At 32.9% G+C, this 72,089-nt stretch overlaps 2 protein-coding genes and 1 long non-coding RNA gene across 3 annotated transcripts; 2 read left to right on the plus strand and 1 right to left on the minus strand.

The window, feature by feature from the left end:
• Nucleotides 1-8,620: 8,620 nt before the first annotated feature.
• LOC127796018 (uncharacterized) lies at nt 8,621-10,576 on the minus strand. Its single transcript, XR_008021906.1, has 3 exons — nt 10,446-10,576; nt 10,265-10,306; nt 8,621-8,949 (listed from the first exon to the last, which is right to left on the minus strand). It is a non-coding gene; the product is annotated as an uncharacterized LOC127796018 (long non-coding RNA).
• Nucleotides 10,577-21,565: 10,989 nt separating this feature from the next.
• On the plus strand, nt 21,566-26,488 carry LOC127794638 (6,7,8-trihydroxycoumarin synthase-like). Its single transcript, XM_052325887.1, has 3 exons — nt 21,566-21,907; nt 22,981-23,296; nt 26,172-26,488. The coding sequence occupies exons 1-3, from the start codon at nt 21,590-21,592 to the stop codon at nt 26,486-26,488; spliced, it is 951 nt and encodes a 316-aa protein (XP_052181847.1). The 5' UTR covers nt 21,566-21,589.
• A 4,839-nt stretch (nt 26,489-31,327) lies between these two features.
• LOC127793943 (patellin-4-like) lies at nt 31,328-33,720 on the plus strand. The gene is made up of 5 exons (XM_052324762.1): nt 31,328-31,485; nt 31,577-32,533; nt 32,646-32,770; nt 33,003-33,147; nt 33,242-33,720. Exons 2-5 carry the CDS (start codon nt 31,613-31,615, stop codon nt 33,497-33,499), a joined length of 1,449 nt encoding a protein of 482 aa, XP_052180722.1. The 5' UTR covers nt 31,328-31,485; nt 31,577-31,612; the 3' UTR covers nt 33,500-33,720.
• Nucleotides 33,721-72,089: the final 38,369 nt, after the last annotated feature.

The raw sequence follows: 72,089 nt of genomic DNA on the forward strand, positions 1-72,089 counted from the left end.
CTATTGAAATGAAAAATGAGCTTGAAAGGTACCTAGCTGAGCCAAATGAGGATATAAGAAACAAAACTTTTGATATATTGGCATGGTGGAAGGTATCTTCGACAAAGTTCCATGTCCTATCACTGATTGCTAAAGATGTTCTTTCCATTCAAGTGTCAATAGTAGCTTCTGAGTCAGCTTTTAGCACTGGAGGTAGGGTGCTTGATTGCTTTCGAAGTTCGTTGAGTCCATCTATGGTAGAAGCGTTGATTTGTTGCCAGAATTGGTTGAGAGCTACATCTTTACCATTGGATATGAGACCAGTATTAGAAGAGCATGCTACTTATGAATCTGCTGAATCTGGTAATTTTTTATCTACTCATCAAACATATTTATTATTTTATTTGTATTAACTATTAACTTTAACATTTTAATTTTCTAATTTTATTGTTCTCCTTAATATTGCAGATAAGTTCGTTATGACAAAAAATTTTCTCAGCCTTGATTAGTGATGAAGTTGAAGACTTTGGAGCAGGTATTGATATATGGTTTATTATTGTTGATATATGGTGTATAATTTGGCATCCATAGTTTACATTTTCATGGATCTAACCCAATCCTCATGGTATTAATACTAGGCTGGAACAAGCACTTTCATTTTTGATACTAGGTTGGAGGCTGTTTGGTAACTTGAAGATTTAGGCAATACAGTAGCCAAAACTAGGTCTTTTTCATCTTTTTGTAAATGTTCCAGATATAAAACTTCTTATAATATTTGTCTTCTCCATTAATTAATGAATGGCATTGCCATTTTCTATTCCCCTATCTTACTGGCAATTTGCTTTTGCAGGTTGCAATAGATTCGGTTGCACCTATTGATGATGTTGGCCCAGTGGAGATTTGTTGAATAATACTGAACCATAGGTGGGTTATGGTGGTCCTATGCGTACTTATGGACTGATGTATCAAAACTTGGTGTTAGAATAGAATGAGTTGTCCATTTTGTTTCTGGTAGCCTGGTATGAATATTGAATAGTGGTGTTTGTAAATTAGGAATTTGTTGTTGGTAAACAAGGATTAAATTATGAGTTAAATTCTATTTTTAACTGCATTATAAGGTACTCACGTTGACCATATGGATTAAATTAAGTCAGATCAGTGTAAACAGGGAATGAAGCAAAAACGGGAAATTTAGTACCGGTTCGGTTCGAACCGAACATGCCCAAACCGGACCAACCCGGCCCGGACTGAGCCAAATGGATAAATCTGAACCTGCGAAAATCGAACCGCAAACTGCGGTTCGGTTCAGTGCGGTTTTCCGCACCAAATCAAACCGATCAGTTTGATCGGTTTGATTTGGTGCAAAACCGACTTTGCGGTTTGGTGTTTCAAACCAGTTTAAAACTGGTCAAACCGAACCACGAACACCCTTACTTTTCAACTTAATATTAAGATTTTTCCAATCTTTTGTTTATTCATTACCAAATTGGCTTCCACTAGGTCTTGTACCAAACAGTTTGCAACAAAGGCAATAAACTTTGTCAAAATCCTTTGAATATACCAACCATCTCCTATCACGAGTTTTCTCATTTGATAGCTTCCTCATAAGATAAAAAGTGGAGAAATACCTAGAAGTTTTATCCTTCGAAAAATCTAAATCACTTTCTCTAATTGGATCTTTTTCGACTAACAAGTCTCTTAACTTAATATCAATATTTTCTCATTTTCTCGGATCATAGATATTAGTAAAAACATTACTCTGGTCATTGTCAATATCCTTAGTTTCCACATTAATTTTCTCTTCTTCTATATTTTCTTGACATTCTTCACCAACCATATTATTATCATAGATTCACTACAAAAAAACTGGCATTTAGCGCGGTTTTTTTTGCATTTAGCGGCGGTTTTTAACCGCCGCTAAGTGATTTAGCGGCGGTTTTGAAAACCGCCGCTGAACCAGCCGTCGTGGAGCATTTAGCGGCGGTTTTGACCAACCGCTGGAATAACCGCCGCTAAATCACTGATTTTGCGGCGGTTTTAAAACCGCCGCAAAATCAGTGATTTAGCGGCGGTTTTTTTAATTTTAGCGGCGGTTTTAAAAATCGTCGCTAAAATTAAAAAAATTTAAAATTTTTTATTTTAGCGGCGGTTTTAAAAACCGCCGCTAAAATTAAAATAAAATTAAAAATTTTACTCTCTCACCCGCCCGCGCCCACACGGTTGCCCACCCGCCCAGCCACGTGGCCGCATATCCGTGCGCCACGTGGCGAGGCTGGAAATTAAATTTCCAGCCTCCCCCCTTCCCCAGTTTCGAACCCACAACCTCCCATATGCCATTGCATGCTTGAAACCGCCTAATCTACCAACTTCCCTTGTTATATAATTACATATATAAATTATATACCACTATTTTTCATAATTATATTTTATATTTTTTAATATAGAAAGAAAAATATTAATTAATTTATCATTTTTTAAAAGAATAAAGGAATAAATTAAAAATAAATTAATTGAATTAAATTAATTTATTAAAAATAAAAAAATTATATATATTTTAAAATTATTAAAATTTTGTTAAATTCATTTTTATTTTTATTTTTTTAAATTAAATTTTTAACTAGTGGTGAACCCGCGTGATATGTGGGAGAGTTTAATTTAAAAATAAAAAAATAAATTTATTATTTTAAATAATTTTAACTAAATTGATAATTATAATTTTTTTAATCTTTAATCATATTGAAAAAATTTAAGTTTACTTAATTATTCACTATTCAATATGCTAATGGAGAACACTTTTAATTCAATATACTTATAAATTTTTTTTATTATATTATATTTATTTATAAATAAATATTATAAAATCTATAATATTTTCACTTAAAGACGTTCGTTATTTTCTATTTATTATATTATAATTATAAATATAAATTAAAACTCTTAAATATGAGTAAGAATAAGTTTTTTCAATAATAACAAAATTTAAAAAAAATGAATTTTGATTTCTTCCATAGGCTTAAAAATGTGATACCTTAAATATTAATTAGTATTGAAAAACTCTAATACTTGACAACCCTACTAATTGACATTTGGCAAAATACTTTATTTCACTATCATATTTTATTATTATATAAATATACATAGAATAAAGATATAAAAATAATATATTAAATAAATAGATACTTTTCTATGACTTAATTAATAGTTTAAGTTGTCTATTAATATTTCTCATAAAATTCATGCAAATTTAATAGAAAACAATTAGCATTGAAAAACTTGTATATTTAAAATTTATTATTAATTTTACATAATTAGTATATATTATTTCGAAACAATTGAAAGATTTAAATTATTAATGCAAATTACAAAATGTAAATTATTAATGTAATAAGTATTAAATGCAAGTTTTGGGGAAAAATTTTATTACTAGTTATCATTTCAAAGCAATTGAAAGATTTAAATTATTAATGCAAATTACAAAATGCAAATTATTAATTCAATCAGTATTAATTTTAAATCATTAATGCAAGTTTTTGAGGAAAATTTCTTTTTTGAAGACTATCCTATTTTTATATATGTAAAGATGCAAATTACAAAATGTAAATTATTAATGCAATAAGTACTAAACGCAAATCATTAATTTGGGGGAAAATTTTATTACTATTTATTATTTCAAAACAATTGAAAATTTTAAATTATTAATGCAAATTACAAAATACAAATTATTAATGCAATAAGTATTACTTGTAAATCATTAATGCAAGTTTTGGGGGGAAATTTCTTTTTTGAAAATTATCCTTCTTTTATATATATAAAGATGCAAATTACAAAATGTAAATTATTAATACAATAAGAATTATTTGTAAATTATTAATGCAAGTTTTGGGGGGGGAAAATTCTTTTTTGAAGACTATCCTACTTTTATATATATAAAGATGCAAATTACAAAATGTAAATTATTAATGCAATAAGTACTAAATGCAAATCATTAATTTGGGAGAAAATTTTATTACTATTTATTATTTCAAAACAATTGAAAATTTTAAATTATTAATGCAAATTACAAAATACAAATTATTAATGCAATAAGTATTATTTGTAAATCATTAATGCAAGTTTTGGGGGGAAATTTCTTTTTTGAAAACTATCCTTCTTTTATATATATAAAGATGCAAATTATAAAATGTAAATTATTAATGCAATAAGTATTAAATGTAAATCATTAATGCAAATTTTGGGGGGAAATTTCTTTTTTGAAGACTATCCTACTTTTATATATATAAAGATGCAAATTACAAAATGTAAATTATTAATGCAATAAGTACTAAATGCAAATCATTAATTTGGGAGAAAATTTTATTACTATTTATTATTTCAAAACAATTGAAAATTTTAAATTATTAATGCAAATTACAAAATACAAATTATTAATGCAATAAGTATTATTTGTAAATCATTAATGCAAGTTTTGGGGGGAAATTTCTTTTTTGAAAACTATCCTTCTTTTATATATATAAAGATGTAAATTACAAAATGTAAATTATTAATGCAATAAGTATTAAATGTAAATCATTAATGCAAATTTTGGGGGGAAATTTCTTTTTTGAAGACTATCCTACTTTTATATATATAAAGATGCAAATTACAAAATATAAATTATCAATGCAATAAGTACTAAATGCAAATCATTAATTTGGGAGAAAATTTTATTACTATTTATTATTTCAAAACAATTGAAAATTTTAAATTATTAATGCAAATTACAAAATACAAATTATTAATGCAATAAGTATTATTTGTAAATCATTAATGCAAGTTTTGGGGGGAAATTTCTTTTTCGAAAACTATCATTCTTTTATATATATAAAGATGCAAATTACAAAATGTAAATTATTAATGCAATAAGTATTAAATGTAAATCATTAATGCAAATTTTGGGGAAAAATTTTATTACTACTTATTATTTCAAAGCAATTGAAAATTTTAAATTATTAATGCAAATTATAAAATATAAATTATTAATACAATAAGTATTAATTGTAAATTATTAATGCAAGTTTTGGGGGGAAATTTCTTTATTGAAAACTAAATTAAATATTTTAATGAATTTTGCGACGGTTTTGAAAAATCGCCGCAAATATTAATTTAATTTTAATTATAAATTATTTAATTATTTTTAAATTTAGCTGCGGTTTTTCAGAAACCGCCGCTAAATTAATTTTTTTAATGAATTTTGCGGCGGTTTTGAAAATCGCCGCAAATATTAATTTAATTTTAATTTTAAATTATTTAATAATTTTTGAATTTAGTGACGGTTTTTCAGAAACCGCCGCAAAATTAATTTATTTTAATGAATTTTGCGGCGGTTTTGAAAACTGCCGCAAATATTAATTTAATTTTAATTTTAAATTATTTAATAATTTTTGAATTTAGCGGCGGTTTTTCAGAAACCGCCGCTAAATTAAATTTTTTAATGAATTTTGCGGCGGTTTTGAAAATCGCCGCAAATATTAATTTAATTTTAATTTTAAATTATTTAATAATTTTTGAATTTAGCGGCGGTTTTTCAGAAACCGCCGCTAAATTAAATTTTATTTTTTAATTATTTAATTATTTTCTAAATTTAGCGGCGGTTTTTTGAAAACCGCCGCAAAATGTAAAAAAAACCGCCGCTAAAATAGTATTTTGCGGCGGTTTTAGAAACCGCCGCTAAAAAACCGCCGCTAAAAATCAAATTTTTTGTAGTGATTTCATCGTTATAATTTTCTATAGTTTGATCTATTATCATCTTATTATCCCTTATTTCATTTAAAGTTGTGTGTTTAGTTGTTTCATTACTTTGACAATTTAGATCTCTCTTATTACTTGTGATAAATTTTTTAAGGGCGCCTTTTTGAGATTTAATCAAACTATTTATTCTTTTTTTTTTTTTTAAGTTTCTTATACCTTGATGGATATTTTCTATTAGACATATTAGCTTGGCGATAAAAATTAAGCAATTGAGTAAAAAGAAATGTATTATCTAGAAAGTCTTATAAACTCCAAGTATATAGCAATTCCAAATTTTTCCAAAATTCAAATTAGACTCTTCAAGTGATTTTTCTCTAGGGGTGTTCAAAAAAATCGGTGGACCGCTGAAACCGCCCGCGCCAAACCAGACCATGCCGAACCGCGCGGTTTTTTCAAGGACGCGGTCCGGTGCGGTTTGAAAAATACCCAAATCGCGGTTTATGCGGTTTGGGGTGCTGGCGGTTCTATTCCAAACCGAATCACCCGATTATATTAGTAATTAAAATAAAAAATAAAATATATAAAGTAATTAAATCATTTTTTGTAGTAGACTAGCAGTCCCATTTTAGATCACTTTTGTTATCATTTTGGAACCAAAAATCGCACCAAACCAAACTGCACCAAACACCAGGTTTCAGCAAACTGCGAAAATCGCACCAGACCGCACCGCATTATGCAGTGCGGTCCGGTGTGGTTTGTCCACACCAAATCAAACCGCTCAATCTGATTATAGGTGCAAACTGCATATGCGGTTTGACACATTTTCTTGACCAAAAATTGGCCAGACTGCACCATGCACACCCCTAGAATGAAAATCAATTGAATATTAGCATTCAATTTCATAGAATAATATAAATACAAAATATTGGACAAATATCAATTCTTAGTTTTAAATCATAATAGACATAATCTTTGTAAAATTAAACTTAAATCATGGATTGGACTCAATTTCAAACAAATTAAAGCTAAAAACATAAAAGAACACACCTAGAAACAAAAGAACACCGAAAAACGTACACTTTAATAAAAAACACTCATACCACAACACTTAAAAAGCCTAAAAAATAATACACCCAAAAACAAAAGTTAAACTAAAAAGAAATCAAAGTGTGTACCGATTCCGAAGAGACGATTGTTGTTGAAATTTGAAGGCTGAAACGAGGGAGGCAATTTGCGATGTGTGACCTTGACTTGCAACAGAAGAAAGAGTGAGAGAGGAGTTAAAACTCACCTAGAAACACTAATTCACCGAAAAAGTGACTGTTGATGTCGAACGACAAACACAAACATTGAACAGTACTGTCAATAAACTCAATACATAGCACAATAATAATAGATTAACGGTGTAATACTAATTAACACAACACTCTAATAGATGCTGAAGCAAAGCAAGCAATAATGAAGCTTGAAGTGAGCTCTACATGAGAGAGAGAGAGAGAGAGAAAAGGGGGAGGAGGAAGTGAGGGAGATGAACAAACACACAACAACTTAAAAGCCTCAAGCTGAAGACTGATTTGACCGACAACGTTTAAAAACAAGAATGAGGAACTGGGAGGGAAGACTCAAGGTTTAGATTATATATATATTGTATTTTAATTTTTAATAAAATATTTATTATTAAAAAAATAAAATATACATATATAAGTTATGACTTTTTAACTTTGGGGCCTTCTTACTATTGGGGGCGTTAGGCGGCCGCGTGCCTGGCCATGTTTAATGTCAAGCTCAATGGTCCATAATTACAATAATGCCTTTGAAGGCGATGTTTGGTAGTTGGCATTGACCCGTATTCACAGACCCCACTCAACTCGAAGGCCATCTCTGGATAACATCCATACGTCTTATGTGGGCAAATTCAGATTGAACTCTTCGATGTCGTGTTTCAATTATTGATCCAAAATAAAATCCATTATTTATTTTAAAATACTAATACAACACAACAACAAAACAAGTCCATTTTTTAATTATTCATACGTAACACCCCCAATCTTCTCCTAGTTATATATATGTAATTAAAGTCTAGTATTACCTTTGTTTTTATATGATTCTTTTCTTTCTTTTATGCTCAAAGAGATTTCTTTAATTAGAAAACAAGATATAATAATTAGACAAAGAGATTATATATAAACAAAAAATTTCTTCATACGTTCTTTCCAGGTTTTTATTTTTTTTACTTTTAGGACAATTTAAAATTAAAATAATTTTTAACTCAGCCAAACTGCTCCTTAATTAACTTACCAACCATAACGCATGATTCCAAATGTTTGGGTTTTAATTTCAAAACAGCAAATGACTCATGGTGTTATGGGATAGCATAATGAATGAATGTAGATTTACGAGATTTGAACTTGAGATTTTGGGTTTATCAACACTAACTCTTATCACTTGGGGTACAACTCTGACAAAAGCAACTAATTTTACCTTGAATAAATGGCTATGTCTGGCCTTGTGTGCATACTATACCAACAATATATCACGTTAATAAATTATACATATTATAATAATTAAGACATGCAAATCAAGTAGGTAGAGGGTATTAATTATAACAGTAACAAGTGTTCTTTAATTACTTGTCAAATACTCCTTAAATATGACAAAAATTGTCGACAATTCCAAGTTTTAAAATTTGAAGGCAGGCCTTTGTTCCCAACACAGTGAGTCTAATGGAGTTGATGAACTGATCAACAAATCAGGGAATAGAAGTCGACAAATGTATGTGCATAATTGAAGAAAGTGGAATGACTGACGTAATAATTTAAATTAGCCATCATGATATATTTGTGTTTGAATAATATGGGATAATGTTGCCCAACTAAAATTTTATAAAAATGCCTATATTGTAACGGCCCGTCTCCCGGAGCCAACGCTAATATAGAGAATTCGTGAGAGGGTCATTACTTGAGTGATTTAGAACAATAACACAAACTAAAAACTCAGACACCACCCTTATTAAAACCATACCTTTTTAATCACATAGCATCTCATAAACATTCTTGCATAAACATTCATACTGTGAGACCACCTGGCTTACATAATATATATCCATCTCAAAATTATAAAACATTATTCTAACACAAGCACAATGATACCTAGGACCTAGTTTCAGGAGGACTCTGCACTTGCTATCATGACTCGACGATCTGGACCCAACTTTGTCGAACGCGCCTGTGATCTCATGATACTCTTGCCTGGAATGATGGAAAGCAAATGTGAGTCACAAGACTCAGTAAGCTCATAAAAAAAAAGGTTGTAGATTAAAGACATTACTCTTCTCATAACACCTCATGCAATTCATGTCAATACAACGTCATACCATGCCATGTCCAATACATGCCTTATCCCTAGATGCATAAATATATGGTAAACTCCACATAAATGGTCATTGGGGCCCACATCAAACACACATTGGCGCGCAAGTCCAACATACAAACCTGTTAACAGCTTATTATAGGTTATAATGCCATTTCCCTTACACGTCCATTCCTGTCACTCACAACATAATCTGTTGCCGTGGGTATCACCCCCAAGGTTTTACTGTTGCCGTGGGTCTCACCCCAGGGTCTTATTATGGTCCACTTCCAAGGCATACGCTCCGTGGTGAGCGCCACCCATCACCTATACTCATCATTTAAAATCGCACATTCTCACCATGTAATGCAACAAATAGAAAATGCAATGGCTTTTACAGCATAAACGTGATGACAAAGCCCCCATAAATCAAGTATCAGGCCATACTATGCCCACATAGTAATTCACATATGCGATATGCTCTAAATGCACTGGCTCACCTAGAATACCCAAGTTGGCTCTTAGACCAACCGAGTCATGTAACTACTCACGCATCCCATCACACACACAAAGCATGTCCCTCAAATAGATGTAACCCAATCCCTTGCAACACACACATCATATTATGCACAAGGCAAGGTGGGAATCTAGCAGTACCAGCCATTCTGGCCCGTCTAACACTTATCGTAACAGCCGATGATTGGTGCCCATACATCCAGCCATCAACTGCCACGACCCACGGTCGACAATCAGTGACTTTGTATCCCATATCCTTAGACCCAGATAGACGACATTAAACTTAGTCACTTAAGCTTATCATTTCGCACACTTTATCTATGACAAGATAGACACCATCATGTCATTCACGTTCTCATCTCTTCTCATACACAGGAAACCATCTCCACATTCATAATAAATTATCAACATAACCCCATAATCTTGACCATAGCCACTTTCTAATAATTTAGTCCCAACGAGTTCAACATCATTCTCAAGGAAAGCGGAGCGATACAAGGCCTCGTGACGGACTTAATGAAAGACACCAAGACGTCACTGCTTAACTCATTCCATTAATAATAAACACATTAATAAAATATAAGTCCTAGGGTGGTTTCCACGCAAATTATTATTATGAGAATTATTATTAAGGGAGAATTTAAACTATGAAAATTCTCACAGGAAATAAAGGATACGAGGAGAGGTTTAGGACCTTGCCTTTACTTAGCCGATTCTTGCCTTTATGGAGCTCTTACTGCGAAGTAAAACGTTTTCTACCAATTAATACAATCATAACTTAAATTAATTAATTCTAACCGCATAATCCACATAATCTAATTGTGAAAAACCCATAAGTTAAATATACAGCGCTTATAACAATTTTACCCACGTACCGGAATATTTTAGACACAAAATAACTTCTAAAATTCCTTAATTTTCCCTCATCTCTTAATTTCCTTCGTTGCGGCCGCACTCCCTCTTCTTTCTCTCATTTTCTCCTCTGCCTCCTGCTTCAAGAACGAACAAAATTAGCCTTAAAATGGCCAAAATTTGGCAAAAAATTGCCTCAAATACACCAAGCAGTGAAGCTTGGCGGCCAAGGCGAGAGGGAGCGGCTGAGGATGCATCACGTGGCGCGTCCTACGCCTGCCGCGCGGCACCCCTTCTCCCCGAAACGGCGTCGTTTTGGGGGCTCCTTGCACTGGAAAAATCCCAGCAATTTTCCTCATGCACGCTTACAGCCCTTCGGCCTCGAACCCGCGTCCCTCGCCTTGCCACCCTCGTGCGCGATCGTCTGCACCAGTGCTCACCTTAAACCATATTGTGTGCCAAATTGATTTTAACAAGACCCTCAGCCCTCTTTTCGAATTTGCACCAACACCCCCAAAATTCCTGAAATTCACACACACCCCAAACTCCAATTTTTGCTTATTTCACTCATACCCCAAATTTTCAGAAATCCACAAAATTAATTTACTTTATTATTTTCATAAATACTCCCAATTAAATTAATTATTCTAATTCTCATTTCCTCAAAACAACATAAACAAATATTTTTTTTAAAATTCTCAAATATTTCATAATGTTTTCAAATACAAGAATTAATAATCATTAATCATCTCCAAAATTTCAGAACGTTACATATATACAATAATTAAAGTTGTTTAATAATTAGAAATTGAAATAATAGAAAAAAATATGATTTTTTTTTTTTGAACATTCAATCTTTCAAAAAGAGAGAATTCACTAATCTATGAGGTGTTAATATATGCTAAATTATAATATGTGCATTGAGTTTAAAAATTTATATTGATGAAAGCTCTAGTTTCTTAATATCCGCCAATTATGTCCATGGAAAATACGACTTGCACAATTCTTTAGATAATTGATTTGACAACTCTGCTTCAATTACAATTTATCATCTATTTCAATTACAAATCTACCCCCTCATTTACTACCTACTTTATCACCTGCTTTCTCATACTATCTCTCTCTTTCTCCCTCTTTGTGTTTTTGTTCTCATCGTTGTTCTCACCACCACCATTGTAGCCGCTTCCGCCATCATTCGCCATCAACACAATCGTCTTCGTTGTCGTTGAAGCCGTTATTCGCCTTTGTCGTTCCAGCCATCACCGACACCTCTATCTCCTCTCTCTTTCTCTTTCTCTTTCTTTCTCTCTCTCTCCTCCCCCCTCTCTCTCTTCTCATTCTTGGTGTTGTTCACCTCTGATGCAGTCATCTTTCATTGGTGTTGAGCGGCCTCCATCAACGCATATGGTCGTTGTTCAAATCGTCGTCGACGTCTCCATCTTTTTATCTATCTCTCTCTCTTCTCATTCCAGCAGCCGCTGACGCCTCCATCTCCTCTCTCTCTCTCTATCTCTCTCTCTATGTGGGTATTCTCATTCTTGCCCCCAGTTTCTCCTCTCTAATTGCTGCTCCCCGTCGTGTGCTGTCATTTACTGAAAATGTATATTCTATCTAAATATAAATATACAGAAATTAAGTATATATATTACACAAAAGATTTACATATATAAATATACATAAATATGTTTTTTTAATACAACTATAAACTACAAACATATTATACAAAATTATCTAAATTAAATTAAACTCATTTTATAACTTTTAAAAATTTTAACTTGTAACATGTTAAAACTTTTAAGAGCATAGTTTGACTCGCTATTTTTAAAAAATTATTTTGTAATTTTGTAATTTTCTTACACTCATCATAATATAATTATATTTCTTCCTTTTATCATCCATACAAAATATAAAATTTTATGCATTTTATAATTATCTTATATATAAATAATTATATATTTTTATGTTATTATTTATTTATATTACTTGAAATAAAAAGTCAAAAATTATATATAAAGTTGTATCAAACTATTAGTATATACTTTTGTTTAAAAATATATATATATCTAACCCGAAATTATATATAAATATACTTTCAGTAAGTATATTATATATTTATATATATGTTAGTTTAAATTTTTAAAAATTATAAGCAAAATAATCAATTCATACAATCTGTTAAGTGTTTTTATGATTTATGATAGGTTAAAAATGAGTATGTTTTTGTCAAAACTTTAAAAATATTAAGTGCAATATAATAAAAAATAAATATAAAAAATAAACATACATCTTTCTTACTATTCAATGGTGGCAAACAGCCGTGAACAATTATAGGAGAGGAGAACGATGGTGAGAACAAGAAGAGAGAGAGAGAGAAGGAGATGAAGGCGTCAACAGCGAATGGTGGCATGTAGCGATGGTTGTGTCGGAGGCGAACAACACTGAGAACGAGAAGAAAGAGAGAGAGTGAGGGGGAATGAGAGAGAAAGAGATGAGATGGAGGCGTTGGCGAAGGTTGAAACGGCAGAGGCGAAAAGCAGCTTCAACGACAATGGAGGCGATTACGTCGATGGAAAACGACGACGGAAGCGCGCGATTGCGTTGGGGACAACTACAATGACGGCGAGAACGAGAATAAGAAGAGAGAGAGTATAAGGAAGTAGGTAACAAATTGGGGGTAGATTTGTAATTGAAACGGAGGATAAAATTGTAATTGAAGCAGAGTTGTCAAATCAATTATTTAAACAATTGTGCAATTGTAGCATTCTCCATCGACAAATGGCCAACAATATTGACTAGGAAGCAATATTCACTACAAAAAAATTGATTTTTAGCAGCAATTTTTTTGCGGTACTTCTTAAAATCGTCGCAAAAAATGGAATTTTGCGGCGGTTAATACTATTTTAGTGGCGATTTTTTTAACTTTTTGCGGTGATTTTGAAAAATCGTCGCAAAATTCATTAAAACATTCAATTTTACGGCGGTTTTCAAAAAATCGTCGCTAACTTTAGAAAATAATTAAAAATAAAATTAAATTTAGTAGCGATTTTTGAGAAACCGTCGCTAAATTAAAAAATAATTAAATAAATCAAAATTAAAATTAAAATAAATTTGCGACGGTTTTGAAAAATCGCTGCAAAATTCATGAAAAATTTAATTTAGCGACGGTCGCTAAATTAAAAAAATAATTAAATAATTTAAAATTAAAATTAAATTAATATTTGCGCTGGTTTTTGAAAACTGTCGCAAAATTCATTAAAAACTTTAATTTAGCGGCGGGTTTTCTAAATTAAAAAAATAATTAAATAATTTAAAACTAAAATTAAATTAACATTTGTGGCGGTTTTTGAAAACCGCTGCAAAATTTATTAAAAAAATTAATTTAGCAACGGTTTTTCAAAATCGTTGCTAAATTAAAAAAATTAAATAATTTATAATTAAAATTAAATTAACATTTGCGGCGATTTTTAAAAACAGCCGTAAAATTAATTAAAAAATTTAATTCAAAATCGTCGCTAAATTAAAAAAAAATTATAATTAAAATTAAATTAACATTTGCGGCAGTTTTTAAAACCGTCGCAAAATTCATTAAAAATTTTAATTTAGCAATGGTTTTTAACCGCCGCTAAATTTAAAAATAATTAAATAATTTAAAATTAAAAGTAAATTGAATTAAATTAATAAAAAGAAATATAAAATCTTAAAAAGAAATTAAAATTTTAATTTAAATTAATTGCAAAATCTTTACATATATAAAGTAGGATAGTTTTGAAAAAAGAAATTTTCTCCCAAAACTTGCATTAATTAATGATTTACAGTTAATACTTATTGTATTAATAATTTACATTTTATAATTTGCATTAATAATTTAAAATTTTCAATTGCTTTGAAGTAATAAGTAGTAATAAAATTTTCCCCCAAAACTTGCATTAATGATTTGCATTTAGTACTTATTGCATTAATAATTTATATTTTGTAATTTGCATCTTTATATATATAAAAGTATGATAGTCTTGAAAAAAGAAATTTTCCCCCAAAACTTGCATTAATGATTTGTAATTAATATTTATTGTATTAATAATTTACATTTTATAATTCGCATTAATAATTTAAAATTTTTAATTGCTTTGAAATAATAAGTAGTAATAAAATTTTCTCCCAAAACTTGCATTAATAATTTACATTTAGTACTTATTGTATTAATAATTTACATTTTGTAATTTACATCTTTATATATATAAAAGTAGGATAGTCTTGAAAAAAGAAATTTCCCCTCAAAACTTGCATTAATGATTTGTAATTAATATTTATTGTATTAATAATTTATATTTTGTAATTCGCATTAATAATTTAAATTTTTCAATTGATTTGAAATAATAAGTAATAATAAAAATTTTCCCCAAAACTTGCATTAATGATTTGCATTTAGTACTTGTTGCATTAATAATTTATATTTTGTAATTTACATCTTTATATATAAAAGTAGGATAGTCTTGAAAAAAGAAAATTCCTCCCAAAACTTGTATTAATTAATGATTTGTAATTAATACTTATTGTATTAATAATTTACATTTTGTAATTTATATTAATAATTTAAAATTTTTAATTGCTTTGTAATAATAAGTAGTAATAAAATTTTCCCTCAAAACTTGTATTAATGATTTGCATTTAGTACTTGTTACATTAATAGTTTACATTTTGTAATTTGCATCTTTATATATATAAAAGTAGGATAGTCCTGAAAAAAGAAATTTTCCCCCAAAACTAAGTAAACTTAAAATTGTTCTCCATTAGCATATTGAATAGTGAATAATTAAGTAAACTTAAATTTTTTCAACATGATTAAAGATTAAAAAAAATTATAATTATCAATTCTGTTGAAATTATTTAAAATAATAAATTTATTTTTTTATTTTTAAATTAAACTCTCCCATATATCACACGGGTTCATCACTAGTTAATTAAAAATTTAATTTAAAAAATTAAAATTAAAATAAATTTAACAAAATTTTAAAAAATATATAATTTTTTTTATTTTTAATCAATTAATTTAGTTAATTTAATTCAATTAATTTATTTTAATTTATTCCTTTACTCTTTTAAAAAATAATAAATTAATTAATTTTTTTAATTTATATTAAAAAATATAAAATATAATTCTAGAAAGTAGTGGTTGTTTTGGTATATAATTTATATATGTGGTTATATAACAAGGGGGCTTGGCAGATTAGACAGTAACACGCATACATGTGCATAGTGGAGGTCACGGGTTCAAAACTGTGGAAGGGCTCGCCACGTGGCGCGGGGACATGCAGCCACGTGGCTGCGCGGGCGAAGGCGGGTCCAAGCGAGTGGGCGCAAGCGGGTGGGCAGGTCCAAGCGAGTGGGTGCGAGCGGGTGGACGGGTCCAAGCGGGTGGGGGCGTGGGCAGGTAGGAGAAATTAAAATTTTTAATTTTGTTTTTTAATTTTTGAGGGGAATGAAAAACCGCCTTTAAAATTAAAAAATTTAATTTTTTATAATTTTCACGGCAGTTGAAAAATCGCCGCTATATATTTTATAAACTGCCGCTAAATCACTAATTTTGCGATGGTTTAAAACCGCCGCAAAAAATATGATTTGCGGCGGTTATTCCAGTGGTTGGTCAAAACCGCCGTTAAATGCTCCGTGACGGCTGATTTAGCAAAACCGCCGCTAAATGCTAGTTTTTTTGTAGTGATTAGCATGGAAAAGAAGCATGCCTGCATGGACGCATATGCATATGAGTTATGCTATTTGTATAGATGGGAGTTTACAGATTAGTTTATAGATGTGAAATATCGCAATAAATTAGCGATATTTTGGTTTTATAAAGTGAAGCAATTTATCGCGACAAATTGAATCTAAATGGAAATCAACCAAGCCCCCCTCTTCTTTGCTTTACCCACCTACAATTTCACTAGAAATTTCTCGCAACCACTGACGAAGCTACCATTCTCATCAATCACAAAGAAAGTAGGACAAGCCGACACACTATTGGATCAATGCCATCATTCCAGCTGATCTGCCTCCCTCGACTACTCCCATCTTCGTTGGTCCTGTAGCCTACAACGACAACACAACTGGTCGTGTGCTTCAGGCTCTATTCTATGAGTTGCTTCCTTCACCTTCTGTCTCTAGCTTTCTTGAGACCCCTTTCTCGATCGCGAGTCGTAGCGCCACTATTCTTCTCCCAATATCGCCATAGCCACCGCCTCCAAGCTCCCCGTGAAGGCATTGCCACTGCAAAACCACTAGTCATCTCTGTCACCGACCTCTCCCTCTCCATCTCTCTATGGATTTACCTCAAGTGGCCACCGATGCCCTTTTTCGATCGACACCACAAGGCCGTTGTTGCTTGACGATTCATATCTACCTCCCTCTGATCATTGCTTATGGATAAGTCTTGTATTGCAATCAATATTATTTTTACATTGTTCTTCAAATTTCCAGATTGAAAATAGTTCCATGTTTGTAATACCCCAAAAGAAGTTAGTATATATCAAGGATAGTGTAAAAAAGGAAAAAAAACACTAGTTGGATACCTTTTGGACTAAATGTAGGCAAAGAACTCCTAAGTTAAGCGTACTTGAGCTGGAGAAGCTCAAGAATGGATAACCCCTGGAAAGTTCGCGTAAACCCATCATGGTAAGTTGTTTCAGTCCTTCCTATTGCTCAATGCGGAATGTTACAGGTGGTATTAGAGCCGACCCTTAGTAAAAGCGGCTCGATGAAGGGGGTGAGTGGCGACGGGGATCGAGGGCCTATATAAGGAGCGGCTTCTGGTAGGTTTCTAGGATGACAACCCCTAAAAAGAAGAAGATTTGAAATCATTTGTAAGGTCATATGACGAGGATGTCATGTGCTTAAGAGGAGGAGAATGTAATACCCTAAGACGAAACTAATCCCGTCGCTAAATTTTTTTTATTTAATTAAATTAAATATATTTAGCGACGGGATATTCCGTCGCTAATTAATAAAAAATTAAATAAATAATAAAAACTTAAATTTAAATTAAATATAAAATTGCTAAATAATTCAAAAAATTAAATTAATAATTAAAAAATTTAGCCACTAGTTACAAATTAAAAAAAATTAAAAAATTAAAAATTATTAATTATGTATTAAACAAAGATTAAATAAATATTAAAATTTATTAAATGCATATTTTATGTATTTTATTTACAAACCAAAAATATGTAAATTGATATGATATTGTAAAATTTATAATAAAAAATATGTATTAAACTAATTTTTAATCAAATAAAACTTAAATATTTAAGAGATAAATTAATTACAATATTTAAGTGGTATATTAGTTGAGTTAAAATTTACAATATTTATTTTTTTAAGTATTAATTTATGAATTTAAAAGATTTAAAATTTATAAACTTAATTTAAAATAAAATTAAATTGGCTGACAGGTAAGTATAGTATATAGTTAATATATACAGTGTACAGGATAAGAAAGCTCGTAGCTCGGACGGTTCGTGCGCGCGCGCGCGCACGGATGACCTGCACTGAGAAATTATCCTAGGGCGCCACGTGGCGGCACAAGGCGGCGCCACATGGCACTGCAAGGCAGCGTGCGCGACTTTCCAGAGCGGGCTATAATTTTTTTGAAATTTAAGTTAGCGACGGAAACAGTTCTGTCGCTAATCAGCGATGGAACTGTTTCCATCGTTAATTATGATTTTTTTTAATTTTTTTAATATTCTAATTTTTATTGTTATTAGTGACGGAAAGTTTTCCATCGCTATTCAGCGATGAAACTTTTTTCGTCGCTAAAATAATATTTAATTTTTTAAAAAAATTATTATTTTTTTAATTAGAGACGGAAATTTCCGTCGCTGAAATTTAGCGACGCCATTTTTAGCGACGGATTTTTCTGTCTCTAAATTACGTTTTTCTTGTAGTGTATGTTATGCATGCCTGGGTTATGTAAGCTTAGAGATCAGTTGTTGTGTAGTAGATTGAGGTTTTGTTTTATATGTCGGGATGACAAGTTTTCTCTATTAGTTTTTTCTTGGTATTTATCAGTAGCATGCATGACAGGTTCTTCTTGATCAGGTTGTCTCTATTTTAATAGGGCACCTACTCTGATTTTTTAGGGACCTGGGTGGGGGTCTAACATTTAGGATGGCAGCCCTTAAGGGAAGAAGATCTGGGACCAGTTCTAATTAAGGTCGCATAATGAGAACGTCATGTGTAACAACCCGCCTTCTCGGGCGTGTTATGCCTTAAGAAATTTGGATCATTTTTTTTTTTAAAATTATTTCTGAAATTTCCTAAGACCTTATCTAGTGTTAGACGAGATGTTTACACTAGAGATCAATACAAAGCGGAAGCTGAATCAAACCTACTCATAACAAAACATACATGTATAACTGGATATAGCATTTATTACAAAATTATTACATAAGTTACTAAAATACAACAAATGTACATAATGCTTAATCTATTTTAATATCATGGCACATTTCTTTGTTTCCTGATGTCTCATGTCTCTACACATCTCCAACCTTGGTATCATCACTATAAGTCCCGACTGGAACGTTGAATGTTTCAGGGGCGAACCCAGGTTAGATGATGAACCATCTAAATAAGGGTACCAAATGCAATGTCACGAGTGTATGCAATGTCTTTCATCGTAGGTGTCAACTGCACCCCTCATGCTACCTATCATTTTAGCGGCCATCTCTTTCAAAGCCGAGGTGTATGGGTGCACCCTTGATAAGGCAGCGGTGCCAGTTCGTACTCCCTACGGCCTCATATGCGTGTGATCAACAGTATCAATGTGTAATGATACATTTCATAATCATGTCATTGATGCACTCTACGTGATGATTTCATATCATTGCATGCCAATATGATAAAGCATTCACAAATTTTATGACTGTACTAAGTTTAAGCGGTAAACTTACAACTAAATTGTCTCGAAAGGCGTGGCGATCTCGAAAATCGTGTCAGCGGCTATTTCTTAATCTTCTCGTCCTTGAGAATTTCCTAAAAATATTAAACTTATTTTTTTAGAATATCATTCATAATTTCTGCCATTTTTTTCTTTTATTTCTAAATCCTATTTTCTTAAAAATTGCATAAAAAATTATCTAAACTTTCAAAAATCTAAGTTCTCTTTACTAATATTCCTCAAACCATATTTCTAGTATTCTGCAATTTTCATGGAATTTTCCAACTTAAATTCCTATTTTCCCCTTATTTCCTAATAGCTAAATATATAATTATTACATAATAATTATCTAATCTTTCATTTTATTCAATTTATTTTCACTAATATTTCTTAAATAATACTTCTAACACTCTAAAATTTTCTTGAAATTTTTTGAATTAAAATCCTATTTTTTCTTTATTTCCATAATAGAAAAATCTACTTAATTAATTAATAAATTTAGCATTTCAAGAAAATTCTACACTAAATAAATCATAAACAATATTTCGGATTTAATAAAAAAATTTCAAAATTTTATTTCTTTTATTTACACTCTTTTTTTTTTTTTTACTGACGGGCGCGTGGTCTTCCTACTCGTGGGCGCGTGCAGTCCACACGTCCGTGCTGGTTTCTTCTCCAGCAGCCCTTTGGTCGCCGACGGCCCCTCTAGGCTTCAAAGCTTCAAACGAAGCTTCCATTCCCCTTCATTTCGACCTCCCGAACCCAAATATAGCATCAAATTTTTGAAAAAAATGACCGAACATACCTCGATTTGTCTGTCGAAGCCTTGGCTCCGGCGAGCTGTGTGTTTTCCGGCGAAGCTTGATTCGCCTCTTTGCTCCATTGGCCACCAAAATGACCAGAAATGATGCCCACGACTTGAAAATCAAAACCCCACACTCAAATCTCTCAAATTCTCTCCCAATCGGCTGATCTATGAATTAAAATTTTCGGATGCATGGGGCTTGCACGACTTGGCTATTTATAGCCCAATTTCGACGTGCCTCGCTTCCCCACCGTCGGCCACACGTCCTAGAGGCCATACCTAGGTCACTTCGTCATTAAAAACCCCTCCCTTGCCCTGAAAAATCAATTTGCAGGCGGCCATGAGCGCTGCTCTGCAAATTCTGGATTTTTCGGATTTTTTTTATATATATATATACATATATATACCATATATACACACGACATACATACATACATACATGCATATATACTTATATATACTTATACTTATATATAATTTTTGTCATAAATCATAGTAATCTTAAATCATATTATTTTCATTTACATATATATTTATTTATATTTTACATATTGACATACTTATATAATAAGCACACTTTAATAACTTAATTATATATCATATTAAGCTAATTAAATATATCATATAAGCATCATCTAAATAAAAGTATAACTAAGTATAGTATTAATTTTATTCGTAATAACTTAGGGTATTACATCATGTGCTTAAAGGGGGGAGAATGTAATACCTCGAGAGCTTAGAGAAATTAGTATATATCGAGAATAGTGTAAGAAATGAAAAAACACCAACTAGATACCTTTTGAACTGAATGTAGGCAAATAACTCCCGGATTAAGCATGTTTAAGATGGGGAAGTTCAAAGATGGGTGACCTACTGGAAAGTTCGCATAAGCACATCAAAATAAGTTGTTTTGGTCTTTTCTATCACTCGATGCAGGATATTACAATATTCTTCAATATTATTTTTTTCAACAAAAAAAGAAAATAGCTCATTGTTTGTTGTCCATTTCTTTTTCTTGATCTTTTTACTTATTAGGAATTTGTTTATCAAATTTGGTGTCTTCAAAATTTAGGAATAAGTTAATTTATTGTATATTTATGCATACATAAGTATCCCCTTAAAAGGAGATTTAAGGATTCGAACAATGTAATTTGGAAATTAAAATTGCTCAAAATATTAATGAATTTTATGACGGTGTTGTTCAGTGATTTACAGAGCTGTTCTTGAGAGAGTAAAAGAGAGAGAGAGATATTGTAGAGAGATGTTAGTCGTCCTACGGATTTTGGGAGGGGAGAGAGACTTTACAAAAGGGCAAAATGTTCAATTTCTCCCCCTTGTAAACCAATCTGTAAAAGTCCTTCTCCATAACCCTATGCATAGATAGATATACCTTAGCCTGCTGGTTCCAAGTCTTCAAAGTGAGAGCCAACAAAACGATGGAGTTTCTTCTCCTTTTATCTATGATCACCATTATTCTTTTTCTCCTCCTCCGAAAAGGGAAGAAAAATGGAGGAATTCATGTTCCACCAGGTCCTCCACAGCTACCCTTAATTGGAAATATACACCAGCTTAACAAATCGATTCTCTTTCGCCATCTATGGGAACTCCCCAAGACATATGGCGCCCTCATGTCTATGCAACTCGGCTCTCTACCTGTTCTTGTCGTTTCCTCAGCAAAAATGGCCAAAGAGATCTTGAAAACACATGATGCTGCGTTTGCCGGCAGGCCCCCCATGGTTAGCTTCCGGAAGCTATCTTAGAACGGCTTAGATATTGGCCTTTCGCCTTACAGTGACAACTGGAGAGAAATGAGAAAGATTTGCATCCTTCACACCTTCAGTTCCAAAAGGGTTCAATCCTTTCGTTCCATTCGAGAAGATGAGGTTTCAAAAATGATGAGAAAGATTCATAAGTTTACGTCCGAATCAAAACCCATAAATTTGAGTGAGATGTTCATTTCTTTCACAAACTCGGTTATTTGCAAAATTGCTCTTGGAAAGAGCTATGATGACGGGGGTTGTGGGAGAAGTAGGTTTCATGAAGTTCTCGATGAAGTCCAAAATTTGACAGGAGGCTTCTTCTTCGCGGACTATTTTCCTTGTATGAGTTGGGTTGATAAACTCACTGGACGATCATTTCGATTGGAGAGAACTTTCCGAGCATTGGACGGATTCTTCCAAGAAGTAATTGATGAGCACCTCGACTAGAAGAGTCGTAAGATTGGAACAAAGGATATCATTGATGTCTTACTTCAGCTAAACAACGATGGGTTGTCTGCAATCGACCTCTCAATGGATCACATCAAAGCAATGCTTGTGGTTGGTCTACTTCCCCCCCCCCCCCCCCCCCCCCCCCCCCCTTCTGTCTTTTATGCTGGTTGCATCAAAATCCTTGTATATATTATTGTGATAATTATTACTTAAAATTTTTATTAAGTAATTAAATTTCTTAATTTAACTATAATTATGACTTTAAATTTAATTTTGATTAGTATGTTGTGAAATTTGATTTTAATTAAAATTTATTTTATTTGGAGGAATATTTTCATGAATATTTTTTGATCAAAATATAATTTTTTATATACATCTATAGATAATTTTATCTCTATAAATAGGTACCCAATGTCATGAAATTTATATAGCAATATCACTTTTGTACTAATAATTATTTACTTAGTGATATTTTAGTCTTTTTGCTTATAATTTTATTCGATTTAAATTTTTTTTTACTTAAAATTCTATATTTATATTTGTGATTGATGATTTGATCATAATTTATTTTTGATCCCATCTCATAACATATTATATTTTGGTAATTGCTGGATCAGGATATCTTTACCGCTGGTACGCACACAAATGCAATCTCCCTAATCTGGGCAATGACACGGCTAGTAAAACATCCAGAGGCCATGAAGAGAATTCAAGAGGAAGTAAGAAACATTGCCGGAGATGAAGGAGTTATACATGAAACTGATCTGCAAAATCTTCCTTATCTAAAAGCAGTGGTGAAAGAAACATTGAGATTGCACCCTCCAGTTCCGTTGTTACTTCCACATGAAACAATTGAACCATGCACTATTGCCGGCTACAAAGTTCATCCGAAAACTGTAGTTTACGTGAATGCTTGGGCCATTGGTAGAGATCCCAGATGTAACGTCTCATTAATGAGTCTATGTATTATTGATATTTTATTTCAAACGCTATGCGAATTTAATGATGAAATTATTTTATAAGAATATTAGTGGTCGAACTGAGCATTTGAAGCATGGTGATCCATGAGCCCATTAGTGAAATGCTAAATTTGGGTAAATATGAATTAAATAGATGTGGGGGGAAAATGTATAAATATTTTTGGTGTTGATAAAGAGGTAATTATTGAGAGTATTATTTTTGAGAAAATGAAAATAAATGAAATAGTGTGTAGGCGAATATTTAAGATATGAGTTATGTGTATTGTGCAATGGGTTTTGGGCAAAGGGTTAAAAGGCCCAATAAAAGTGGAAGCTTGATAAATTTAACTTTAATGGATGTGGGCCAAGAATGGAGAGGTCCAATAAAAGTGGATTTGAAATTTGATGATAAATGAGTTGAGGCCTTTGGGCCTAATATAAGTTAAATATTTTCTATGTTAATCCAATGGACCAAGTATGAATTAGGCTATTTTATTTAGATGGGCTTGGTCCATGTAGCAAGTGGGTATTGATAATGAATTTTATTATATATAATTTTGTGTGTAAAATGTTTGATTAAAGTAAAAGAGAAAGGAAATGAAATAAGAAGCAAATGTCTAAAGAGGGCATATCTTTTGTATGTGGTGAGAGAAAAAGGCAAGGGCAATGTTGTAAATTGCATAATGAAGTGAATAAAGAAATTGGAAAGGAAAAAAAAAGAAAATTAAATTAACAAAATCCAAAAAAGGGCTTGTTAAAGTGTTGTGTGGTGGTTATGTAGTAGGCTTGAACCAAGGGTTTGTAGCCCAAAGAAAGTGATGGATTGAAAGATTTTATGGACCTAGCATGGATGGGCTCTTGAGTAGGCTTGGGCCATTTGTAAGTGGGCCTTTGCATACACATATATATGTGTGTTAATTGTGTGAGTAAATTGGTGGTTAAAAGAAAAGGAATAAGGAAAATGGAAATAAAAGCTAAAAGTCTATAAGGGGCTTCATAAAGTGATGTGTGTGTGTGTGGTGTAAGGGGGCAAAAAAAGAAAGAAAATAAGGATTTGGTGGGTTTTTGGATGGCTGGCGAGAGGGTGTCCATACCCTCTTGCTTCTTTTACAATTTTCCTTCTTCTTCTTCTCTCTTCTCTTGGCTTTCTCGGCAGTTCTTCTCCATCATCTTCTTCATCTTTTTCTTCTCTTCTTCTTCCATTGTTGGTTGGGAAGCAAACTCAACTGAAGGGTCTTCATCATCTTCTTGGTCTCTCCATTTTAAGGCAAGCATTCATCTCCATTTCTTCTATTTTGATGCAAGTTTCCAAGTTATGTATATTCATATCCTCAAATGGCGTTTGAAAAGATTGAGTTAAATGATTGGCTTTCATCTGTTCTTAAATGTGAGTTTCCTTCAAAGAGGTCAATGGGTCTTTTTGTTGGGTCTCCATGGGGCTTGTTCTTCCCCATATTTCTTTCATGGAATGGCAACTTGGGGGTTAGGAGATTAGCCATGGGTTGTTTTGGAATGGTTTTGGGGTGTTTAGTGAGCATTTTGAGTGTTTTTGGTGGATTTTTGGCCCTTTTTGTGCGTTTTCGACCAAGTCGACTCATCCAGGAGGTCAAGTCGACTCGGACCGAGTCGACTCGATTTTGGGCGAGTCAACTCGGGTAAAGTCGAGTCGACTCAGCCGCAGCTTTGACTACTACTCATGCTTCGCTTTTTCGGCCATAACTTTTAATGTATAACTCGGAATTGCGATCCGTTTGAAGAGTCATAAACTAGACTTCAAGGGATTTAATTTGATATATAATATGATATATTTTGGTTATTATTTTAGTGGTTTAAGGCTTTCCTAATTCTATATTACCCATAACGATCATGTTTTGGGAAGTTGTTTTGTTATGCTTTTGGTTAGCATGTCCGCAGCACTTTCTTATCTTGTGTGATGCATGACTATCATTATCTTAGTGCCTCTTAATATTATTTTTGCGCAGCTGCTAAGTTCCGTAAGTGTGAGACGGGATATCCCAATGAGGGCATGGCGCGGGTGAGGTGGCCATAAACCCTGCAGGTGATGCTCCTGCCACTGTGGTGGCTAATGGATTTGATATATATATATATATATGTATGGATTCTTATCATGAATATGGAGGCCTAGAGGGCCAATGTGGTGCATGTATTTTTCTATCATTATATAAAATTGCATGAGCATAAGTTGGTGGTTTTTTGTGCTATGAGTCACATATGGAAATAAATGGGTTTTATGCCAGCACTTAAATTGTGCAAATATTACTATGTGAGTTGCATGTGTGCTTTGTTGCTAAGTAAGAAGATACCAATTATTGAGGTATTAATAATGATGAAGGCATGATCCAAAGCTTTGTGCTAAATGTCGGGTAGAAGTCTCCCATTGACTCTTATTTTGTGTATGCTTTCAAGGATCCATATATCTTATCTCCTTTGTTGTATTTATGCTTGCTGAGCCTTGTGGCTCACTTGTTTGCTTATTGTCATTCTAGGTAAGGAAAAATCTATAGCAGAATGAGAATTTAGTGGGGCATGAAGTTGATTGCAGATGTGTACAGAGATTTCTCTCGACCTAAAGATTTTGAGATTTGTGTGGAATGTCGGTGTCGAAAGTTATTTATCTTTGTATGATTAATGGCGTCTTTGTTTATTTTGATAAGTGTATGGCTTCAAAAGCCTTAAGAAATGTTGTAAAAATGGTTATCGCTCATATTGGAAATGAGCTTGTTTATTATATGAAGTCTTTGGTTATGTTTGCTTCTATAATCCATTTTGAAAGGACTCTCTTTTAGATGTCCTATACTAGTGGGTATATTCGGAAATGGGCCCTGACACCAAATCTTGGGAGGACCCTAAAAAGTTTTTGCCTGAGAGGTTTCTTGACAATTTTATTGATTTCAAAGGACAAGATTTTGAACTAATTCCATTCGGCGCTGGTCGAAGAAGTTGCCCAGGTATTCATCTGGGAGTTGTGACTGTGGAGCTTCCACTTGCTCATCTTATATGCTGCTTCAACTGGGAGCTCTACGCTGCTAGTGGGATAAAGAATAATGAAGATATCGATACAGATGTGAAACCTGGAATATCTATGCAGAAGAAAATTCTGTTGCGTCTCTTCGCTAGGAAGTACGTACCATGGTCGTATGCTTGATGAGTAGAATATAAATAAGTAGACGTAGCTTCATGATCTCATGTATACCAGTTCTTTCAAGGAAATTAAGGGTTCAAAAAGATGAAGGGTAGGGTAGTCTTTCATCTTATTATTACTTAGAGAAATTCTATTCAGAATCCAAAAATTTACTCTTCAAAACTCACGTCTCATCAAAATTTTCAATAATTTTAATATACCTCTTTTACCCCCACAACTCACAACCAACCCTCTACTCCGATCACCTCTCATTATCGGCCATCATCTTGCATCTCTTATTGCCGGCCGTCACCTATATAAATATATATATACACACTCATACATACTTATATATATATATACACACACAGCATGGTCACGACCATGCAACCCAGCACACACACACATATACACTCACACACCTATATAAATATATATATACACACTCACACACACTTATATATATATATATATATACACACACAGCATGGCCACAGCCATGGTAGCCGTAGCCATGCAATCCAGCACACACACACATATACACTCACACACCTATATAAATATATATATACACACACTCTCACACACTTTTATATATATATATATATATATATACACACACACACACAAGTTCCATGGTCACGGCCATGGAAACCCCCGCACCTCATGGTGCGGGGAATTAAACCTTCCTCGACTGCTAGCAATCGGGAAAGGTTGGTTTTATTTTTTTTTATTTTAATTAAATTTATTTTATTATAATAAAATAAAATAAAAAATAAAAATTAATATAAATAAATAAATTCTAAATATCTGTATTTTAAGTAATTATAAATTAATTAATTTTAAATCATTGTAATTAGGTGTTGAATTTTTTATACTTAAAAAAATTTAAAATTAATTAATTTATCTTATTGTTTTTTTTAAATTAATTAATTTATCTTATTGAATTAGATAAAGATACATATATTTAAAAAAATTATTTTAAATGATGATAGGATTTTTAAATTTATCTTATTGAATTAGGTAAAGATATATATATATATTAAAAAAATTATTTCAAATGATGATAGGATTTTTAGATATGTGTATTTTTAAGTAATTCAATAAAATAAATTGACTAATTTTAAATTTTTTTAAGTATTAAAAATTCAACACTTAATTACAATGATTTAAAATTTAAAATTAGTTAATTTATAATTCCTTAAAATATAGATATTTAGAATTTATTTATTTATATTAATTTTTATTTTTTTATTTTATTTTATTATAATAAAACAAATTTAATTAAAATAAAAAAAATAAAACCAGTCTTCCCCGACTGCTAGCAGTCAAGGAAGGCTTAATTCCCCGCACCGCGAGGTGCGAGGGTTTCCATGGCCGCAGCCATGGAACTTGTGTGTGTGTATATATATATAAGTGTGTGTGAGTGTGTATATATATATTTATATAGATGTGTGAGTGTATGTGTATGTGTTGGGTTGCATGGCCGTAGTTGCCATGGCTGCGGCTATGCTGTGTGTATATATATATATATATAAGTGTGTGTGAGTGTGTATATATATATTTATATAGATGATGACCGGCAATAAGAGATATAAGGTGATGGCAGATAATGAGAGGTGATCGGAGGAGAGAGTTGGCTGTGGGTTGTGGAGGTAAAAGAGGTATATTAAAATTATTGAAAATTTTGATGGAACGTGGATTTTGAAGAGTAAATTTTTAGGTTCTAAATAGAATTTTCCTATTACTTATTAGTTTGATCTTGAAATTATAGACAATGTGATTTTTCTAATCTACGTGCATCTATTGACCACCCTTTAAAATTGCTAGCTGCATATCGTGCAAATTCAGGAGAGTGAAATTAACCTCCTCTCCAATTGTTTTTCTTTTTCCTCCTTGGTCTCCTATTGAAGCATCAAATGTGGACAATGGACGTAGCCAGCTAAAAAAAAAACAAAAAACAAAAAAATCTCATTTCTCTCTCCCTATAACTGATCCCATCCACATTAATGATGGGGTCGGCCCATGCCCATCCCCATCCCCATCCCCGACCCCAACCCCAAATCCCCCCAATACCTCGTCGACAAGGGTTTTCACCCCAAGAGGGTGTAGTGCAAGATTAAAGCACTTTAAATTTGATGTCTTATCTATTAAAAAAAATTAAAATATCATGTTATATATGTGAATAGTTTTTAAAATAATTTAGATTAGGGGTATATCTCAAATATACATGTATAAATAAAAAAATGCATTTAAAATCATATTAGTATAATTTTTTATTTTAAAGTAAAATAAAATAAAATATTTTAAAATTCACCTTATTAGCAATGTTTCATAATTTTAAAATAACTTGTTTACTTAATTAATAAAGAATATAATATATATTCACATATATGTTTGTATATATAATATATGTAGATAGATAATATTTATTTATATTTTTATATATTTTTTTTACATTTATTAGAATAGATAATGTATTTATATATTAATCCATATATATATATATATATAGAGAGAGAGAGAGAGAGAGAGAGAGAGAGAGAGAGAGAGAGAGCTCGCTCATTGGGACAAGACAAAGTGGGATAGGGCCACCTAATAGAGCCACCTAGGTTACATGGAAAAGGAAATAAGAAACATTTCATATTTTTTTAAATAATTAGAAAATAAAAACAAGGGGTAAATTAAAAAAAATGTATAAGAGTTTTTTTTGTAAATATAATTTTTAATATAAAAAATAGTTTAAACATAATACAAACAAATATAAATAATAAATATAAGTTTCATATATAATGCATTCAAATAAATATAAATATAAAGTTCACAATGTATTTAAATAATCAACAATATTTATAATTAGAGTCAACTATTAGAAACATCAAGTTAAGGGAGTAACATACACAAAAATGAGTCAAATTTAACAATTGAATTTTTGTAGGTTTGACTTTTAAGTTTTTAGCAAAAATAGAAAGCGCACTGTCAATCGCCATGGGCCACTGCAGCTAATGGTTTTCGATGATCAAAGGCACCCAACACTCTTACTCTCAACAACCAACATATCCAAAATCTAGCAAGATTCAAATGTCAAATTGTAGTAGATCTAGGTTAAATTTTTCTGCCAAATGCGCCTATGTACATATATATTAATGGATCTTGTTGCAAAAGTAGTTAATAAAACTGAAAGACTTACACCCTCGTAGATCTAGACCACTTTCATAGTGAAAATGTGGTCGGATTGAAGATTGGGCGGTCGAATTTTATAAAATTCGTGAATCCAAAAGTGTTCTAGAGATATTGTTGTAAAGAAAATTAGAGAGAAAAAGAGAGAATTCAAATGATAAAATGGTGGCAACCGAGAAAAGGAACGACTGGCAACAAGGAATGGTGATCTTCGGTAAGGGAATGGTTAGATAGCAGCAAGAAGAGATGACTACTGGAAGCGAGGGAACAACGACGATGAGAGACCATCAAGAGCAACAAGCTTTGACTATCGAAAGAGGAAACTTTGGGATTCGAAAACAAAGTATTGAAAGAAAAAGAAGAATACTATAAAAAGAAAGGGAATTTTTGAATTTGTGATATTGGGTTGCCAAAAACCTGTTTTTGGCCATTTTATATAATTTGTGAAATGGCCCAGAATGTTTTGCAAATTATAGAAACAGTCTAAAAAATGTTTTAGGCCATTTTTACTGTTTTCGAAACAAGAAACGATTCGAAAATACCCAAAATGGAGTCTCTGAACCATTCCATGCTTCAAAGAGGGCCACCTCATCTAGATTAAAAAATAATTAGGGATTCTTTAAACTTATTTCAACTCTGGGTAAAAAGTTTGATTCCGCTCAACCAAAACAAAAATAAAACAAGTCCCCACAAATCATTTTGCCAACCCTAATCCACATATACGTTTAGGGGTCAATTTTTTGCACTATCTTAGCAAAATTTCTTATCATTCAAAGTGGTAATTTAGCAGTTGGCACACTTTCAAATCATCATATTGCCAGTTTGAAGTTACAATTTTCAACTGTGTTGAGCCTTATTTATTATTATTATTATTATTATTATTATTATTATTATTATTATCAGAAGGAGATTCTTGTGAAGGTATTAAGAATGGTTAAGCACTTAACATTTAGATAGGTCGCTGTAATAAAATGGTCTTCTCTGTTCATATTTTGTAATGAAGAAATGTAAACTTAGTTGTTCAGAAGAAAATTTTGTATCTTTTAAATTTGATTTTATGTTTTATAAAATAAATGATATACCTACAAAAATCATATAAATGTACTAAAAAATCCGTAAAAGTGAATTAGATTAGAAGTAGAAATATGATATTATTTATATTAAAAATCTGTAAAAATATATTATTTTTCATCTCTAGGTAAGATGATTTTGCTTCAATCACAACCGTCCAAAATTCTAAATGAATATATATATATGTGTGTATAGACAACATGCTTCCCCACCTCCATTGTTCCATTGTTCTTTGGTGTATTGACTGCTTCATTTGTCTTTGTTTCTTTAATTATCACATTAATTTTATAAAATAGGTAATTGTCTCTCACTATAAGAAGGGGTATTGTATACTTTTTTAAGTTAAGAGAGTGTTAATTATAAACACAACATATTTAGTAAATTGTTTTTAATTGAATTATATTATATCATATTCACAAAATTATAAAACAATATGATTGGTATGATGGTTCAATATTTTCGAGTAAACAAGCAATATAGTCGTGTCCTGGTTACAGTTTCTAATTTGAGCTCATCCAATAAGGTTTTGACACGCGCGTCTAATTACAGCTACTTCAGATAGTTCTGTCATCAAAAAAAGATTCTGCCACTCCACATTTTGCTGGCTTCCAGGCTAGCACGACCTTCGGGAAAAAGAATCCCAACGGCTCTCCTCAGCATGCGCTGGCTTCCAGACCAAACATGTTACCGTTATGTGGGCCCCTTGTGAGTCTCCCCAGAATATATGGCCGTTGCTCAGCTCACCAAACCACCCACGCATTGAAATTAAGGTCGGTTGTTCTGGCTTGTTATATTTCATTTTCTCCTCCCATTTTCCTTCTGAACTTTGATTCTCTGACATTTTCTTGTACCCAAATTCAGTGATCTCTTTCATTCTTCAGTTGCATTCAAGTCAAGATGACTGTGGAGGTTAAAGCCGAGGAAACCCAGGTGGCCGAAGTTGTTGACTCGGAGCAACCACACGCAATGGAGGATTTAAAGGTGGAAGAATCGAAGGCGAGGGCAGTCGAGAAGAGTTCTTCCTTCAAGGAGGAGAGCAACTTTCTCTCTGATCTGAAAGAGCATGAGAAGAAGGCCCTGAACGAGCTCAAATCCAAGCTCGAAGAGGCCATTATCGGAGACAATCTCTTCAAGAAAGAGCAGCACCAAGAGAAGGAGAAAACTGTGCCAGAAGAGACGGCAAAAGAAGAGGACAACCCTGTGAAGGAAAAGGATGAAGAAGAACAGGAGAAACCAGCCCAAGAAAGTGAAGAAGAAGAAGCTGTTGAATCTGTAAAAGGCCTCGAAAGTGGTGAAGTTGACAAGGATGTTTCGCTTTGGGGAATACCCCTTTTGCCTAGCAAGGGTTCCGAGCGTTTAGATGTGCTTCTCCTGAAGTTTTTGAGGGCTAGGGACTTCAAGGTGAATGATGCATACCAGATGCTCGAGAAAACACTTCAATGGAGGAAGGACTTCAAGGCTGATTCAATCTTGGATGAGGATTTGGGCGCTGATCTGGCCCCAGTTGGCTATATGAGCGGCATTGATCGCGAAGGCCACCCCATCTGTTACAACATTTTTGGGGCACTAGGTAGTGAGGAGCTCTACCAGAAGGTATTCGGGAGCCAGGAGAAGCGCGAGCTGTTCTTGAGATGGAGGTTCCAGTTGATGGAGAAGGGTATCCAGAAGCTTGATTTCAAGCCCGGTGGTATAAATTCGTTGCTTCAGATCAATGATCTCAAGAACGCGCCGGGCCCATCGAAGAAGGAGCTGAGGGCAGCCACAAAGCAAGCTGTTGGGCTTCTCCAGGACAACTACCCTGAATTTGTGGCAAGAAATGTAAGGCATTTCCACTTTCCCACTTCATTTTTGGCAGCTATGGTAGATATGATTCTGTGAAGCTTTTGTTGAAAAATTTGGTGGGTCTGAGTTAAATTTCTTCGTTGTGTAGATATTCATCAATGTCCCTTTCTGGTACTACGCCTTCAATGCCCTGTTATCTCCTTTCATAACGCAAAGAACCAAGAGCAAATTTGTGGTTGCTCGCCCCGGGAAGGTCACCGAGACCCTGCTCAAGTAAAACTCCTCTTAATGTGCCATTCCTGAATCTTCATATCTAAGTCAATTAGCAAGAGATATATTGATTGAGTGGATTTTTCATTGTAGGAACGTAGAGCACTTGAGACCAAACCATTCTAATTTTTGTGTTCTCTCTTATTTTCTGTGTGATGTATGTGTAATGAGATCTTATCAAGTGGTATTAGAGTCACCTAACAAGACACGTGAAACTTGATCAAAACTTCAACAGGTACATCCCAGTGGAGGAAATTCTCATCAAATATGGTGGCCTCAAAAGGGACAACGACTTTGAGTTCTCACTGGAAGATGGCAAAGCCACGGAACTTGTCATCAAGGGCGGATCAAAAGACACCATTGAAATACCCACAGCAGAGGTACCAAACACTTTGTTTCTCTGTTTACTATGCAAGTAAAGATGGCTTTTTAATGCTTGACAAAAACTTGACCTTTGATGTGGTTTCTGTACAGGTTGGAAGCAAATTCATCTGGGATCTCACAGTTTTGGGCTGGGAAGTGACCTACAAGGAGGAATTTGTCCCCAGCGATGAGGGCTCTTACACCATCATTGTTCAGAAGGTGAAGAAGATGAACTGCAATGAAGAAGCGGTTCGCAACAGTTTCAGGAACAATGAACCTGGGAAAATTGTGCTGACAATTGGGAATCCATCCAGCAAGAAGAAGAAGGTTTTCTACCGATACAAGACCCAGAAAAGTGTCTGCTTCTGAAAGATACATATATTGATTATATATTTGTGCTACATATACATTCAATACTGTTTATAGCTGTTCTTCAAGTTTGGATTGAGAGAGTGTGCTAGGTGAAGAGTGAGCAGCTCACTATTTTATGTTGGATTTTTTATTTCTTGAGATTCATTCTTTGGGGACATAATGATCATTCTTTTATTGATTTGCATGCAACATTTTTTGTAATCAGTTTTCCAACATGCCATTTTGCAATGGGCTGGTAGCCGCTGGTGATACATTTTTACCCAGGACTTGGGTTAGACGTGCAAGCCTAAGCTGAACTAAAGTTGATTTAGGTGCAAGTTAAAATCTTATGAAATGAACAAGGCACTTTTAACACGATTGGGAGATGCAGCTGACTAATTCAGAGGAAAATAGGGGCAAGATCTGAGTTGAAATTAATCTCAAGAAAGAAATAGTTCAAGCAAGAGGAGCAATTCATGAGTATTCCAATCTGAAACTCAGTTTTTCTTTTTACTAGATAAAACATTGAAACGGGCAACCTAGACAAGCGGCTTGACAAAACCCAAATCCAGGCTGCAATCTAGAGAATCTAACAAATGGCGCAATAGAAATACCAAAAGCAACTAAACAATCAAGTCAAGACTACTGAAAAACACAAATAACGCAGTAGCAGTCTAGCCCATCACCTTCAACGACAATGGGAAGGGACAAATAACACAGTAGTAGTCTAGAAGTGACGGAGCGCGAAACAAAGAATTTCAAGCGAAAACCTTAAGAACACGAAAACTGGAATCCACCAGAAATTTGGAGTAAAACTCACAGAATAATTTTATTCAAAAGCTGACTCTAATAAAGAGGAAAATAGTCTAAATACTTCCAGCAACCCTAAAAACGCAAGAAAAATGAAAAAAAAAAAACCCTAAAATAGACATAAAAACTGAAAAAACGAAAATAGACATTAACTTAAAATACTGTTTTAACTCATATTATAATAGCTATTCTGAGCTCATACGCCAAATCTGCAAATTACTGTTTCGCCCCTTACGGTCCAACTCTTATTCAATCCATTCAGCCATCCGTTCTACATCAATAAGCAAGCTCAATATGTAAGAAAACAAATATGGATGCAATATTGTCCCAACAAAAAAAATCCATCTACTCCGATGAACATTTTCATTGATGGTCCAAGGATCATGAACAATAGTGCATATATAGGGGCCTAAGTAAAATAGCTTAAGAGACCTTAAAGAGGGATGATAATTATCTATAAGTTCAACGCACTCTCCCAGAAAGGCCATGACCACGAAGATGGAAAGTGGACTGGTGGGAGGGGTTCTAAATGTTGGGGCCGTACACAGTCAGTCAGAGCATCAAACCTCACTGTTGGCATTGTTGGGGATGCGCTCACATGATCGGTTGTAGGACTATCCAGGTATGGGATTCGTAGACCAAGAGTCTTTAGCTCAATCCTAAGATCCCGCGGCTAATTTATCAAAATCCAACAAAGGCCGCACCTTGAGCTACAACTAGTGATGACAAGAGGGGTTTTTGACCAAAGTTGATAGACAGGGCTTGGAAAGAGTCTGTTTGATGGTTGACATTTCAGTTCTAACTTACTACTTTTTCGTTTGTTATTTTTTTTATTTTCTCATTTGACTTTGTCAAAATTAGTTGCTTGATTATCTAAGCTTAGTAGACGATAATGGTTATTAGTGGCAGTTATTTCTCAATTTATTTCATCCACTCTATGATCATGGCTGCTAGATAAGAAAGTTTGTTATTTTCTACTTGTATAAATTCTACAGTTTGAATGAATGAAAAGGCTGAAATTTTCAAACATTTTATGTTATTGTTTTTACAATTCTAAAACTATGGTTGTTCCGTTTCAACTTCCAACAGTGGTATCAGAGCAGCAGTTGATCTTACAGGACCAAAACAAAAATCTTTTTTTAACCCCCAAAAGAAATGGTGTCCAAGAGCCTACCTTTAAATCCATCTATCATCTTCACTAGTGAAAACTATCATGTTTGGTCTATCAAGATGCAAGCTTTTTTGGAAGCCTATGACCTTTGAGAAATTGTGTTTGCGAACAGGCCTATACCTCCTCTGCCTGCAAATCCCACTTTAGCTCAAATTAAACAAAACAGTGGGGAAAAGGCAAAAAAATACAATGCCAAGTCACTTATTTAGAATTATGTGGCATATTGTGTTTTCTATAGAATTATGGCATGTAATATTGCAAATGAGGCTTGGGACAGGTTGAAAGAAGAATACCAAGGCAATGATAGAACACACCAAATGCCAGTGTTGAACCTGAAAAGACAATTTGAGTCTCTGAATATGCAAAAGAATGAAACAATTAGTAAGTATGCTAATTGAATCTCTTTGATTGTTAATGGCATCAAATTACTTGTTGAAGATTTTGCAGACAAAAGAATTGTGGAGAAAGTTCTTGTGACTTTTCCTGAGAGATTTGAATCCAAAATTTCCTCCCTTGAAGAGTCCAAGGACCTTAGCAACATCTCATTAGCTAAACTAATGAGTGCTCAATTCAAGCACAAGAGCAAAGAAGGACTCTAAGACAAGATAGAGTCACTGAATCTGCTTTTTTTGTGCATAAGCAACAATCTGAAAAAGAAAAGAAATAGATCTACCAGAAGAATAAGGGCAAAATTGGAAGTGGAAGAAGTAGTGAAGGTTCAAAACAGAAGAATTTTCCACCCTGCAGACATTGTAAAAAGACCACACACTTGAAAAATATTGCTAGTGGAGAGCTGATGCTGTGTGTGGCAACTGCAAATAGATGGGGCACATTAGCAAGGTCTACAAAACAAAGAACAAAGACTCCAAACCTAAACAAAGCACAGCTGACAGATGTAGCAGATGCTCAAGAAAAGCAACTCTTCATAGTTTCTTGCTTCTCAACTAATGATTCCTCTAATGCTTGGCTCATTGATAATTGTTGCACACATCATTTGTGCAATGATGCTTGTATGTTCAAAATCCTTGATGAAACTTACAAGTCCAGAGTAAAGGTGGGCAATGGAGAATTTCTAGAAGTCAAAGGCAGAGGCTCAGTAGCGGTTTCAAAAAATTCAGGTATCAAAACTATTCCAGATGTTTTATTTATCCCTGACATCAGCCAAAATCTATTAAGTGTTGGACAGATGCTTGAAAAAAACTGCTCACTCGACTTTAAGGATCATAAATGCACCATTTTTTATCCCTTTAGAGAAAAATTACTTTGTGTAAAGATGAAAAATAAGAGTTTTGTTGTTGATTGGGGAAAAGCTCCTAAGCGTGCCTTTTCCAATACCACACAAAATGTTTCAAACCTTTGGCACAAGAGGTTTGGGCATTTCAATCAAAAAAAACATATAATGAACAAGAAAGAGCTAGTTGAAGATATGCCTGTTATCAACAACGATGCTCAAATATGGGATACTTGTCAGCAAGGAAAGCAAGTAAAACTGCCATTTCCAAAAAATCAAGCATGGAGAGGCAGTTAGAAACTTCAACTCATACACACTGACGTGTGTGGTCTAATGAAAACAACCTCTTTAAGTGGTAACAAATATTTCATTCTCTTGGATACCATATGAACAAGACACCATATGAAGCATGGTGTGGCAACAAACCATCTGCGCAACATCTCAAAATCTTTGGAAGCATTTGTTACTATCAAGTACCAGAGCCAAAAAGAAACAAGCTGGACAACAAAGCTCAAAAGGGCATTTTCATGGGCTATGGGTCATCAATTAAAGGCTACAAATTTTTTTGCTTGCAGACAAAAAAAATTATCTTGTGCAACAATGTGAAGGTTGATGAAGCAGTAGTTTGGGATTGGAAAAATCAAAAGAATGCACAATCTGATTTCTTTTTCAACGGCCACTTTAATGAGCAACCTCAACTTGCAGCTGATGAACTGGTAGATGACTTACCAGTGAAGGGCACTAGGACTTTGGAGGACATCTATCAGAGGTGTAGCTTGGTTATCACTAAACCAACAAGCTATTCTGAAGTACAAGACTCTCAAGAATGGAGAAGAGCTATGCAAGCTGAACTAGATATGATCAATAGGAATGGAACTTGGAAGCTCATTGATAGACCTACAAATCAAAAAGTAATAGGAGTTAAGTGGGTCTTCAAGACTAAACTTAACCCTGATAGCTCAATTTGCAAACACTAAGCAAGACTTGTGGTAAAAGGCTATGCTCAACAGTATGGTGTGGACTACCAAGAAACTTTTACTCCAGTAGCAAGGTATGACACAATCAAACTTCTTCTTGCATTTGTAGCTCACAAATCCTAGCAGATTCATCAGTTTGATGTCAAATCTACTTTCTTGAATGGATTCCTTGCTGAAGAAATTTATGTAGAGCTAGACATGGCCACGGTTCATGAACCGCCGGTTCCGGTTCAAGAAATCTTTGAACCTGAACCGAACCGCCCAAGGGCGGTTTGGGACGGTTCGGTTCCGGTTCCGGTTCGTGCCGGTTCGGTCAACGGTTTGGACCGGTTCGGTCAACGGTTCCTGTTCCGGTTCAAACCGAATTTTTTTAATTTTTTTTAAATATTGTTGTATTCAATTTTGGTCCTTGTTCCGTTGTTCGGTTCGGTTTGGTTTCGATTTTTAATTGTTAAATGTAATTGTAAATATAAATATTCTCAACCATATTTTTAATAAAAAAACACTACTAAAAATTGAAGAAATATAAGTAATAATTTCATTAAAAATAATTAAAACAACTAAACAAGTATGTAATACAAGTAATTAATTTTTACAAATGTGAAAAATAAAAAATAAAAAATAGAATTAGACTTAATTTCATTAAAAAATAATTACAACAAAAATGTAATACAAGTAATTAATTTTTACAAATGTGAAAAAAAATAAAATATGGACTTGGATCCTACGCATCTTCATTGGAGTCGGAAGTCGCCGTTGTTGAACCATCATTAACCCATTCGTCAGATGATGATGAATGGATAAGTTCTTCTTGACGTCGCATGTTAGCTCTTTCCCAATCATCGAGGCAAACTTGAGCTTCCAATGATTCTGGAGCCAATCTTGATCTTCTTTCGTCCAAAATGTTGCCTCCACTACTGAATGTTTGTTCAACGGCTACAGTTGAAGCTGGAACTGCAAGAAGTTGACTTGCAATAATTGCAAGAGTTGAAAATGTCTCCTTGTGCCTTTTCCACCACTCCAAAATTTCAAAATTTAAACCTGTATCATCACCAAACTCAAAAACTGTGGTTAGATAAGTTTCGAACTCCCAATGTGAGCTCGATCTAGGTTTTTTCCTCCTTTGATCTAAAAATTTATGACCCCATTTCATTGGTTGGGAGGAAGAGGAATGCGAAGCCATGGATGGAAATGATTCTTCACTACTAGGAGCAATAACATATGCTTCATATAATTGATTGCATAAAGTTCTAACCTTAGAAATTATAATATTCACATCAATTTCTTCATTATTTTCTAATCCTAACAACGAATAATAGTTAGACAAACACTCAATTAAACCATCAAATTTACACCTAGGATCAAATACCATAGTAACAAGAAAAATTTCAGGAATAAATTGATAATAACGTAACCATTTTTCTCTCATTTCTAAAACAGCATGACAAATTTCTTCAACATTAATTCCTTCCATTAATACACCGGCCACATTCATTGCTTCTATTAAAAATTGATGTGAAGTTGGTTTATAAACACTACTAAGTGTATGAGTAGCATCATTAAAAATTCGTAAAATATTCAAAATTGAACTACAAACATTCCACATAGTTGGAAAAATAGGATATTGTGGAATATAATTTGCTGCAAAAGAACACAATAAATCTTTATATTCAAAAGATTGATTAAGTAATTTAAAAGTTGAGTTCCAACGAGTAGGGACATCTTTTGAAAAACGTTTTGGGGTTTGACCATTGGAGGTGCAAAAATGTGCGCATGCTTTTGCAGTTCGAGGGTGTACCCAAATATAAGAAATAACATTTCTAATTGGATCTAAATAAGAATTAAGTGACTTAATACCATCTTGAACACATAAATTTAAAACATGGCATGCACATCTAACATGAAAAAATCTTCCACCAAAATTTGGTTGGCAAATTCTTTTCAATTCATTAATAGAAGCAGTATTAGCCGATGCATTATCAAAAGAAATTGAAAAAATTCTATTAACTAATCTATATTCTTGTAAAATTTGTTGAATTAATCTACAAATATTTTCAGCATTATGACTTTCATCAAAACATCGATACGCAAGAATTCTTTTTTGTAAAACATAATTTTCATCAACCCAATGACAAGTAATACCCATATATGAATGAGTTTGCCAATGATCACTCCAAATATCACTACAAATAGAAACATTAATATTATTGTTTTGAAAATATGTTATCAATTCAATTTTTGAGTTTTTAAACAATTTTAACAAATTCCTTTTCAAAGTATTTCTAGGAATTGATTTAAAACTAGGATTAACAAAGTTTTGACAAAATCGAGTAAAACCTAATTTTTCACCAAAACTAAAAGATAAATGATCAATTGCTACCATTTCAGCTAAACCAGACCTACAATTAGCTTCATTATAATGAAATAATTGAGGAGAGTTTGAAGAGGTAGCAAACCCGGATATTTGTGTTTGATCGCGGCTCAATCCAACCTTGAGCGGGTGCTTTGTTTGCAAATGTCGGGCGAAAGTACCATATCCACCTCCTTGCTTGAATTTGTATACCTGATTACAATAATTACAAGATACATCAAATTTACCATCTCCTTTTGGTGTTTTCTTGAAATGAATATTAAAAATATCAGAAGTAGAAATTTTTCCACCTCCTTTTTGTTGAGTTTCACTCTCTTGTGTTTGAAAATTTTGAGTTTCAAACTCAACATTTTCAAAATTTCTACCTTCACTTGCCATTTTTTTGAAAAAAGTTTGATAATAAAAAAAATAATAATGATAAAATAATATAGTAACAAGTAATAAATAATTAACAATATAATTGAATAAATTGATAAATAACAAAATGAGAAGATTGAAGAAATTGAAATTGAAATATTAAATGAGAGACAAAATTGAGAGAATAATAGCTTGAGACTTGAGAGAGAGAGAGAGAGAGAGAAAGTGTGAAAAATGAGTGGGGGAGGGAGGGGTATATATAGATAGGAATTATAAAATTTAAAAAAAATAAAATAAAATTGGCTGGGGGTGGCAGCCAACGGTCCAATTTTGGACCGTTGGGGGGGGAGGGGGGGCTAACGGTCCAATTTTGGACCGTTGGGGGAGGGGGGGCACAGCCGCACGGGGATGGGGGGGAGCACGGGGGGGGGGGGGGGGGGCAACGGTCCGGTTCCGGTTCTGCGGAACCGGCGGTTCCGGTTCTCCGGAACCTTGAACCGGAACCGGACCGAATTTCGCCGGTTCGGTCCGGTTCCGGTTCCGGTTCGGCCGGTTCCGGGTCCGGTTCCGGTTCGAACCGCCGGTCCGGTTCCGGTTCGAACCGCCGGTCCGGTTCAATTTTGGCCATGTCTATGTAGAGCAGCCAGATGGATTTGCCATTCCTGGAAAAAAGGATCAAGTTTATATTCTAAAGAAGGCTTTTGTACGGCCTAAAACAAGCCCCATGGGTCTGGTATGAAAGGATGGACAATCATTGTAAGGGCTCACTCTCGAATATTCCCGCTAGCATAGGATATTCGAAAGGAGGTCATCACAGAGATGATATAGAACAAACCATAAATAAAACAACAACTCAATTCATTACTAGCAGCGAAAACTAAATTAAGGTTCAGTTACACTTCCAATATCTCATAAGTTTGGGGCTCGAAGGCCATGCAAAACAATTAAGAAGCTCTAATGTTAACTAACAAAATAAAAATCATTTCATCAAGCCTCACCAAAATGCTAAATAGGATCTTCAAGTTAGGACGCGTCTCCGTACACCCCTATCCCTGGGCCTTAGTCCCACTGGACTCGCCCCCGAAAACGGCCTTCCCTTTAACTGGAATGGCAAGGAAGATCAAGTGAGCCACAAGGCTCAGCAAGTTCGAGAAGCAATGAATAGCGAACAAGAATCAAGAATACGGTGACACCAAAAGAGGAATCAAGAACTCCACAATTTTATACAAGCTTCGTAATTTATGACTTTATAAATTTCAACTTAAATGCATCACATCACCATATATTACTATGCAAATGAGCATATGAAATTAAGTATCAGAATTAAATCTCGTAGGCTCGTAAGCCATTAAACAACATATGCCAAAATGCATCAAGAGAATAAAAACTCTCATTCAATATGGAGCCAACCTGCCGGGCTATGGCCACCTCGTCCCGCTCCAGGTGCTCTAGGGTACCCTTTCCCTCCGCGCAAAATATTAGGTGCGCAAAGATAAATAATATTGTGCCACATAATATGATCATATTGAATGTGTGTGAAATGTGTCACGTATTTACTTTCACATCTATATAAACATCATGAATTTTATCTCACAAACTGATGCCATAGTTATATATATATATATTTTAGACCCATCTCACAATACTAAGTAGTTTTTCCACTCATATCAAGTATGCACACGAAATATAATAATTTACTCATGAATTAGTTTAATCAATTAATTAATGAATTCTTTACAATTTATTTGTATGCATACCAAACATTTATATATGGATAATTCTATACATATAATTTGAACTATTCAATTTAAGACATCAAAATCAAATAGAATATATTCTAATATATATATATGAATATAATTAAAGAAAAACTAGAAAAAGTCTTCTATATAAAAATAAATTCCGCTTTACAAACATTATTAAGAGAAGAAATTATTTTATGTATATATATATATATATTATTTGGGTTGAACTTCAATTCCTTACAGAGGGTGCATGGGTGCTTTAACATATGTGTATATATATATATCTATATATATATATGTTATTTAATTAAAGAAAGAAAGAAAAGCTTCTGCACTTTTTGCACCTTTATAATATGAATATATTAAAATAAAATAAGACCTAATAATCCTATTTTTTCTTGGGCTTTAATGCCTTACTTTCTCTCTCTACTGTGTGCACGTTTATGAACCCATAAATGGGTGGATTGAATATGGCTAGAGATGTAGTCAAATGTAACACTGAGGGGAAGGAAACTCTAATCCGGCCATTCTTTCACGCTTATATGTAGGTATATATGTATATATATATATATATATAAATGGCCAGCTGGGATGGGAAAGCAATCAAACTGGGTATGCTTATATATATATATATAAGCGGGTCACCAATAAGCTGAAACAGGGGCAATGCACGGCTGCTGTTTATATATGCAAGGATTCAAATAATACATGGGTGGTTTTCGAATAGCATGAAGGTGTATGTAAATATGGGTCACGGTTCACATAGGCACAGTACATCGAACAGTGTATATACGTGTGTGTATGTATATATATATATATTAGCGGTTCGAACAGGGTGCGGGGTATTCGGCTGAAACGGAAAAGGGGATGGAGAGCTATTTTCATCTTCTCTGCTACGAACATATATATATATATATATACCATGAATATATGTATATATAAATAAGTGTGTGGCTGAATAGAAGCAGGGCATTGAAATGGCTAATGTAACAGAGTGTATACGTATATATTTATATATATAAGTGGGTCAAGTGACTGACTGAAACATGGGGCATCCCAATGAAGATATGCATGTAGGTATATAAATGGGTGGCCGAATAGAATATGCAGGATTTAAATGAAGTTGTATATATGTATATGGTTCGAATGATTCATGGAAAAAGGCATTCGGTTATAACATACAATTTATTTTTATTTTTACATAGATACAGAATGAGCAAAGATTCAGCATCAATTCAAACACAACTAAATGCCATTCACTGAAGGGACATGGGAATGATTAAATCCCCTTTTAAGACATCAACGAGACCCACCACTCATTGAGAATCAGGATCAAGTGTATGAAATAATATAACAATGAACAATGGTAGTAAACATATATATATATATATTTCTCCCACACATAACTCAATAGAAGACAGTCAAGATAGATGAGGAGAACTTGCCTCATGAGGTGCAAAAACTCCCCAGCAATAGAAAAACACACAGCAACGAGTGAAGAAGAAGATGCAATGCAACAGTAGGCAACATGGGTATATTATAGGTGCTGAAAAGTAGGGATATGGTCTCTGAAAAAAAATAAAAGATGCAGCAGAAAAGGCTGCTAGACTGCACTGTTCCCCCATCCCAAAAGACTGATTTGCCCTCCTTTTTTTTTTTGTAACAGACAAGCTTTTTGGGGCATTTTTGACATTTGATAATTATTTTTATTTTAATTTCTTTTTCTTCTCTTTTTTTTTCACATAAAAAAAATTTAAATCTCTTTTATTATTGGGCCCAAGCCCAACCCAACAATTTATTTAACCCACTTGATAAACCCATGAACACATTTAATTATTTAAATGGAGTCCAAAACATTAATTTCTCAAATTCTTAGAAATTAGACCCATACACTTAAATTCATGATCACATGCACCAAGAAAATTTCATATTAATCTAAAATCATTTCATGCCATCAAAATGAATTGTTAAAATACTTCGACCCACATTTAGAATGCCCTTGAGTTAAAATTAAATATGAAAAACACCTAGACCCAATTTAGGGTCATTACAATCATCTCATTCAACTTGGCTTTAGCAGAAGTAAAAATAAAGCTACATTGTATGTGAGAGTCACTAATGGTGAGTCCTTAGTTGTTTCAATTTATGTTGATGACATGCTTATGACAGGAAGCAAAATTGAACTAATCCAAAAGTTCAAGAATGAAATGAAGATAGTATTTGAAATGAATGATATTGGAGTCATGAAGTACTTCCTTGGCATGGAAGTGATGTAGTCCAGTGATGGGATTTTTATATGCCAGTAGAAGTATGTTTCTGACATCCTAAATAGGTTCAAAATGCAAGACTACAAACCTGTGAGCACTCCAATTTCTACTGGAGAACCAGCTTGCTAATATTTTCACCAAGTCACTGTCAAAGGAAAGATTTGAAATCCTGAGACAAAGAATTGGTGTCTGTCACCAAAATGCCAAGGAAGAGTGTTAGACAGTTGGCATTTCAATTCCAACTTATTGTTTTTCCGTTTGTTATTTTTTGTCATTTTCTTATTTGACTTTGTCAAAGTTAATTGCTTGATTATCTAACCTTAGTGGACGATAATGGCTATTAGTGGCAGTTATTTCTCAATTTATTTCATCCACTCTGTGATCGTAGCTACTAGATAGGAAAGTTTTTTATTTTCTACTTATATAAATTCTGCAATTTGAATGAATGAAAGGGCTGGAATTTTCAAAGATTTTATGTTCTTGTTTCTACAATTTTGAAACTATGATTGTTTTGTTTCAACTTCCATCAAAGGCAAGTAGAGTGGTTTGAAAAGACTTGACAAGTTTAGAGAAAGTTGAGGAGGAACAACGATGGAGGTGGCTGCAAGCAAAGGACATGGTTTTAGGTGAAAATATGGGCAAGGGGAAAAGTTGGCCAAGGTTTGGAGGAGAGAGGGATTGGGAGAAGAAAGAGTGTAGGGGATTGGATAAAGAGAAGCCAAGAAAAACAATGGAGGATGTAACGACCCGTCAAGGGGTCTAGACATTTTTGGGTATTTTATTTTGGGTTCAAAAATTTTTGTTTTAATTAATTGAGGGTTGAAAATATTCTCCCTTGTTTATTGGAATAAAGAGTAAGTGGAAATAAGAATTTTGTAGCCTATTTAATTGGGATCCATCAATGTGGGAAAAGTCCAAATAAATTGGGCCATTGTGATGTGTTCAAAATTTTTAATTATATTATGAATTGGCTTGGATTATGATAATTCATTTGGATTAATGAGTTGGGCCATGGAATGGCCCAAGGTATGGGCTGAGCCCAATTGGGGAATGAGATTTGAAATTTTTGAAAGAAAGTCATAATAAAATAAATTAGCCATCAAATGTCAATAGTGCCCTTGGTCTTCCATTTGACCATTGTAAAGGTGAAAGGCAATCAGGTCATTTGGACAAAGTTGCAGGTGCAGACTGCGCATTGCCCTCTTCATGTTTCATCTGCAGTGGAGACCTTTTCTCTTGTGCGTACTCTCCTTTCCTATCTAAGACTTCTTCTCCTTATCTTTCATTTCCCCTCCTGGTTGCTGGTATTTTCGTCTGGGTTGATAGCAGCTTCAGGAATGGAGGATTTTTCTGCATAGCAAAGTTATCAGGCAAGTTCTTCTTGCACTCCCCTTTGATTTTCAGTGCAAGTTCCTTCACATATCTCCTTCTGCCAATATGATTAATGCGTACATGTTGGCTTGCTGTGTCCATTTTAGCTCATTTAGCTCACTGTGTTCATTTTATCTCATTGTGTTCAACCTTTTGCTTTTGTATCTCTCTGTGGGTCTTCTTGCGATCTCAAAATGGGGTTTGTTTTCACCCCAAGCTTTCTTCGTGAATGGCATTTTATATAGCTAGGTGAGGATGAGAACCTCTGTTCGTTCTGCATCCAAAGAAGCAGTGTTCAATGTATATATATCTATATATATTTGTGTGTATCACCCCCTGAATGAGCTTGCTGATCCAAATGCTTCTTATATGTATATGTGCTGTGTTTGAATGTAAAATGCTCAGTCCATTCAAATGATTTTATTAAGGTATTTGGAGCAAACAGCAAAAGCCTCAACTGAAAATATATATAAACTGTTTGCCTATATATATGAGACCCACTTGTAACTACTTATATTCAATATGCGTAACGAGCTGATACCCCCCAGAGATTTGAAAAGCTTATTAAAGCATGCCCTGCCTAGCTTGTCCTTCCCCTGAGGTCTCTTGAGCTCTCTCCGTAAGCTGCGACCTCAAGACCGAGCTGTTCCCGAGCTCGTCCCATATGCCTTTGAATGAGAGCTATCAGCTCTCACCCTGTTTATTTACCTTTCCCTAACTTAAGTAAATGTTTGCATTTTCCTTAATTTATATTTTACTTTTCTTTACTCTAATACATAAATGTAAATAAGAAAGTACCCCCCATTTGGATTCAATAAAAATATCAAAAAAATCAAAATCCATAAAAATAAAAAGTTAGAATTTTGGTTTTAGTACAAATCCATGAATTTGCAATTTTACCGCCATCGAAATACATAGTTTCCGTTTCTTGAAAAATTCATTAAAAATCATTTTTACAACAATAAATGCTAGTAATCAAATTACCGGGAGTTAGTTTTTCAAGATGAAGACATTTTCAAAAAATGTTCTATTTGGTCCATTACCTTAGAAAAATTTCAGGATTATGTTTGGTCAGCAATTTCACGTGGTGTGGTCATTTGATTGCATGGGGTCGAATAATGAATTTGAGCTATGAGCATGAATGCAAGTAAATGCATACTATCACTGGTTAAATGAAATCACAACAATCATATGATGGGAATAATAGTTATTAAATTTATAATACTCCTCAACTGGTGAATCGAGATTTAATATTAAATAGCATCTCTCAAAGAAGTATTCTTGTGTTGTAAATTACATTAAGCATTTTTGTGTCATAAATTACATCTTGAATGTGGTAAACATTATGAAGTAAGATATGTTGAATTTATTTGATGATGGGGGAAATACCCGGTATGGGTAAGTGATGTTAACAGCATGAATATTGCAGAATCAGGAATTTAAATACATGTGGTTGGCAAATGCATACATGATGCATACATGTACAGGTTTCATATATATATGTTTTGCGCACCTATTATTTTGCGCGGAGGGAGAAAGGGTACCCTAGAGCACTTGGCACGGGACGAGGTGGCCATAGCCCGGCAGGTTGGCTCCATATTTATTGTGAGGTTCTATAAAACTTATGCACTTTTGCATGCATTGATTTATGGCTTGAGAGCCGGGGAAATTGATATTGATAATGAAATTATGCACTTTTGCATGTACTGAATTATAGCTTGAGAGCCGGGGAAATTGATATTGATAATGAAATGATGCACTCTTGCATGTATTGATTGATGGCTTGCGAGCCTGTGAGAATTAATAATGATATTGAAATTTTATGCACATTTGCATAGGGATACATGGTGAGATGATATATTGGGTTGAATTGATAATTCATGAATTATGAATCTTGTATATATTGTGGAGTCCTTGATTACTCTTCTTGGTGTCATCGTGTTCTTGAATCATATATATTGTTCCTTGTTTCTCGAACTTGCTGAGCCTTGTGGCTCACTTGATCTTCTTTGCCATTCCAGGTAAAGGAAAGACGGTTATTGGGGGCGAGTCCAATAGAACTGCAACCCAGGGATAGTGGTGTACGGAGACGCGTCCTAGCTTTAAAGATCCTAGTTAGTGATTTGGTGAGGTTTGTAGTAGTGAAAATTTATTATGTTTTGGCATTTGAGCCTCACATTATTTTGTATGGCCATCGAGCCTAGAGTTATGAGATATTGGAAATGTAATTAAATCTTATTAAATTTCCGCTGCTAGAAATGAAATGAGTTGAGTTCAGTTTTGTTCTATATCATCCATGTAAGGACCTTCTTTCGAGTATTCGGAAGCGGGCCTTACAGAGGAGGCCAAGGTTTTGGGGAAAACAATGGAGGCGGTGGGAGAGGTCGAAGAACAACAATGGAACAGGCTAAGGCAGAGAGTATGATTTGCGTAAAACGAAGGGATGAGATAAGCATGACCAAGGTTTGGGGAAACCAATCGAAGTTGATCATATTATGTAGGAGCTTAGAGGGGAGAAAAACTGTGACACCCCAGCCCCACTACCAAGTGTCATCGTAACACGTGGCTACAACCCCAGCCTATCACGAAGGACGATTATGCCCCGTCATCATAAAGTATTAAAGTAATATGGATGCCCTGGGTGGGGTCCAGGCTTCGTCGCCTCCGACTGTCGAGTATTCGGGTTCAAGAACATAGGCAACGAAAATTTACCCGACTAGGCCTTTAAAATACAAATCAAATTAATTATCAACATGCTCAATAAAAATACTTTAACAGTTAAGCATATCACATTCTTTAAATTACTCATAGCTGGAACCTTAACTTGATCCAAAGCAAATTTTATTTAAATTATAGCCATCTTTCATAGTCAAGTATAGAGAATATATAATTTACATAAACGACACGTACATGACCTACATCCTCATTGCCCGCAATCACTGTTAACTTGCGATTCTTCCACCACTACCGCTTTCCCTTTCTTAGACCCCGAGCCATCTGTTGGGTTAGTGGGAGTGAAGGGGGGTGAGTCTGGGGACTCAATAAAGGCAATATGCAACGCAGTAAATTAATAAGCATGATATCATAGATAAAAATAAAGTGCAGCGTGCATGCAAGCCCGTCCACCGCACCTATCTCAGGCTCAAGATGGCCCATAATAGTTTCATCTATGACCCCGTCCTAGGACCTTCACGGTCAATAATTCATTGCCCCATGCCTGTAGACACTTCCTCAACATCTTATGCAAGTCATGACAAAAGTAATTTACAAGCAAAATATATTAAACCCTTACCTTTTAATTATTTGATGCTTGGCAATCAACTCTATTGCACAAACCGATAACGTACCCACAACACCTTTATCACAATTATACATATACATAAGGCTAAGTAATTAATTAATTAGCCAATGTCTAAATTCAGTAGTTTGACTAATTTACTAATTTAACTAACTTACTAAACCAATTAATTAAATTAAACTTCAACCTAACCTATAATTAAAATAAATTTAACTCAATTAAACTAATTAAATTACTTATTAAACCTAATTCATTGTCAAACTTCGCTTCACGGACCCTTCCTCTCCTCTCCTTCACTTCATGTCTTGCTCCCTTTCAATTACACTCAGCCAGCCGCCCCTCTTGCGCAATTTCACCGTGGGTTAAGCCCACTGTTTCTCTTTAATTTAATTAAATATGTACATGGCTGGGGTAAATCCTTGGGGGCCAAGGCTATGCCAGAAACTGCCATGTGGCAACGAGAAAAGAGGGAGCAATTCTCGGCCATGAACTTCTCAGAAGCTTGGCAACACGCCTATGCATACATCACATACATTATATCTTATCTATATATATTATATTATGCTTTCTTTCCACTCCATTCCATGTGCTTGCAATTTATTTCAATGTCAACCATAGATTCTCATCCTTGGTTGACGCCCACGATTACCAATATATATATTCTTTATATATAATATATTATATCCTTATAATATACCATATTAATATAAAAATTATTTATTAAAAATCCCATTTAAAAATTGTTTTAATTGCTAGTATACCTTAACATCAAATTAATAATTATTGAGATACTTAAAAACCAGAGACATATCTAACAATTTGGAATGGGGTGGGCTGAGTCAGGGGTGAGCTGAAATGAATTTAGGCCAGACTTTTATATTAGAATTTTAATTTTTTTGTGGGACAGCTCACATTTGTATTCGCCCCTACTTAAAACTCACAATCAATCATTCCAAATTACTTAATATGGCCGATTTCGTCTCTGCGCCCGCACGAGGTCTTTATTCCACCGAAAAATGCTTCAGGGTTGCCTTCTTGGAAAAATCGAACCACCCCTAGGGTTCCCTCAGCTTCCCGAAAGTCCTCTACGACCATTTAGTACTGACATCTATTTGGACTTATACAAAAATTATTCTGAAATTTATTTCCGATCTAATTGCTTCCAGCATCATCAATTTCATCTTGAAATACTCACCAATCTCATGCTCTCTTTCCTAGATATCCTAGTCCCGAGACATTTCATGCCATCAATTCAGCAATTTGTTAATTTTCTCAAAATTACGTATAACTAAATAAATTACTTTAAAATTCATAAATTAATTATTTCTAAAATTAGGAATGTAACAAAAACCTAACCTGTGACCTAGGAAGGGGTTGAAGAGAGAGCATCCCGGTGGCGGACCTCAAAGGCAGGGGGCATTGCAGAGACGACAGAAACCCTATATAAAGCATCGCGGTGGCTGCACCAACAAAAACTTTGACTGTCGTCCCTCTTATGGACTTTTTCTTTTACCTTATTTTCCTTTTCCTCTCTATGCTTTGGCTATCTTTATATTGAATATGCTGGACAACAATATTGCAAATACACTGGAAGGATATATATCATTTATAGACACAAGATATATAAGACTGAACTGAAGGAGATAGAAGTTTATTAGCGTGATGGTGCCTCTTAATTAAGGAGAATCTAAATGCAGACACTAAAGCTTATGGTGGAGATCAATAAAATCGATTCTTGTGGTTGTGCTGGCAAGCACAGAAAGTACTGTTTAATTTTAGGATAATATTCTTAATTAATGCTTGGGGCCAATTCGCACTCTACTAGCTACAAAAAATTCATTAATTAATGACAGGTTTAATAACGGAATTTTTTGGTCACTATTTTGAAACGGATTTGTGACGAAAATTTCATCGTCAAATTTTTTAAATTTAGCGACGGAATATTTTTCACTAAATATTTTTAATACTTTTTATAAAATTTTAAATTTAGCAAAGGGATTACCCGTCACCAAATAATTAAAAAAATAAAAAATAAAATAAAATTTATTTAGCAACGGATAAACCCGTCCCTAAATAATTTAAAAAATAAAAAATAAAATAAAATCATTTAGAGATGGGATTATCTCTGTTGCTAAATAATTAAAAAAATAAAATTTATTTAGCGATAATAAAAAAATTTACAAAATAAAATATAATTAATTTAGCGACGGGTAAACCCGTCACTAAATAATTTTAAAAAATACAAATAAAATGAAATTATTTAGCGAGAAAATTACCCATCACTAAATAATTAAAAAATAAAAAATAAAATAAAATTATTTAATAATTATTATAAAATAAAATAAAATTTATTTAATGACAAGGAAACTAGTCAATAAATAGTTTAAAAAAATTAAAATAAAATAAAATTATTTAACTACAAGATTACCTGTCACTAAATAATTAAAAAATAAAATTATTTAGCGACGGGATTACCCATCGCGAAAATAATTAAAAAATAAAAAATAAAATAAAATTTATTTAGCGACGAGTATACCTGTCGCTAAATAATATTAAAAATAAAAAATAAAATAAAATTATTTAGCGACGATTTGCCCCATAGCTAAATAATTTAAAAAATAAAAATAAAACAAAATTATTTAGCGACGGGTAATCTTGTTGCTAAATAATTAAACAAAATACAAGTAAAAAAATATTATTCAGCCACAAGATTACCTATTACTAAATAATTAAAAAAATAAAAAATAAAATTATTTAGCAATGGGATTACCCGACACTAAATAATTAAAAAATTTTAAAAGTTAAATAAAATTTATATAGTAATAATTAAAAAAAATAAAAAATAAAATAAAATTATTTAACGACGGAATTTCCCATCACTAAATAATTAAAAAAATAAAATGAAATTATTTAGTAATGGGATTACTCGTCGCTAAATAATTTAAAAAATAAAAAATAAAATAAAATTTATTAAACGACGAATAAACCCATTGCTAAATAATTTAAAAAATTAAAATTAAAATTAAATTTATTTAGCGATGGGTTAAGCCATTGTTAAATAATTTAAAAAATAAAAATAAAATAATATTTATTTAGTGACAGATATTTTGTCACTAAACAATTAAAAAATAAAAATTAAATTAAATTTATTTAGCTATTTGATATTCCGTCGTTAAATAATTAAAAAATTAAAAATTAAATTAAATTCATTATTCGTTGCTAAATAATTAAAAAAATTGAATAAAATTAAGAATATTTAGCCTTGAAATATTTCGTCTTTAAATAATTAAAAAAAATTAAATTGTTTAAGAAATTTAAAAATTTAAATTATTTAAACAAATATAAGTATAACTTCTATAATACACAAAAACATCTCAAGAGTGTCGTTTGGATCATCACTCCACTCTTAAGGATAGACTTAAAGATTAAAACAAATTACCAACAACATTTAACTAAAGAAGGGTCAAAAGTATGTTAATTTTACGAAATGCTACAAGGGCATAACTTTACTCTCCACACTCCTTTTTTACATATGCTACAAGCCTACAAATTATTTAGTGACGAAATATTTTTATAGCTAAAAAATAAAAAATTAAATAAAATTTAAAATTTTATTAAATTTTTTACTAAATATATATAAATATTTCCACTAAGTTAATTGTGTACAAAATATATATAAATTAGAACCACTTAACAAATTGGTATAAAATAGTGCATTAGAAAATAAGAAATAATTTATCAATTTCATGAGTTATATGATTCAAAATCTTATCTACTCTAAATAAAACAAGTGTAGAATGAGATATGGGTAGCCTGCAACATAAATAAAATTTTCACAACATTATTTATGTAGATTGGGGTCTCCATTTAATCAAAATATAATTACGTGACAAAAATATTATATATAATTGAATACAAGTTTTTATATAATAATTTTTTATTGAATGATTTTATGGTCCAAATAAAACCATGCATCATATAGAAAATTTAAAAAACTCATCTGTTGAGGTATTATTAATTTTCTCGATAATAAATTAATATTTGATAATACCTATTTAATTATTTGAAACCAACCAGGCATATTTCTTAATTAATTTTTTTTTATTTCACTTTATTTTTCTTTTTTTCAATGCATTTGATAAATCAGCACATACTGGTGATTAAAAGACTAAAATGTGATATTACATATGACACTTTTTTAATTTGATATGAGCATACATGCTACGCAAACAACAAATCTATCGCAAACAACAAACGTTACAATAATTTTATGAATAAAGATTCAAAATAAGAAATCCATCGCAAACATTTGGATCATATCATTATCTCAAAATAATTTTTTTATTATTTTAAAATTTAAATGAGATTGCAGAGATAAGTGGGACCATTCGCATCCTAGAGGAAAAATATATACACACATGAAAAAAAATATTAAATTAATATATTAATCAATGATCATATGAACAAATGCATCCAAAAGGGCATAATATTACTTAAGTAATTTTGATATATCCTCTCTATACAAATCAAGAAACACTTCTCAAAAAATATATAAAAATTCTTAAAAAAATTTCTTTTATCATTGGAATTGATACACCAAGTTTTTTGAGTAATATCCATATTAAGATTGTTTTTGTTTGTAGTATTCTATAATTATATATATATGAATCAATCGATTAAGATTTATGAAGAACATCAATATTAGTACAATTAAAAATCATACATTTGACAATACTTGACATGTCATATCAAGTAAAAATGAAATTAAAAATCTAGCAATTAATATCAAGTGCCTTCAACATTTATAGTGCAAATTCAAAGATATAAATAAATGGTCCACAACAAGAATTTCGGGATTTAGCGACGGAATATTTCCGTCGCTAAATTTATTTAGCGACAGACATTTTTCGTCGCTAAAGTCTTCGTCGCTAAAATATTTTTGCGATGGATTCGTCGCCAAATTAGCGACAGAAATATTTCCCTCACTAAGTATATTTTTACAAAAAATTGCGACGAAATATTTTAGTCGCAATATTTTTAAAAAAAATAGAAAATAAGATATTTTTTTATTAGTGACGAAATATTCTGTCGCTATATTTTAATATTTTAAGTTTTTTAAAAATATTGCGACGGAATTTCCATCGCTATTATTTTTTAAATTTTTTTATTAGATTAATTTTAGCAACGGAATTTCTAATATTTTAAATTTTGCGATGGAAAACTCCGTCGCTATTAGTTTTAGAATTTTTTATTAAATTAATTTTAGCGACGAAATTTTTCGTCGCTATTAATTTTCGAATTTTTTATTAAATTAATAATAGCGACGGAATTTTCAGTCGCTATTAATTTTTGAATTTTTTATTAAATTAATAATAGCGACAGAATTTTCCGTCGCTATTAATTTTCAAATTTTTTATTAAATTAATAATAGCTACGAAAAATTCCGTCGCTATTAGTTTAGAATTTTTTTAAAATTAATTTTAGCGACAGAATTTTCTATGGCTAAAATAAATTAAATTTTTTTAAAAAAATATATAAAAAAATTATTGCGACGGAATTGTTCCATCGCAATTCATAAAATTGATTGTGATGGAATAATTCCGTCGCAATTCATTAAAGTTTTTTAAAAATTTTAGTGACAAAATTTATTTTCGTCGCTAAAATTAATATATTTTTTAAATTAATTTTAATTTATTATTTAATTTGTAAATTTATCTATAATTATTATCAAACAAATTATATAAAAATTCTAAAATTTATATTTATAATATAGCTAAAATTAATATTTTTTTAATTTATTATTTAATTTGTAAATTTATTTATAATTAATTATTAAACAAAGTATATAAATATTCTAAAATTTATATTTATAATATAGAAATTAACATTCAAACAAGATACTAATAATTGTTTGTTACATACTAATCGTTATATAAAAATAATTGCAAAAACTAATCATCTAAATAATCATCAGAGTTAGGTTGAGAAGTCGATTGTGGCTGAGAAGAAGAAGAAGAAAAAGAAGGAACTATGCCACGAGTAGATGCAATAAGTTGTTCAATCAAAAATCGCATCTTTGACATCAGTCGTCGAACGTCATTCAGCTCATGAGCCTGTGAATTTATCTGCTCCTCCTACAATTTTAATTTCTTTATCATTTCTTGTATAACTGGGTTTCCATTGAGACCAGATGAGACAGAAGATGAGCTGCCAACATCAGAAAATTTTGATTGGGATAAGGATCCCGTGCCATAAATCCTTTTCTTTTTGTTTTTTCCCCTGACAGCCTAGATGAATATTTGATCGTAATCTGGCTGCTGAGGCTCCTCAGACCCCTCATTTTGTTGAGTTGCTTGCTCTAGCAACTGTCCGTACGTTTCCTACAACAGTTTAACGAAGAAAATAGAATAAATCAATTATGAATATTAAATTTTACGTTAATTATAAAAATGATATTATTTACAATTAAAAAACTTACAGCGACACTTAAAGAACGTCTGTCGACATACACCATCTGTCCTTCCTCATTTTTTTTAGAATGAGTTCGTTCAAATAGTTCAATTAGTGTAGGCTCTCTCCCAAACTCCTTTGTCTAAAAAAAAAAGTGATAAAATTAACCATTTTAATAATAATTTTTTTTAAATATTAACAAATTAAATAAATTAAATCTCTTACCATTCGTCTTTTATGCTCCGCTGAAGATATAAAACCCCCAGTATGGCGGGAAGGACCAGTGCCAGGGCCACCTGTCTCACTCAAACGGTTCAGCGATGCTTGTGTTGACCATTTCTTGAAAGCTTCGTCTTGTTCCCATTTCTGCATCCAACTATCCCAAACATCATCTAACACAAAGATCGATTTTCCATTGGCATGCTACTTACGAATGTTGTCGATATATCGCTTAGCTGCTTTTTGTGCCCACTCTCTTCTCACCAATGCATCAATTGCAGGATCCCACTGAAAAATTTTCTGTAAAAAAAAAAAAAGATTAAATAGTTTAAACATTTCTACATTAATAGTTAATATATATATATTATTAATTTGAATTTAATACCGCAAATTCATCCCAATACAAGCCCTTTGTCTCCGAAGGCACTTCTTTCCAAACATGACCTTCCTTATGAAGACGTTTCTTGAAGATTGTCGATATAATATGGGAGATGTTCATTGTACGACAAAAGATGCTCCTGCATACAAATAATAATAATTAGTATAAAAACTAACACATATCATAATGTAAAAATAAATAAAAATAAATTAAAGTTACCCATCGCCATCTTGCTGTATAACATGCAGTGATTCAGATGTAAAATGACTAGCAATCGAGTGAGATGATGGATGTACTGGTGACTCTGTAGGAAGGGTCGATGCAGAAGCAACTGTTGGGGCAGCAACAGGAGATGCTGATGGGAGGGAGGCCGATGAAACATCCCCCAAAATATGTGGTGCTGTAGTAGATGAGGTAGAAGCAGCAGTGGACCCAGAAGAGTTAGGTCTAAAACTACTGCATCCTGCACGATATTGTCCTCTAACACCTGTCATACCTATAATAAATAAATCAATATCATTAATAATTAAACATAAGTATTTAAGTCATAAAATTTACCTCTAATCACTATCATATAAGTCTACATCTGTGTCATTAGATTCTAAGTCGTCTTCAGAATCTAATTGAAGAACTTGTTCATCCTCTGATTCAGAATCATATTCAGAGTCTGATCGCAAGACTTGCTTATCATACGATTCAGACTTATCTTCAGAATCAAATCTCAAAACTTGCTCATCATTCAACTCTAGGGCTTCGTCAAATTCTGATTCCATAACTGGCTCATCATTTAAATCAGCGTGGTCACCATCATTCACTGTCTCAGGGATTTGGACATCATCAACTGCAATATCGTGTAGTTCCACGTCATCCTCTTGGTAAGGCAGTGCTTCACGTGGAAGAGTCGCCTCTTGATTATTAAAAGATTGTGGAACCTCTACTATGAACCTTGGTTTGACTTTTGTTACAACCAACCAATCGCTTTTGTTACGCCTCAAGCTTGGATATTCGCAAAAATATACTTGAATCGCTTGAGAAGCTAATACAAATTGTTCGTTTGTATTCCATTTCTTCTTTTCATTGACCTCGACGATCTTATATGCATGATGAATCTTCACCTCCTCGTTCAAAGTTGGAATAAACCAATCGCCCTTGAACAATACAACTTTTGTAATATCCCAAGAAAAAAGAAATTGAAAATGATAATAATGATAATAGGGATAATATTATAACCATAAAAAAAAAATAACAAAAGAGTAAATGAAAATTAATTTAGTTTAAATAAAATTGATTTAATTAAAAGGAATGGCGGTGCGTGAGCTGAGCATCAAAAAAATTTTGATATTTTGTTTTGACTCTCATTGAAGCTTCTTGAAGCTTCTGGCTGAGATGGGGAAACAGAGAGAGAGAGAGAGAGAGAGAGAGTAGAAGAAGGGAGAAATTCGACTAAGTAGAAAACAGGGGAAGGGAAAATAAAGAAGAAGGCAGCGAACGGAAGAAGAAGAAGGGCAGAGCAAGGAAGGATCGTGGCTGCTGTTCGGCTCCTGCAAACTCTCTCAGGCAAGCCCTCTTCCTCTGCTCGTTTCTATTCTCCGCTTGCGAGCTGCCATCCTCCCTCTTATTGTTGCTCTTTCTTCCTATATAGCTGTGGTATGTACATGTGTATATATAAATATATCGTTGCAAGTAGCAGTGGGCTCGGCAGATTATACATATGTTGTTATCTTCGGTGTAGCAGTTCGGGTAGGCCACTGTGAGGGAGATTTGCTGTTAGTCCCAAGGGAAGCTCGCTGCAATGGGATGTTTAAATGGGTGTATTTATCCAAGCTTATTTGGTGCAATAGTTGGGTTGTTGTTCGCCTATATATATATATATGCATGCGGGTGGCTGCGAGTAGAGGCCTTTGCCCGAGAGTGAGCCGGACCCTTTATCCTCCATCGTTGCTCCTCTAGTGTTTGTGGGTAAATATATATATGTGGGGGTGTGCGCAATGGGAGAGGGTGAGACCGTGATGGCCGAGAGCCTTTGTGCGGCTGCAAGTATACCTATAATATCATGTTTGTGTGTCACTGTAAGTAAGTAAATATATATATATGCACAGGTGCAGAGAGAGGGTGTGGGTTTATTCATATGGGTGTGTTCATTAGGTGTGTTCATGAGGGGAGAAATTGAAGTGATATATTTATATATATGTATATATAATGTTGAAAGATGAAATTGGAGACAACAGCACGTCCATGTGCTCTTGAAAGTGCTTAAATATATTTATATATATATGTATATATTTATGTAAATGTTGCTTAAAGATTATAAGTATAATTTGAGTTATCTAAGTAAGTAATAATAGTAATAGGAATGATTTAATTTAAAATAAATATGAGATTTATTGGGATTTTATTTACGGTGTGCCTATGTGAGATTTTAGACGGTTAGATTTAATTAATGCGAGCTACGGGTTTTATTAATCGTTATTAAACGTTTTACTTTGTAGCGGGAGTGCAAGGAAGAGAAGAAACGGCCGTGTAAAGGCAAGCTCCTAACTCTCTCTTCGTGTTCTTCAATTCCCGTGAAAGACCCTATGATTTCCTGTATTTTATCACCTCCCTTACTTTAATTCGGCACCTTGCTTTATTGGTTGAACTATTATTCATTTGTTTTAATTTAAATTAAATCTGGGGCTTCTATAATTTTATTCGTTGTGAGCCTACGGGGGTTTGTACCGCCCCCATTCCTTTCGGAATGATGCTGAACCCAGTTGGGGAATTAAGTTCCTAGTCGTGCGGGTTTTATTTACGGTTTTTCTCGGATTTACTTATGATTTGGTTAGAGCTATTGAGCAGTGGGGCAGGGGTCAACCGTTTGGTGACGTTGGGGTAGACTACGGTACGGCCCTGAAGAGGATCGTCGGGTGGACACCCCTAGTCATTGACCGTTGACCGGTGTCGGGCACTGCTGACTAGCTCTGCCGGTAGGTGATTTACTGCATGATTAGATACCTTGTATTACTGTTCATGATTTGATATGCACATGGGTACGGGATGCATGTTGGGATATTCATTTATTGATTATGCTTGGACACGGACATTCTAGCTTGGTTAGGTTGCATCCAGCGCGGCATATGCATGGTGTGTGGTTTACTATGTGGGCGGAGCATGGCCTGATGCCTGGATGTATGGGCGCCTTGTATCACGTTGATGCTCACTACGCCATTGCATTTCTATGTGCATTGCATGGATACTGGTAGTATATAGTTCTCGGACGAGAGTACCGTTCCGAGGGAGCCTATGGCTCGGTTGTCGGGAGTACCGACGGATACGGGTGACGGGAGTACCGACCCGGGATTGCGCGCGCAGGTTTGTGGAGATATTTGTTGCCTTTCAGGGCAGCGGCAGGTTAGTATGGGACTTGGGTGCCAAGTGTCTTATGTGGGCCCCAAGGACCGGTATGTGCTTTTATTTTATTATGCTATTGAGCTGTTGTGTTGTAGCGTCTCATGGCTTGTGTGTACCTGGGGGTTTATTCTGGGGTGGGATTTCTGGTTTTGTATAGCTTTCAGCCTTTTCTTCCTTATGCTTGCTGAGTCTCTCGACTCACCTTGCTTTCCATCATTCCAGGTAGTGGCGACGTGAGCCATGGCAAGGGAGTCAGCTTTAACGGCAGAGTCGATGTGGTGTACAGGCAGTCTCGTCAATCCCTATCACTCTGATGTCTAAGTAGAATTTGCTCTATTATTTTGTACTGTGCCAGGTGTTTTCTCGAGTCTTGTGTATGTCGGCACAGGAGTTCGTATTCTTTTATTTATCTTGTGACCGCTGTGTTAGCGGGGTACCCATAGTGCATGCATGTCTTGAGCTTTGCTTCCGCTGTTCTTATTTTCGTGTATGCATGCTGGGGTGGTCTTTGTCTTTTGTTTCATTATTTTTCTCCTCCTGTAGGCGCTCCCGTTCGGGTAGTCCCGGCAGTTAGGCTATCCGGGCGGGGGTGCTTACAACTTTCATGAATGACGATACTGAAGGATACTCGAGCTCGGCAATCTCTGTTATCCAACCATAATAGTCCTTCTCAGGATCATCGTAGTTGGATCCTTTAACGCACATGCCACTATTCATAGTGGCTTTATTCGAACCACGGTTAATCGTGTGAAATTTAAATCCATTAACAAAGCAGTCAGGGTAGGTTGTAACAGTGTTAAAAGGTCTTTTTGCGAGATCCCTTATGTATGAATTGGTTACATTGTTCCTAGGATCGCTAGCCTATTAAATAAGATAGATATATAAGAAATAATTATATAAGAAATTGAGTGGAATTAATATTTTAATTAATCAACTCACATAGCTATTGAACCAAGAAGGGAATTTCTTATTTGTTAATTGTTCAATGATGTGGTCGCCAATGCCAAGATTACGTAACCTTAGCTCAGCATCGTAAATTCTTAAAAAATTAATAAAAAAATAAAAATAACTACATTAGACTATTTAATTTAAATATAATTTAGAAATTAACAACAATTAATGAGCAAAATCTTACTGCAGATACGGTTCAACTTCTGGACAATTCATCAAAATATATCTGTGTGTAACATCATATTCTTCACCGAATAGCATTCGTGACTTTTTACATCCAAATGGTCGACAAGGATGCTTGAAAATTGATAACTTTCCCTCTTGGTCATCCCCTTCATTTACAACACCAGTATCGTTGCGCGGCACTTGTGTATGCCTTGTAACAACATGGTCCTCAAAGTAATGAGAACACAACAATGACGCTTCTTCCACAACGTATGAATTAGAAATAGAGCCTTCCACTCGAGCTTTATTTCTAACTGTTTTCTTCAACTTTCCAAGGTATCTATATAAAATGTGTATAGTAATTAGATAAGTAAACTACAAAATGAATATGTTTCTTATAAAATAGAAAGAAAAAAAATTATCAATCTAATAAATAGTGCATTTCAAACGGATACATCCATCGATATTGAACTAAACTTGTTATCCTTACTTCATAAGCCAAATGGACTGAAAGATGCTCCATAGAGTCAAAGAAGCTTGGAGGGAATATGAGCTCCAACTTACACAAAGTGATGGGGATATCGTTCTCTAATTTCATCATGTGCTCACTTTTAATGGTGGTCGATGCCAAATGTTTGAAGAAAAGACTCAACTCAGTCAGTGCCTCCCATACTTTTTGCAGTAATAATTCCCGAAATGCAACGGGCACCAACCTTTGCATGAACACATGACAGTCGTGGCTTTTCATCCCAAACAACTTAAACTTTTTTGTGTCAACACATCTAGCCATGTTCAACACATACCCATCAGGAAATTTTAGATTTTTTACCCACGCACACAGGACAGCTTTTTCTTTCTTGTTCAGAGTAAAAGTTGGTTGAGTAATGTGGCGACAATATTGATTCAACTCTTCTCTCGACTTCACCGTGTCCTTAGTTTTGCCCGGTACATTCATCACTGTATTGAACACATTTTCAAACACGTTTTTCTCTATATGCATAACATCCAAGTTGTGTCGAATAAGTTGAGTTTTTCAATAAGACAAATCCCAAAAAATGCTCTTATTCTTCCAACCACTACCATGACTGTTATCCGCATTAGTCTGTGTAGCATTGGGTTCTGTCGCCTTCAGTAAACCCAACTCATCCAAGGAAGCAAGTACCTCAGGTCCAGACAGTACAGGAGATGGTGTTTTTTTACCAAAGTATTTTTGCGGAATCCATACCTATTCCGTCGATACGGATGATCTCGATGCAAGAATTTTTGATGGTTGTCAAACCATGAAATCTTTCGACTCTTTGACAGGTAAAATGCGTCCGAGTGAATCGTGCAATAAAGACATGCCAACTTTCCTGTCGTGCTATACCCCGAGAGTATTGAATATGCAGGAAAATCACTAATGGTCCACATCAAAGCCGCTCTCGGTTGGAAATTTTGTTTCAATGAAATATCATATGCATGCACACCAACATCCCACAAATGTTTCAACTCTGCAATAAGAGGTTGTAAGAAAATATCAAGTTTTGTCTTAGGATTCTTTAGTCTTGGTACTAGCACCGTTAAGAACATTGTTGTATCCTTCATACACATCCAGGGTGGTAAATTATACACCGTGACAATGACAGGCCAACAAGAATATTGCTTCCCAGATTGACCAAACGGTTGAAACCCATCAGTACAAAGACCAAGTCTGACATTCCTTTTCTCGACAGCAAATTCCCTGTGAGTCTCATTAAAATGAATCCACGCAGGGGAATCCGACGGATGATGTATGACACCATCTTCGTCCACATGATCTGCGTGCCATCTCATTTCTGCTGCTGTTGAATTGGATGCATACAATCTCAGAAGCTGAGGAGTTAAAGGAAAATAATGCATCTTCTTATGAGAAACACAAGTTTTTTGTTGTTTGCTACTGTCAGCTTGATAAACTTGCTTGTACCGATTCTCGTGACAAAACTTGCAGACTGCTAAATCATTGTCATCACCCTAAAAAATCATACAGTTGTTTCTACAACAATCAATTTTCTCAACAGGAAGGCCCAACCCTCGAACCAGTTTTTTAGTGCTGTAAAAATTATCAATCACCGTATTAGGTTCAGGAAGAACCTCCTTAAGTAATTCACAAAGTTGATTAAATCCCCTCTCAGATAGATGGTGCTCTGACTTAAAGCTAAGCAATCTAGCAACAAGCGACAACTGCGTATGCTTTCGACAACCAGGATATAACTCTTTTTTTGCAACACTAAGCATGTCATAGAATGTTTGAGCTTCTGGATTTGGAGGTTCCTCCTCCATATTCAGATTGAAATCAGGCCCGGTAGCATCCATTACCATAGTCTCAAATCAGACTCTGCTTCAAGCGTTGATGCTGAATAAGACATATCAATCGAATCTACCATAGCAATAACTTCCCCATGAAGTGTCCACTCGTAATACCCCAGTACGAAACCTTTGGTGAGCAAGTGACTTGTCACGGTTTCCTGGTCACGAAAAGCCGTGTTCCTACACTTTCGTTGATTACAGGGACATTTAATCTTATTCCCATCCATCCACTCTGGTTGACTCTTAACAAAATTAACAAACTTCTCAACACCCTTGATAAATTCTGTAGAAACATAATCATCCTCCTTACGCCTGATATACATCCACTGACGATCTGATCTCATTTTTTTCCTATGGTAATTAAATAACAAAAAATTACTAAATTATAATTACAATATTTTTTTATTTGAGTTGTTTTAATATTATTCCACTGAACCACTCCTTATAACTCCTCCTTAAAATTTGAAGGTTAGGACCTATCTTATCCGGAAATGAATCGTGATATGACCACTAGCAGACGCATTTACTCACGATACAAAATTTCGGCAGCATCTCAGCACAGTTCTCCAGATGCACGATAAGGATTATGTGCTGATTCATACAAGTTAAACTCAATTTGAGTCAATTGCATGAATCAAAACATATTCCTATATGCAACCGGAGAACAACGTGAAATGCTACTGAATTTTCATACCATGCATGAGTAAATGAATGCATATTCGCTGGGCACACAACACAACACCAAACCAAATTTCCAGACTGTCCAACTGGACAACTCAGTGATCTCCTCGCTCCATCGAGGAAATCACCAAACGGAAATCTAAGGTTAAGTTCCAAGAAATTTAATTAAATAGCTAAAAAATATTTAATTAATTATATTTTTTATTTAATATAATTTTTAGAGAAAATTCGACAAAGTCTCCCTTATAAATGGACTACACCCTATGTAAGAAAAAGAAAACACAAAAATATAACACTTCAATATATGCAACATCATCAATTCTCAACACATCATATATTTCATAATCATCCTATAAAATAAATAAATTGCACTTTTAAAAAAGACATGTAATAAAAACAAAATTGCACTTTGATATGTAATAAAAATACTAAGATAACAGTGAGGGTCTTTAAGGTGATCGTAAAAACAAAATTGCACTTTTAAATCGATAATGTATTTTTAATTTTTTTAATATTACAAAACAGCTTCAAAATATTTTTAAAAATACAAAAAGGACTTGAAACACACTCAGTTTCTTGACTTTTGAAGATCAAAAACATTTAGGAAACACAGAAAAGTAACATTCCGATGCTCCCATGCAGAGAAGAAAAGTGTGTAAACTTAAGGTTGCATATGAAGACAATAATAATGCATTTTAAAGAGAGTGCAGTGTATTGCGAAGGGGGTGCCCTGTAAAGAATATAGGAAAGGACGCAATGTAAAAGCCATGACATAAATATCAAGAAATGCAATATAATTTAAAAGGACCGCAATAATATTTTCCATATTAGGGGAAATAAAAAAAAAACATTGGGGAAGACTCCAGTGCCTAGTACTAGGACCCGTTTAAACACCCATTCCTAGTGAAACTAAACTCATTCCTCCTATTATATTTATTTTATCTACTGAATATTACAATTCAACTACTATAAATAAAAAAAGCTTGAGAAACAACCCACTAGGGTTTTCAAACCCACCACCCAAAATAGTTCAAATAGGAAACTGGCAAACTAGACCATCAAATCCAGGGAGCTACGAATTACAATCGAATGGTTGGTTGGTTCAATTAGCCACAATCCTGGAAGCTACGACTAAATATTCATCGACCCAATGGGGTTCAAAAGAGCCTCTCTCTGCTTTTAGGACCTAACGCGTCAAAAATCACAAGATTAAAATTATTCTAGATTTAAGATTAAAAGAACTACTAATGTTCACACCAAAATCCAAGGTAGAAAATACTACTACCAATCTCACAAACAGCATCTCAGTGCAGCGAAAATAGATTGGTCACTAAAATGTCCAAACTAATGGGTTGACCAATGGATAGAGCATATACTCGTATGGCACACGGACCATCTCTTAGTCCAAACTTAACCTTCTCTTTTACCCAGCAAAAAAAATAAATAAATAAATACAATTTTTCTAAAACAAATAACAAACAAACGCAAGGCACTAGTATTGAATTTGAACCTGAATGGAATACAACACCAAAGATTGAACCAAACCTCAAAAGACTGAACCAAAGCGTCCCAATGTCAATGCAGAGTGGTGAGTAACCCAGTCACCCAACGAAAGCAAGACTTAGAGAGCTAGATCAAGTAGCCAGAGATGCAACCTCCCCAACTACCAACCGAGAGGCGAGGGAGAGGGTGAGCCACCAGAGGCAAGGGAGAGGGCGAGGCAGCGGGTGAGGGCGAGCCAGTGAGCGAGGGCAAGCTGCGAGAGGCGAGAGCGAGGGCGAGGCAGCCGGTGAGGGCGAGCCAGTGAGCGAGGGCGAGGGAAAGGGCGAGCTGCGAGAGGCGAGAGCGAGGGCGAGGCAGTCGGTGAGGGCGAGCCAGTGAGGTCGAGCTAGTGAGCAAGGGCGAGGGCGAGGGAGAGCTGCGACAAGCGAGAGTGAGGGCGAGGGCGAGGGCCAACCGCGAGAGATCGAATGAGAGAGAGGGAAAGAGGGTACGGAGAAGGGAGAAGAGGGAAAGAGTACGCAGAAAGGAGAAGAGGGAAAGAGGGAGAGAGGGGGGCGGGGCAGGGTTTTATGGGGGGAAGGGAAAGAGGGGGGGAAACCAGGGTTTTACGGGGGGAGGGAAAGAGGCGGGAATAAATTTTATTTATTAATAATTTATATAATGTTAAAATTATTAAAATAATTAGTATTATTATTTAATTAATAAAATTTATATTAATGTAAAATTTTAATAATGGATAAAATTATGATAATTATTAAATAATTTTATTAATAATTTATTATAATCATTTAAAATATCATAATAAAATAATTTAAATCATTGCATTTTAAATTAATATTAATTAAAAAATACTTATATTATACTAATAATAATAATAAATTAATTTGATATGTTATAAATACTACTTTAATAAAAAAATTATAAAAGATAAAAAAAATTCAAAAATGTTGTAACAATATTCTTTATATATTTTGAATGTTGAGTAGTCTTTAATTTTTTAAAGAAGAAAATTTTGATTATTTTCTCTTTCATATATAAAGAGTTTCCCTCATTGTTAGGGGTACGTAAACGATCGGTTCAATTATCGAATTAATCAAAAATCAACAAATTGAATTGAGAAATTAAACTAAACTAATTTGACCGATTAAACCCAATAAACTAAATTAACTAACAATAGAAAAAACTAAATATAGACTACATAAACTAAACCGATTCAATAAACCAAACAAACACATAAAAAAATTAATTAAAATTTAATTAACCGATAAACCAAATAAGTTAAAAAATCGAACAAGCTGAAAAATTGTGTGATAGGCCAAAAATGACGTTATTTTATTACCATAAAAACATCATTATCTTAAAATCCAATCGATTCGATTATTTTTAACTAAAAATATAATCGAAAACAAAAACTAATTTTTTTAAAAAACATTAATTGAATAGAAGCGAATTTAAAAAAAAATGATATTTTTTATTAATTTGATTCAATTAATTCGATTATACCGAATTTTAATTAATTTGATTCAATAAAGTAGTAAAAACCAAAAATAAAATTAGAAATTAAAAAATAATACATTTTAAAAACTAATGATATATTGTCATACAAACAAATAGGTTATATCGAATTTTAACAAATATTGCCAAAAGAAGAGAGAGAGATATGGATTAGATCTTGTTCAACATTAATGTTTTATACATAGTTTTTTTATAGTATAACTATTAAGGGAGAAATCCATTATTCCATATTTTATCCCGAAAACTATTTCGGACTTATCTTCATACTCATTTATCCTGCTCATTTTAACAAGCGCTACATAAATATTTTATTATTTATTATTTATTATGAATTACTTAATTATACATTTAATTATTTTATTTTTCTATAATTCTCTTAATTATAGAGAATAAAACATTGATAAGATAGCTCATAAACTCTTTTCTATATAATGTAATCCCTCGATATTGTTTTATTTTTATTTTTATGCACATGAAATATATTAATTGATGTATTTAGAATTTAGTAATATTATGGTTTTTAAATTTAATATATTTATCTAAATTTTATAAATTAATTTTTTTATATTCATCTCATGTTTAAATGTATATTTAATTAAATATACATTAATATATTTAATTTCTTATAGAATTTAATATTTATAAATTTAAATATTTATAAATTAAATAAATAAATAAATAAAAATTAAATTTAGTGACGAATTGAAAGTTCCGCCTGTATTTCAGCAACGGACTCGGACAATCTGTCACTGAATTTATTTATTTATTTTTTCTTATTTAATTCCATATTAAATTTTAATTTTTTATTTTTAAAATTTGCAATGGAAAAAACTTTCCGTCTCTATATTTGAAAAGCAAAAAAATTACAATTAAAATTTAATTTTTTAGCGATGAAAATAGTTTTGCATCGCAAAAAGTAGTGACAGAATTTATTTTTTTTAATTTAAACTAATATTAATTTTTTTTATTTTAAACTTTAGGGACAGAATTTATTTCCATCTCTAATATTTGCGACGGAAGATAAATTTGGTCGCTAAAATTAACGATAGAAAATAAATTATGTCTCTATCCAAAAATGTATTTTTTATTTTTTATTATTAAAACTATTATTAAAATAAATTCCCGCCTCTTGAATTTATTTATTTTAATATTTTAATTATATAAAAAATAATATAAATTATAAAAATAATATTAATAATTATTTAATTGATAAAAATAATGTATTTTAAATAAAATTTTATTATTAAATCATTTTTTAAAATCTTACTGTAATTATCTAAAATGTGATGATAAAATAATTTAAATTATTTTATTTTAAATTAATATTTATTTCAAAATTAATTTAAAAAATTAATTTGATATATTGAATTATTTATTAATAATTTGTTATATTAAAAAATTAATTTTTCTATAAATAAAAATTATATTAAACGAAATCTACATAACATCTATAAATTTTTAGGGTAATTTTCGAGTTTCATAAAACAATTTAAAAAAAAAAATTCAAAACATTCACCGAACTTAGGATTCTCAATTATAGAATAGAAATACTAATGGCAAAACCCATCTGATCAACATAGTGGGTTTTAGATTGTTGAATTTCATCTATAACTCAGAGACAAAATTAGAGAGGACAAATGATAAATAGATATATTTATTTTTTTCTTGATCAACATTAATATTTTATACATAACACTTATATTAGATAGTGACATATGATATTGTTATCAAGTATAAGACATAATGTCGTCCATATATTGGCCCCATTTGTTGCAACTTAATTAAATAAATTATAATTTATAACTTCTTAGATTATAGTTTTTAAAACTTAAAATAAATTGTGAACTTATTTGTTGCAACTTCTCATAAAAATGTAGAAGCTGTAGTACCCCAGTTTTGAAAAAGCCAGCTTCTACCCTTTCTAAAAGGTAGTAGAAGTTATAAGTTATAATTCTACAAGCTAAAACAAATAATACATTATCACTTTTTTGAAGGTAGAAGCTAAAAATTACAGCTTTTAAGCTGCAACAAACATGTGCTTGATTTTTAAACTTTTTAGCTTAGCAAAAAATTCACATATTTATAAAGAGAAAGAGATTGACAAGATAACTCCTAGACTCCTTTCTATATAATGTGATCCCTCAATATTTTTTTATTTTAATGATTTCTAAAATTTAAATAAAAAAATTTAATAATATTATGATTTTTAAACTTTTTATTTATTTTTCAATTATAGTGTTTGTTTACATTTTGTACATAGTTAAAAAATATTACAAATAATTAATTATTATACATTTAATTGATATAGTTAGAATTTAGCAATATTATGAATTTTAATATTAATATATTTATTTAAATTTTATAAATTAATTTTTTAATATTCATCTCATGGTTAAATGTATATTTAATTTTTTATAAAATTTAAATATTTATATATTTAAATATTCATTCCAAATTTAAATATTTATAAATTAATTAAATAAAATAAATAAAAATTAAAAATTAATGGCAGCGACGGATTTGGATAATCCATCTCTAATTTTAATTTTTTTAATTTGTTAATTTAAAATAATTTTTTATTTAAATTTTTTATTTTAAATATAGCGACGGAAAATTATTTCCATCACTAATTTTAGCAACGGAAGGGTATTTTCCGTCGCTAATTTTAGCGACAAAAGGGTATTTTCGTCACTAAATTTTAATAATAAAAAAATTAATCTTAAAATTTTATTTTAATTCTTTAAACTAATATTAAAATTAATTTTTTATTTTAAAATGTTGCTACGAAATTTTTTTTCTGTCGCTAAAAATAGAGACAGAAATAAATTCCATCGCTATTTAAAAATTTAATTTTTATTTTTTTTATTATTATTAAAATTTAATAACAAAAAATTATTTTCGTCGGTAAATTTTAATAATAAAAAAATTAAATTTAAAATTTTATTTTAATTATTTAAACTAATATTAAAATTAATTTTTTATTTTAAAATTTTTGACTGTATTTTTTTTCTGTTGCTAAATATAGTGAAAGAAATAAATTCCGTCGCTATATAAAAATTTAATTTTTATTTTTTTTATTATTAAAATTTAACGACGGAATATTATTTCCGTCGCTATTTTTAGCTACTGGAGGATATTTCTGTCTTAAAAAAATTAATTTTTTTATTTTTTTGGCGATGGAATATTTTTCGTCGCTAAAATCCGTTGCTAATTCTATAAAAAAAAAATTCGTAATCCGTCGCGATTCCGTCGCAAAATAATGACGGAAATATCCGTCACTAAATATCCGTCGCTAAATCCCGAATTTCTTATAGTGGTCATAAAGATTCAATGAAATAATCTTGATCAATGAGAAGTATAATTTTTTATTCTATATTTGATTTAGGTGTATTTATATTTTATTATTTTTTAAAATTAATTTATATTTTATGATTTTTATATTTATATTTTATAAATAAAATAGTTATTTTTATTAGTATTTATATTATTTATATTGTTTTATATTTTAATTTTTAAAAATAAAATATTGTATTTTAAAATTAAATATTATAATAAATAATGTTTATTTTTTATTATTTAATTTTATAATAGAATATTTTATATAAATTTATTATTATTTGTATTTTATATAATACAATATTTTATTTATTTATTTTAATTCCCCCCATGTGTCCCCCTCCCACGTCCCCCTTCCCTCCGTGTCCCCCTACCTACTTCACAGATCCTGTCGCTAATCAGCGACGGGGCTATCGTCATAGATCTGTGACAGGGTTTCCTATCACAAATCTACTTCTGTCACTAGAAGCACCCGACTAAGCCAATTTTAGTGACATATTTTTTCCGTCACTAAACAATTTAGTGACGGATTTTCTTATTTTAGCGATGAATTCTTCCATCACTAAATTTGATTTTTCTTGTTACAAGATAATAGAAAAAATATTAAGTGGTAGTTCTATTGATGACATGAAGTCTCAAGTTCAAATTTGGTATCCATCAATTTATTGCTTTAGAGGTCATGCATCATATAGTTCAAGGGTTCAAGCGTGAGGAATTTTCTTGAGATGACATTACTTCAAATGATTCCTAGGAGAGGTGTAACGTCCCGTTTTTTGAGGGCATTAAAACTCAGAACAATTTTGGGATAATAAATTTTTTTTCCTAAAAACTATTGCTAAATTATATCATTTATCATATTTATCCCAAAATTTCCATGCATCTATCTCAAAAGAGAATTATCATAAACATCAAATGCGGAAGTTAGAATCGAATCTAACATCTTAACATTAATCATAAATCAATTCTACATCATCATTAACCATAGGGTTATTGTAATATCCCAAAATTAATAAAAGTGTAAATTAAATTTAATTAAATAATTAATATGATATAATTTTGTGTGGTTGTGTGCAGGTGCGTGGAAGCCATGGAATGGCCGGTGGCCATATTTTTCAAAGTGAGCAGAGAGTGAGAGATAGAGATCGGGTGAGGGAGATGGAGAGAAGGAGATCGAGTGAGAGAGAGATCCGTGAGCAGCTGAGAGATTGAGAGAGGGAGCGGCGGCCATGGGAGCTGGCCGAGAGCTCAGCCATGGCAGCCGAGCAGGACGGCAGCGGCGGCCGCGTGAGGCAGCGGCTGGGGCAGCATCGGCCATGGCCGCAACGCGCGCAGGCGCAGATGAGGTGATGCAGGAAGAAGAAGAAGAAGAAGAAGAGGAAAGAAGAAAGGAAGAAGAAGCCAGACGCAGGAACAGTGGGCGCGGAGAGGAGGAAGAAAGGAAGAAGAAGAAGAAGAAAAGGAAGGGAAGAAAAGAAAAGAGAAGAAAGAAAAGAAAATAAGGAAAAGTAAAATGATTTTGGAATTTTTCGGCAAAGGAAGTGATCAGGTACGTGGGTAAAAATTAGTAGAGCGTGATATGTTTAAATTATAAATTTTTTGTGATTAAAATTAATTAATTTGGGTCCCGATTGTGTTATTTGTTAGAAAATGATTTAATTTGCATCGGGAGCTCGAGTGAGGTCAGAATCAGCTGGTTTCAGGCAAGCTCATCACCCTCTCCTCGTGTTCTTCAATTTCCATGAAAGACCCCTTGATTTCCTGTATTTTATCTTCTCCCTTACTCTAATTCGGCACCTAACTTTATTTGTTAAATTATTATTCATTTGTTTTAATTTAAATTAAATCCGAAACTTCTAGAGTTTATTTGTTGAGTGCCTATGGGGGTTTGTACCACCCCCACTCCTTTTGGAAATGATGCTGAACTAGTTTGGGGACTAGGTTCCTAGACGTGAGAGTTTATTTATGATTTTATTGGGTTTTCTTACAGTTTTTCTCAGATTTATTTATAGTTCGGTTAGAGTTATCGAGTAGTGGGGCAGGGGTCGGTTGTTGGTGACGTTGGGGTAGACTATGGTACGACCCTGATGTGGACCGTC

The sequence above is a fragment of the Diospyros lotus genome, chromosome 2, assembly GCF_014633365.1.
Source record: "Diospyros lotus cultivar Yz01 chromosome 2, ASM1463336v1, whole genome shotgun sequence".
Lineage (NCBI taxonomy): Eukaryota > Viridiplantae > Streptophyta > Magnoliopsida > Ericales > Ebenaceae > Diospyros > Diospyros lotus.

Coding starts and splice junctions, on each gene's coding strand:
- LOC127794638 (XM_052325887.1), top strand. CDS start 21,590: ATGGAGTTTCTTCTCCTTTTATCTATGATCACCATTATTCTTTTTCTC. Junction 21,908..22,980: donor TGGTTAGCTTCCGGAAGCTA/TCTTAGAACGGC, acceptor TTGCTGGATCAG/GATATCTTTACCGCTGGTAC. Junction 23,297..26,171: donor TTGGGCCATTGGTAGAGATC/CCAGATGTAACG, acceptor TGGGCCCTGACA/CCAAATCTTGGGAGGACCCT.
- LOC127793943 (XM_052324762.1), top strand. CDS start 31,613: ATGACTGTGGAGGTTAAAGCCGAGGAAACCCAGGTGGCCGAAGTTGTT. Junction 32,534..32,645: donor CTGAATTTGTGGCAAGAAAT/GTAAGGCATTTC, acceptor TTCGTTGTGTAG/ATATTCATCAATGTCCCTTT. Junction 32,771..33,002: donor GTCACCGAGACCCTGCTCAA/GTAAAACTCCTC, acceptor AAACTTCAACAG/GTACATCCCAGTGGAGGAAA.